Below are 72,089 nucleotides of genomic sequence, written 5' to 3' on the forward strand. Positions count from 1 at the left end.
TTTTTATTTCGAAGAAGTTATGTTATTGGATTATCTGAGTCGCAGTAAGAAAAATTATTTATTATGACTTCTATAATTAGTTATTCTAAGGATGAATAACCCTTTATCATTTTTGATACTACTATAATTGAATAGTGTGTGGTGAATTGAAGAACAGTACAAGTTTAAAAATTATATTTTCAGATATTTTAGCCCAATTTATAATTCTATGCATTTTACGTATCTTGACCCCAGACCTAGAGTGTATTAAGTCCACTTGCTTTTTGTGTGACAACACATTAGCTCTGGAGTACCATACATGGTTTTGAGATTATTCAAAAATGGCTAATTTTAGACTTGTACTGTTCTTCAAGTCACCAATTCAATTATATCTTCAGCAATATTAAGCAGGGAAAACGATTTGCTTCTAATTAAAAATATATAAGTAAGTGATGTCTTCGTAACGAAATGGAACTACATATTTTGGAAATTTTAATTAGTATGTTTTTGCGACTGAAGAGTAGTTAGTTCTATATATAAACTCTTTCTATTAAATTATTCTGAATATTCAAAACGAGGATACCATTACAATGAGTAGAGGCGAATTTAGATACAATTTGAATAGGCCATAATATGCATCTACTATACTTAGAGTGGCAGCTTTTAAGGACCAGCAGTTTTTAGACAAAATTCTGCTGTGGGTCATTTTTAACTTTAAAACGTATGAAAAATCATTTATTTTATAAACTTTTTCATAACATTTATTTACAAACACAAATCAAAACAGATTAAATGTATTAGTACTACTAAAATATACTATACGAAATGTTAAATTATATTGATTGTAATTATTTAATCAATAGATTTGCAGAATTTAAGTATAAGTGTAAAAAGATGTAAAGCAATAAAAAATAAATATTAAAAAGTTTAAATCAGAAAACAATAAATTTTTACAAAAAATTCTTTCGGATCTAGTATTTTAATGTTTATGAACCTCCTCCCCCCTACCATTTCCTTTCATTGCGAAGCAGTAAAAATATGATGGTCTAATGCGGCAAAAACGTAAATCCGCCCTGATAATGAATACCCTGTATAAAATATGTATACTCTATTCTAACGAGATCTTTAAATAATACAGTACAAATAAACACATGTTGATTAAAGATTAGAAGATACAAGAAAATAAAATAATTAATAAACTTGTTCCTAAAGGATATATTCATTCCTATTTGTTTTTCAATGACTGAAAAACAGCCTTTAATAGTACTTTGTTTCTTATAAAAATTATTTTTCAAATCAATCTTTTTAACATTTATATTGTTTATTAAATGAAACAAAAATGATACTTGCTATAGCAATAGCAGGTACTGTCCTAAAAGATAAATACGGAGTGTTTCGAAATTTATGGTACAAATTGGGTTAGCAAGATTCTGTGACTCAAAATAAGATAAAAGTGAAGATTAACGAAATTGCGTGGGAGGTTTCGTTTCCAAGAAAGATGTATTTGAAAATTAGTTGAGTATACGTGTACTTAACTAACAACTGATATCACAGGTTTCACTTCAGATCGTTGCTGTGATCGATACAAGTCCTGCTATTATATTTTGTACGATTGTATCAAATTGGTCACAGCAGCGGGCTATAGTGAAACCTGTAACATCAATTATTATTTTAGTTAAATGCATGCGTACGCGACTAATTTTCAAATGCATCTTACTTGAAAACGAAGTCGCCAACACAATTTTGTTATTCTTGACTTTCGACGTATTTTGAGTCATAGAATCTCCCTCATCCAATTTGTACCATGAATTTCGGAAAACAGTATATAAAACTATATTAACGTTTATCGATAAAAGCGAGAACAGGCAAAATACTCTCATCTATGGTTACCGATAAGACAATGTCCTTATCATTGATATTTTATCCAATAGATGGAAGCATCGATCTTTTGCAGGCTGCAGCTGTAGTTTTGTTTACATGGTCCAGTAGTGTGACGCAAAATTTGCGTAGTTGACGATAGTGAAGGGCATTTGTAGCAATTATGAATGGTATTTTCTATTCGAGTGGCAACGCCGCTGAGGTCGTAACAATCGATAAATACGCGGTTAATAGAATCACAACGTTTAACTTTTAGAGTAAAATATAGAATGCAGAGGTCACACAGTAATAATCAATCGTGGTCATTTCAGTGAGTAATTTGTATAACCCGAATTATGTGTAATAAATTCTTTACAAGAATAGTACATCAAAAATATGACAATATGCTCTTGTATATGTATCACTCAACTCATTTTTCACTGCTTTCACAGCATCAGTGCAAATGATAATTTTAATGATCTATGGCCAGAGCTTTGTCCAAAAGACCCAATCAAACCTTCTACATATAAAAATCAATCAATGAATACTGAAGAAAATAATGAAACTATAGTTTTAGATGATTTTGAATATCCTAAGCTTAATGATATAACTGCTAGGCATAAGTACTCTATCATAGCAAAGAAAAATCAATTACGCACTCCTATTTTAAGAGTTTTAATACCTACGCATACTACTATGGAACCAAAAAAGTCAAGAGCTCTTAGAAAATTTAGAAGAACAGACAAAATTTGCATTAATCTTCAAGAAGCATTGCAGGTAGATATTAACAAGTAGCTTAAAACTTACAAATATGTCTTTAAAATTAATGGAATTAATGTGCGATTTGTTTTCAGAACACTGTGTGTATAAATAAAGGGAATAATAAAGAGCTACCAAGATTGAGGATTAATATTTACAGAGCAAGCTCTGGTGCATTATTAGATACAACAGATGAAAATAAAAGCTGCAAAATTCAGAAAGTTGGGATATCTATATCAAAAGACAGAAAACCCTCAAGGTTAAAAAGAATAATTTTATTAAATCGTGATAGACGTGCACAAATTAATGTAGAGAAACGAGAGACCTTTGAGCGTCAAAAAATAGAGGCTATTTGCAAAGATGTTGACGAGATTGATTTTAGTGCTCTAAACATTACAGCAGACCCAGAAATAGATGTAGATTACGCTAAAAGTGTGCGTACAATGACACTATATGGCAAAGACTATAGAAACAAACAGGAAGAAAATATTTCTGAACCTTCTGTGTATTATAGACCAGACATAATTAAGAAAATAAATAATCTTCATATACAAAATTTTCAAATACGCAATATTTATAAACAGGACCAGTTGCCAGCAAATAACAGTCAGTGTTTCATTAAACCTGATTATACAGTTGAAAATGAAATTATAGAACAAACACTTTCTCTTAAAATAAAAGACGATATCAAAGAAGAAAATATAATTGAACCTGATACTAAAAACTTTTTGACATATTCTTGCAGTTTCAGAGAGTAAGTATTTTATTTTGTACGTAGATAAATATCTCAAGTTCAGTATAATGCTATTAGGTAATAATTTAAATTATCGAATGTTATTTCTGTAATATAGTACATAATATTAATTTGTATAATATACTGCTTAATCTTTAAGTAATAAATGTTATATTTTCGTTCATTAAAATCTCTTACAGTTTTCTCTTCTAATGTACCTGACCCCCTCCCATCATAATTCCTTTCACAAAAATACATTGAAATCCTACTGATTACTGAAATATTGACTTTGCAAGTTGGCACGTCTTACAGATACTGTACAAATATGTTGACCTTAGGCTTCAACGAAAGCCTCGAAAAATTTCTAGAGAATATCACGAGATTGCAAAAGAAGCTTTACGAGAAAAATCCACAGAAATCCAAATACAGGCGACGTTACTATTCCGGGTTGAAGGAAGTTCGCAAACATGTCGAATTGAAAAAGATTAAATTTGTAATAATCGCTCCCGACCTCGAAAAAGTCGAACTCGAAGGTAAATGTAAACTTTGTGTGCTGAGGTAAGATAAAGAGGAGTAATTGAACCCAGTCCGTGCGATAAACGATCAAATCAGAAAATTTCTGCACAGATGTTCAAAGGTGGTAGTTAACTAAACTTCAGCATTCGAAATTAAGCAGTTCTTACGTGATTCTAGGCGGATTGGATGACCAGATAATTAAATTGCTTGACGCGTGCCAAAGGCAAAACGTAGCTTTCTGTTTCGGTTTGCGAAGACGAAAATTGGGATATTTCGCACACGGAAAAGGATTCGTAGGCTGCGTGGGTGTAGCTAATTATAGTGGCACAGAAGTAAATAAATCACTTACATTCATAAAACGTACTAACTAAAAATTAAATACGTTGCGTATCTTTCCTCAGGAACTTTTCAAGAACGTATTGATAGAAGTAGTGCACGCACGGAACGCGTTCAAAAAATTAAGTGGTGCTACAGATGCCATCATCGATATATCGAAGTTAATCTCGGAAGATAATCTACTCTCAGAGAATGTCAACGCTCTTTTAAAAATTTTATCTCCTACTAATATCCTTACTTAGAACGAAATCGATTAAAGAAATATTTTAATTAACACTTTACCTTACAAATGTTTCTCATATTGTAGATACGCATTCAAATTAGTTTAAGTAAAAGAAAAATATACGACTTAGTTAACTAAAATTATCTACTCAGACTAACTTTACATTAGCTATTCAAACATTCCACTGTGTTTAAATTTTCATTAAGTCCTTTGATATGATAATGACTACTTCAATACATACTTGGAAAATATAGTTTGTTTCACTAGTGACTCAATGTACTTATAAACCATTATACATAGAAAACCAATTGGGAATGAATCTATAGGCAATCGAGTTAATTGTTATCGAGTTTTGTATAACCATAACCACAAGTATAACATGTATGTGTAATTGTTACCCAATTTTATACGTTTTTATATACTTAATGAGATTTGCATAAAATATTGAACGTTATATACTCATTTAATTTTATTATACCCTAAAAAATAGATATATTTTAAGTACCTATCCATGTATCTATATTAAGCTATTTTCAGCATATTGTAAAAGAATATTTGTTTCGTTGTTAAATACAGCGTACAAAAAGATCCTGGCCTGAACTAATAGATATGTACATAGAAAAAATATGACTATTTCCAAGCGTAATATATAAACATATACCTGCGGCCATTATGCTTGTAAAAATAAAAAAAGTACGACTCACTCGTATTTCTGCGAACCACTATGTCAAGCTTGAGTAACAGGAGGAACCAAAGATATGCGTTATGTTAACATCCACGAGCTCAAACAGATCAACGATTTCTCAAGAAGCTGTTTGCTGGATCTGAAACAACAGAAGTAAGAAGCGTTAGAAAATCAGTTCTTCAAATATTGAAGTTGCCAAATTCTCTTTATCGAATCCTCGCTACAACCTTTAGACACTTTTCATTAAATTGTATTTAGAAATTGAATGGAATAAAATAGTACATACACAACAACTTACATTATCGTCGCGTTTCAGCGCTCGAATTCGACGCGTATAAGAATCCAGCTTTTTCTGCCTGTAAATAGTAATATATGGAGTTGTTAGCAATATACAGAAACTTAAAATATCTGTACTTATACAGATACTAACGTTGCAAATGACTTCAACTTCATTTAAAAGAACGACAAAACTTTCAAACGATCTCAAGTAGAGAAATAAATTCACATAATCACGAAAACTAATTGTTGTTTAAACACAATATACAATAACTTTAATAAAGCACGTACTACTTTAAGTAGAAATAATAAATAGTAAATAATGATTGAAAGTGATTATAGATGTCGATGAGTACGATATGCTTACATTAAAATTTTAAAGCGTCAAGAGCTCTTACATGCCCGGTATCTACCAAACAAATGACGACTCTTCGTCTGTGTCTGGTAGCTCGTGAAATGATCATTGAGTAGGGGCAACGTCAGTCACCCTTGTAAATTGCATTTGAAAATTCCGGAAACCATTAACTACTTCAAATATTTACTAAACGCCAGCTTCCGACGAAGTCAGAGAAAAACGGAGGCAATAAAATCATAAAAGTAGCTCATAAATAGTGAACTAGTTCGCTTATGATATATTCCCTTAGCACATTTTCCATATTATTTGTATACTAAATATTTTCGGTACGCTATCATTTGAAAACTATACACTTGATGTTTCACACACTTTAAAACTATATTAATTGAAAGGCACATGCAAATTTTCTGTAAAGTAACACGATAATATCCAATATAAGTATATCCAAAACACAAAAAGCTTAAAATGTCGCAAGAATGCCAAAAAAATAGTAAAAAGCTTACCTTTCCAGTTAGAGTCACGCTACGACATCATTCTATTCGAAGTAGATTGCGCGCGCAGCTTCGAGAATGTTAAGCTCATCGTTCGAGTTTCGAGAGTATCGAACTTCGCTAAATAAGGATTTAACGCAAAATTTTAATACAAATGAATAAAACGTATATAATACTACTCCTATTTCGCTTTATACAATTATTTATATAATTTAATATTCTTAAAAAGTAATACATTAATAATATTTTTATGCAAAATCGTACATAATAGTTTCGCAAAATAATAGATTGCCGCATATAAAAATAAATAAGCTAATGATCAAGTAAATATGTATGTATAATTAATAAACACGAATATACATGTATACTAGTTTAGCATTTTTAATTTATTTAGTAAAAAATTCGCACATTTCATGCATTCTAAAAATGTAAAATTATTTACACATATGTTTCACACTACAACATCCGTTGCTAAAATGGAATTTTTGCTGTTGTATTATAAAGCAAATGTTGTAATTACAACTTTAACTCTATAATCTCTGATATATTAAAATATTGGCTCATTTAGTAATTATACCTATGTCGTTTGAAGAGCAGGAATTGTTAGAGATGTTCTGCAGTTTAATTTACACTGATTTTGTTACAACAACGTATAACAACGACTGCACGTATAAAAATCAAAGATTGAAAATTAATTTCATTAATAATCTATAACAAAGAAATCCAATTAGCGTATCTTATTAAAGATCTCTATATTATCGACGACACATTATAATGTGTGGCGACCTTTTACCTCTCTCTATTACTACCCGACCTCTACCGTCTAGGGGGTATTTCTATTCGAAGACGTATAAAAATCGGTTTTTTTTTATTCTATTTTCTTAAATAGCTATATCTTGAATATCTATTCACAAAACTATATTCCTAAATTCGATGAAATAACAAAATTGTAACGGTTTCAGAAGAACACTATTTGACTCTGCTATTACTGGATAATAAACTTTAACAGGAGATAACCGCTTAAAGTTTTAAAATATCAGTTTTTTTTCTTACATATTTACATGAAATAGCATTTTAAAAATATTTAAAAAGAAGTCCCGTAAAAAAATTCGGAGAATTAGCGAAATCATAGAATTTTGAATGGAACAATGCAGATAGCTGAGTAACTTGTTCAAAGAGTTAAAACTTGTTTTTCTCAAAATCGTATTTTTTTAAATTGATTACCATGATGTCTTAAAAATGAATTGATGAAACTTTTTCAAATTTTACACACACGTTAAATAAGTGTTCCTTTATCGTGTAAACTAAAATTATGTCAATATCTGCAATAGTTTTTTTTTATTACCTGAAGAAGTCAACAATTTTATAATTTCTTATTTTCTACAACTGTCATTTTATCAAAGAACGTGTTTATTTGTAGAGCAAATTCTACAAGACCATATTATAGTCATACATAATTTAATTACAGTATACGATTACATATACAATATTTTTAATGACAAATAAGCAATGATGCAATGTCTAGAGATTCGAATCGCATATAAATGTACACCTTTACACATTATAAAACGAGCTAGTTATTTGCCTATATGTGTTTTGCGTAATAAGTAAATGATTCAAAATCCTAAAATTAAACGTAAAATAAAATGTGAATAACTTTTGTAATTTTCAAAGTCTCATATTAATGGAAATTGTTGAAAGAGTTCTCAGAGAACAATAGAACTTTGAAAATACATATTTGAACGGATATAAGACTTTGGTCACCTAAAATCATTTGTTCAGCTCACGCTAACTCCTATCAAACGATAGATTTATCTTGTAGCTATCTAGTTCGCGATAGGAAGTGTTATACGAAGACAATAAAATAAATGCGACACTGTATTTAATATTCCCATCTAAATATACTTTATTGCTAATTACTCGATATATAACACATTAGCGTATTTACAAATTCGGTACCCGAAAATATATATATGTATGTATACGTGAGCATTCTGTTATCATCCGAGGGAGCAAACGCACTTGCTTTTATACAACAATGAATAGCCGCAGTCGTAGGTATCAATTACCAATCATACTACTAATAATAATAATAATTAAAAGAAAAAACATAACAGCGATCAATAGTCGATAAATAAATCGATAATGACAGTAACAATAAACACGCAGTTAAGACCTAGGCTAATGTCGGGCTTCGAGCGCTAATAATAGAAGGGCATTCTCTCTGTCTAAAGATACAACGCGAAGTAGCGCTTCAACATAACTCTACGCGTGGCGGAGAGAAAGAAGAAATGAAAGAGGACAAGGAAGTAGTTGCAAATCGATACACGTTTCTTGCAAATAGGGAACTTTTCGTTCAACGATCTTGCGAAGCCTAGAACGACAAACTTTCATGAGTAACACTCAGCGCTGGACCTACCACAACAGAGAATAGAGTTTCGTATGAGACCTTCAACCGACTCGTTCATTCAACTAATTACAAAAAAAATAAAAATAATAACAACAATAATAATAATATTAAACATTCACGCTACCGTTGGCAAGCTTCATCGAAACTCAATCTCACGTCTCTTATAATGATACTATTTACAATCCCGCGTACCTGCGTCGAGTTATCAGTCTTACGGCTCTCAAGAGAAAATTGTACATTTATATTGTGGGTGTATGCATTCACGTGCTTGCGTTCCTTTTTGTTTCTCTTCAAATCTACACCGATTGCGAGACAATAGGGAAACTAGTTCGAGCGAGTGGCGTGTGTTTAACTAAAACGTATTCTCGAATCACGGATGACGCCTTTTTCCTTTGGTCGTGCGCTCGATTTCATCAATTGAAGCATTCTTGTGAAAAGTAGTGCAAGTGCCAAAATTGAAAAATTTTGTCTTTTATTTAAAAAAAAAACGTTATATGCGCCACGTTAAAAATTAACATTTTTTAATTTTGGCACTTGCACTACTTTCCACAAGAACGCCTTAATTATAGTTGGAACGAAATCATTTGATCGTTCAAGACACTTGCGAAGCTTTCCCTTCCAGCTACATTCGTCTACATTCTTATCCTTTCACACAAAGCTGCAAATCAATCTTTTACTTTTACTGAAAAGGTAAATTGGGACGCAATGGAAGCCAAAATCATATCTAGCTGAGTTTAGAGCTTAACAAGTATACAATTTTGATCAGTCAATTGATTTTGTTACGGTTAGAGTATAATATGGTATAACTAATGGAAGATGTACAGTATGCGCTTCAGAGAAATGTTATAATGATATTGTTATATCGAAATCATTTGTTTCGATTCTTCACTCTTTAGCTTACAATTTTACTGTACTTCTTTACATCGAGAAAGGAATTCTATCGCTAGAATAACCAATCGTTTTGTCTGAAAGAGAGTCAATCATGATAAATTATTGTTCAGGTGAGTCAGATGCCAACCGGAAGTGGAAGAAGTATCTTCCCGAAGATTCTTTTTTCGGGCTTAATCGGACAAAATAACGCGAACCTAACCAGTACAGCATGCTTTTCTCGGTTCATCGAACTTGTTGCACTTTATGTTAATATATACACACATGTATATAAATATCGTACTCGTTTCATGCAGAGCACGTTGTAATTCATAATGTTCCCAGATAATTATTCCACAAAGGAAATTTTAAATATTCTTTCATTATTGTTCTGAATAAAGAATCGCCCTTCGCCGCTGAAGGCACATCATGAATTACTATGCACTGCATGTATAAAGATAGAAAGAGAAAGAAAAAAGAAGTTTGTTGCACTCTAGAAAATATATCGACAAATCGGTATTTTGCTTATAAATGTAATATTGGCATCATAATCTCTTGTATACCATATACTAATATTAAACACTCGTCGAAGATGAAACTTTCTTCGTATTTAATTCAGTCATTCGAGTGTATTCTTCTGACTCAGTTTATTAACAACGCTCGTTCGTGTACAATATCTGGAATGAATTGAGTACAAGATAGAGTATAAAAGAGAGTTGGTCCTTAATGTAAGAAGATAATCATGATAACAGGGGGGGCACACACACACAGCAGGTAACGATCATCGAATAAGTAGGTCAATTCATTCGGGGCTTTTCGTTGCTGGAATTAACAAAATATTAAATTATAATGAATATAAATAAAATGTCGATTGTAACACAATATCGTCGAGGATTTAAGAGAGATAATAGTAACTTTCGTTGCTGGCAGCCTATTCGTCAAGGAAATCTGTTTTACTAAAACTATACACAGAAAAATTTCGAAAAACGAGTGATGCAGTCGGATCACAATGTTAAGTACAAATGAGTAATTTTCGATGAACACTTTACAGAGCATGGGTGGATCTGTGAACACATCGTACAATAACAGTAACATGAATTTGTATGTTCTTTCATTTCAAAATGAATCTGAAGATCCAAAGTCGTCTCTGGCTGTCCTCCTACAAACTATAAACGTTACATGATCAAAACATGGAGCAATTGCTTAGGAAATTCATCATTAGGTATAGGCTCCATCATCTATTCTAAAAAATTCTCGATAGAGTCACCGACTCTTTGGAAATCGTTTCACGTTGCCATAATTTACAATCAATCTATATACAAATTTTGACTAAAGGAATGCATGAAATAATATGGTGCTTGATGCAAAAGCAAGCATATCTACATACAAATACATCGAGAGAATACTCCAATAGAAGGCTAAATGATAACGAAGCCTAAAGCGTCAAGTGACTCCAAGTACACTAGCGAAGAGGTCTACAACGTCGTAATAGAACAGAAGATTATATGTTCATAGACTCCTGTTTAATATCCAGTAATTATTATCGAGTGGAGATGAATTCCAAGGAGAAACCAGGGATGCTTTCTTTCTGCGAGGGCGGTGCAAAGAATTGACTGAAAAATGATTTGGACCACACGAGATACCGGCTAACTTCCTCCGTTTCAACTCTTGGAAGGTTTCCTAATGCACCCATCATCGTTAGTCTACAATTCGGCGGCCTTTCCCTCGTGTAGTCTTGTCTCGTTTTCTGCAGCCCTCGCGAACAGCAAGTGTGTGTAACCGTCACACCACCGTCCCTGCAAAGAAAATCTCGTTTCCTGAGTATTTGTCTGACATATACGTAGGACAACTTAAAGCCATAATAAAGATTTACACGCGTGCGCGTGTTCCTTGCATGTGTACGAGCCAGTCGTACATAGCGCATCCAATGGTCAGAACATGCATTCCTTCATGCGACAATGACAATAGTATATAGCTCGCTTTTTGGATTCCTTCTTGGAGACAATAAAGAAGAAAGCAAAAGAGAGTTTCGAACTTTGAGAATCGAACTTTGTCCAATTGAGAATAATGAGATTATCACACAGATCGAGGGAAGAACTCGTTCCGAGGCTAGAAAAGAAATAGGCGAAGCAATCTTTTCGAAAATCAACCCATTAGTTTAGTCTCGCAGGAATTGTTTCCTCGATTTTTCCTATCAATATAAATATATATAGTATGTACATAATTATACTGCTTTCATAAAAACGTGCAATTTTTTCGTTGAACCGAAACGTTTAAATCGATAAGATACGCTCATGCTTTCGTAACGGCATTATTAATTCGCGATATTCTCCAGAGAAGAATTTTAATCTCCACTTGAATCCATGGTCGAGATAAATTATTGGTTTGGTGAATATGTACTCTCGATCAGCTCGTTCACGGTTAACATGCAATAAAAAATGGACAACGTCCCGATACGTGTGCACTCATATCCATTTTTAACTTACGTATGTATGTAAGTTGCGAGTTATCGACAGAATGAAAACCGAAAATACAGAAGAAAAACATTAGACGAAAGATAATAGGGAAAGAGTGTGCACGAGTATCGACCTGTCCTCGCTTCATAGCTGGACAACGTGTCGTGTAAAAGGTGCAATGTACAATGTGCAGAGAAATGTCTTAGCAGGCGTGGTAATACCGATACCGATTCACAGAACGGTAACGACCCATACGAAAATGTACTACGAAACACTTTCGTAATACCCTCGTTTCATTATTACCGTGAAAAAGACACAACAGCACCGGTCAGTTAATAATAAGTGCATTCTAAACTCTCATCGGAAAGGGAAACAACCCTCTTCTTCGTTCCTCACAATTGTGCTCGTACAACAACCATCGGTAGGTATCGCAGGTGACTTGACGGTTGCACTTGCGGAAAGTATTCCCTATAGTTGCACACATTGTGTCTCGTATCGACGAGCGGTTCGGTCCGAAACGCGTCACGACAGCGTTTAAAACTTTCACGCGGAATAACAAGACGGTCTCACGCTCTGGAGAAACGCCAGAGGAGCCATACGACTAAAAGTATGTTGACATTTTCCCGCCCCGACTGACCCTTAATCGTGACCGTTTCGTACGGAACCGTTCGCACGGTTCTTTTTCAATTTCTTCGAATCGACTTTGTGCCGAGCTACGCTGCTTTTCCCTCGCGTTATTTACTAAGAGACGAACCCTCGACCCACCCTACCCAATAGGAAACCCATAAAAAAAAAAGAAAAAGTTAGTTGTATCCTTGTAAATTCGTACGACTTTGAAAAGGATCCGAGAAAAGAAGCGTGAGCTAGAGTTAGATATATATTATATATAAAGACAAACAGAGACAGAGAACAGAGAAAGAGTGGGAAATAGAAAGAAGAGAAAGAGAGAGAGAGAGAGGAAGAAAGAGGAATGGACGAGACCAGCGAGATTTGGTCAACTCGAAGATGGAAACTTATCTTGGCGGACATCCTCGGCTTTGGCAGCCAAGTTCCAGGAAAGAGGAAGAGGAGGAGGAAGAAGACGACGATCAAGAAGAAGACGCATGGCGATCTCCGAATCGGCAGCTGGCAGAAGAGCTTTGGAATGTACCATCCACGATGATCGATCACTGCGCGCTCCGCAAACCTGTCGCACGGCTACCGCATTGTTTCTCTTGCATGTGTCTGTTATGCGTACGTGATTCTGCACGTTGCAATCTGAAACGGGAGAAATGAGAGAACTGTAGAAGTTGTCCATTTAATAATGAATTGTTTAAAGACTTAAGTAGCGTGAAGGCCAGCGTCGCTGACCGACGACGATTACATTATCGCATCACAGAATTACGACTTCATCGTATCAGCACGAGTCACTCACAATCAATAAAGTATAAATTGGTAACGTTGCATAAGCAATTAATCATGAATTTTTAATAGGATCTTATCGAACCAAAAGAGAGAAAAGCGCGTGAGCTAAATTCAAATTGCGCGCGTACGAGCCTGGTCACACGTCTGTCGTATGTCTTTCCTTGTTTTCCCAGTTGAAAAGACACAAGAGACACAGAGACACTATGTCTCTACACTCTACAATTACAATCATTCGTCAAATTCGGTGTCCCTCAATAATCGTGTGACTAGACTTCGAAAGAACCTGCTACGTATAAAAAGCGATTGATCAAAAAATGCAAGTGCAATATGGGGGACAGTTCGTTCAAGGTGTTGGGTAGTCGAGATTATCCAGTCGACCCACACGTCTAGACGTCTTAAACTTTTTACAATGCTCACGAGGCGTGGTATGGCATGACTGCAACGCGGCACGATGCGATGCATAGGATCCTGCGCCACCGCTTTTCACAACCACGCCTCGACCGGTATACACAAATACATACATAGGATGTAAGTATGTGAGAGTGCACTTGCGTTTTACGGGGCAATTTGAATGGCACAAATATCAACCAAATAAATTGCTGAAACTCAACAAGAACGTCAATAGGCGTTCAAATGGATTCAATTCTACGTCTAACTAAAACTTTTAGATATTTAAGCGTAAGTACGCTTTGCTGACATTATTTAAACTTTATTGTAAATAGGGGGGAGGCGACATGAATGGCACATTGTAAATATTTTAAAATTAGCGAATCTTCCTACGATGGACTTATATTTGTTTTGAAGCTACATTATAACATGTTTAACCATACCAAATTCAAAGCCACTATCACTGCCAATTTATACGTAACAGTGGCAGATGATTAACTTTTTTCATGAGTTAAAAAAAATTTCTCCTATTTTCTCGAAACGTCTCATAAAGTACTGTTATCTTGGATTCATATCTTAATTATAACATTTAATCACATATTTTTTAAAAAATGATAATAAAATATCAGATATCCATTGCATTATGTAACATAATAATTAAACAAGTTAAATCTCCAATGTCATTATCATATTTATGAATGAGTCGCATGTAAATTTATAGTTATTAAAATATTATTACCCAAATTGAATTGATTTTTAGTTCTATTATTCATATTTTGAAACTATAGATTGTTATTTATTAAAAGGATTATCCTTTATCTCTGAATTAATTTTTTTATTTTTCAAATATATAAACTAATATGAAATGTAGTATAATAACACTATGACATTTATGTAACTTAAAAAGAGTTCAATATTATGTCTGTGATACCTAAGAAAACAATGATTATAAAATGAATACCAATACATTACCTTGTTTTATTACATCATCCCATTCAATATAATCAGTTTACGAATGGGACAAAATGGATTTCTTTAAAACATAAAATATAAAACCAGAAAAGGTTTTCATCACTATAGTAAAATAACTAATATTTCTAATGGTATAAAATAGTACTGTATTCATAGAAAGCTCGCATAGTTTTTTTGTTATTTTATCCTCAAAAAAGTATTCGTTTCATGTCATCTCTCCCCTACATTTCCTTGTAAATAAGCAGTAAAATTTTTTATCAGCTGTCACGGTCATCATGATCATTTTGTCACATTCTTCGAGTACTGTTTCGAATTAACTTTAATAGAACCATCATCATAATTTATTAGTCTGCCACCTGTCACAGCTTTTAAGTTGCGCACTGTTGTAAGTTGATTTAACAATATCACAAAGTAGGTTACCCCTACTACGTTCCTCTAGAAAAGTTTATGCGAAACAATGCTTATTACCAAAACATTACTATTAATGTAACTAATGAACTTTTAACACAATATCAGGAAATCAAATACGTAGATATAAATAGCAATTGGTTTACGTTTTTCTTAAAATTCGGAAAACTAAAGGTTCACAGTGTTAATGCTCGTGTAAACACGATTGAGGGTTTTGTCAACTGTCTTTTGTACACCCAGATGAATTTGGGTACACCATTTATTCGTACACAACCCACACCCCGAGGAATCGTATGAATCAGAGAAGAGTATTTTCAACATTGAGACTACTTTAAGATATCGTGCGCAAGATGCATCCGGCATTTGTCAGTCCACTGGCAGTAGGCCAAGGATTCGACCATGAAAAATCATTCGTGATTTACAAAGTGCTCAAGGCATTCTGAAATTATCACTACTACAATGTAGACACTTATTTCAAAGATATATCTACAATTTTCAACAAGATATAAATGTAGTAATCTAAGATATTGCGACACCAAATGCAAATATTTAGAAAACTGATCGAGCACACGAAGAATCTTTACCCACTTTGTTATTTAATCGCTTTATGCATGTGCACTGAAAAATAAAATGAATGAACATTCTATCGTACAAAACGATAAAAAAGTCAGCGCAATCAATTTTTAAACCACCTCGGATTAACCGTGGAAAATTTCTTGTCAATATTATACCTCGGATTGAATCCATGTGACCTGAAAGAAGTTCATTCGCCCTGGACAGAGACGTAGTCGATACGAATTTATAACGTAAAAGTGGCTTCACAATTGCCTAAAATGATCGCCTACCATATACACATAAAGATTAACTATCCTACCGACATAGAAACCATTCAGATGAATGCGAATAAGGAAGTGGGATGAGATCTAAATAAGACTATGTCTATTTCGAAATAAAAAGGATTCGAAGGCTTCCATCTTAGACCACACAATATACCCTAATAACATATGACCCCTAATTTTTTGTCTCCAACTTACTAAATCATCACATATGTGATCGTGCAAATCTTCCTCTATTTTTTAATCATCTTGTATATTCGTTAAGGTTCAGTCGGGTAAACGCTTAGCAAACGCTAGCTTTAGGGCAACAAGAAAGGAGAAGAAAAGAGACGAAGAAGACGAAGGAATGAATGTATCTTGTCACGCATGGTAACAACCTTTAGTTAAGACGATTAGAGTCAGGCGACTTGCTGGTCGTGGCTGTTATCGTTCGTGGCAAGGCAGATTGTTATTTATAGAGAGAAAGTACGCGTCTCGCGTGCACACACACAAAATCGGCTGCAAGAAAAAGATGTCTAGTTCCTCTGCCGAGTTTTCGACTTTAGAAAGCAGTATCCCTCATAAAAATCGCGTCGCGATTCGAATTGCTAAATTATTTCGACTAGTGGAGATATTTGTAATTCAGCAACAGCACGAGGTCTCCATCCCTTCTCTTCTCTCCACTTAAGTTCCTTCTTCGCAACGTGAGCAAGGGCAAGCCCATAAAAATTCGTATCTTACGATCACGCACGAACGTGTGTACGAAAACTTGGACCGGCAAATTCGTATTCAATGAACGATGTGAAACGACACATGAATTTTTATTCTTTTTGTGTTTGGGAGATAGATAAATCTTCTAGTTTGGTGAATAAATTTTGAATCTTACGAAAGGATTTTTACAATGGAGCAAGCTTCCGTAATACAAAATTTGGAAATCAAGTAGCATTTCTAGATTGATGGAAAATAACCATGTTGAGAGAAACAGATATAAAAGACACAAAGATCCGAATTTTATCAGCATGACGGAGAGAGACACGTAACAAGATTGTCTATTTTATGATTATCGTAATTTGCCGAAGAGGATTTCCAGGTAAAGACAAGACTAAATGCCAATATGTTTGTCATATGTTTATCCTCTTGATATTAATCCTCTTGATAAGGCGAAATATCTGTTACATGGCTGATAAGGTGGGGTCAGTTAAATGACAGGTGGATCACGCGTCCTCATATTTACGTCATTGGTAGATCGACTTATTATGAAACCGTAAATCACACAATCGCTAAAACTGAATGGTAATCCACGTCATTCTGACTTCACTTTATCGTATCACGGTTAACGATTACGCCTGACACGTTCACAGTCCACTAAAGAGACATCTACCAACTCACCCCTAGATTTAGGAAGTCGATAGAAGCTTCAAAGAATTTTTAGAAATATATGAATTTTTATATTGCTGTTAATATTTCTATATATGAATTCCTGAATCAGTAATTCAATAAGAATTTAATGAAAACATCGCATCATGTGGAGTTATTGCTGTTACAACCATTTCGATCCACATATTGGTCAGAAGACTATGAATGTGTTAAACCAGGGTTGAACAAATTACGCTATCTACTTTTGTGTGATTCATAAATTGAGAGTAATTTTTGCACGTCTAAAATATTATTTAAAAAAGTAATTCTATTCGCCTCATTAGTAAACAGATATGACAAATGGTTGCACTCATAAGAATATATTTTAACTTACGGAGAAATCGTTTATGCTCTAAATATTTATCTACATAATACTCTGGATCTGAACTCTTGGTTCCTAGAGCCTAAAGATATCTATTTCACATTTTATACAAAAAACTGCCGAGCCCTGCGTTAAACCATTGAAAAATTTATTAAATAGCAGCAAACGATTAATCGCAAGTTAGTGGCAATGTAACGCAGGAATTCTTGATCGAATTCAGGATCGGTATCACCGCGGTGTAGAACAAGATCAACTTACCATAAAAGTAACGCGACCGGTGCCTCCTTTCCCGTCTGCTCCGCGCTATCGACCTCCAATCGTGTCTCTCCCATCCGTGCAGCAAGCTTGTCCTTCTAAATCCAAACTGAATAGAATCTTGTACACTGTTCATCGCTCTTCCCTTCTTTCGTCAATATTCTCTTCTCTGTTCTCCTGTTACTGGGCGCCAGTCGTATAACACACGCTTCATACGACGACGGTCGTGTCCCCCGTGTGTCGTGTGTGCGATATGACCACCTCGTCCCGCGTGGTCTACGCCTCGACAATTAACCAAGTAGACTGGAAGAATTCGTACGACTCCATACATCGTTTGATGAGGGTACCCAAAGACGAACATTCACCAGTATGGGGCGTCGTTTGCGAGGTGCTGCCAAGAGGCGAACTCGCTCCACGTGCGGATGTTCGCTCTTGTCGCGTCAGTGATTCGCGGTATGTTATCTCGTAAGCCATTACTCGAGAATCCGTCGCATGAAGTCGTTAGAATGTCGTATCGTTTTGGAGGTGCTCGAGGCTGTAACAGAGGAATCAATAGAGAGGCTATTTTCACCGAGCTACGGAATAATTGGCAATTAAAAGACTTTTGTCGGAAGTTACATTATGTCGTGGCAGTGTAGAAGCGTTGTCGTGTGGTGTCCTCTACCGTGTATGTAGTTTGTATGTTTTACGTGTATTACTAGGTAAAAAGAAGCCTTCTTTCTTTTTGTGTAAAATGTCCCCCTATAGCAATGCTTTCCATAGAAACTGTTGTACAGCGTTCCCATTGGCGCCGAACGTACACACCTCTAACTTCTTTCGTACTATAAAGTTCTTTCCCTCGTTGTTATCCCAATATTCTTTGCCATCAGTACGATACCGTACACAGAACTCTACCACGTTCGACTTCAGCGGTAGGGTCAATCGGAAACGAAATGTGTCGTAGAGAATTAGAGCTGGGGAGCCTGGTTGTTCGACGTAAGTGCAGTGCACGTCTTCGTGGGTCTTCCAAGAATCGTTACTCACTCTGACCACGACCTCCTTGTCATACGCCAGATTACGCACCTTAATGGTGCCCACCAGACACTGTTCCGACTCCCTTATTATCACGTTCTCAAGGCTCACGTTTTCCTGGTCAAGTTTTCGTCGAAAAGCTAAGTAATCGCTCGCTGGCTGGGGAAACGTTACTTGCCAGGGCGACGCGACTTCCGTGGGTTCGTCATTATCTATCTTCGGATGAAGCAATCGCCCAGTTAATCCGGCTAGGTATGCCGTACTCCAAAGTGGCGGCACATTGCTGGGCTCCGACATTACACGAACCTGTTGAAAAAATCATCAAAAAGGGGACCTTTAACTTTCAAGATCTTATTCGATTCGAATATTTCAATACTCGAGAATTTTAAGATTTGAATATTTGAATACCTACTAGAAAATTTTGAATATTTAAATAATGGAATATTTGAGAGTTTGAAAGTTAGAAACATCTTGTTGTAAAAAAATAACAAAAAGTGGTAGGGATATCAAGCGTAGCTATAATCCAGAGTGGAAATCGTAACCATAAGCTCTTTTGCAGTGTTAAACTGTAGATACATTTTTCGAAACATCATGATTTCAAGATATTAAGTTCGATATGAAACTTCAAATCCGTACAATGTATACAGAAAGTTAAACAACAGGAAAATGTTCCTATATCTATTTTCTTTTAGAACTATTGACAAATCGAGGATGACTCAAGGTAATAGATCAATTAGTAGTTACCTGAGTCAGGGGACGTCCTCGGTCATCGGCAAACACCACCTTCTTTTTCTGTTTATTACTGCCATCGTTACTGTTCCTTATGCTGTCTATAGCCAGAGAACCAGACGAAAGGCATGGCCTTATCCTAGGTGGCACCGATCTGCTGGCAATAGTCGGTGCCGTTACCACCAAAGGGCTGTAAAGTAGTGGACTGTATACTGGAGGGCTATGCCCCAGAAGCAGCTCAGCAGGCATCGCTATGGAACACATTTAGATCTGAAAGAACACAGAATTTGATTACATCATTAACGAAATTTCATCATCCACTTGTACTTATATTATAAAGAAGAATAAGAATTTGTTCGCGCCAGAATTGGAAAGGAACGTCTTTAAACGAGCATTCGAGTCCTCTAGCACCTGAATTATTTGGACTGCTGACAAATTCTTTCTCTCGCGTCTAATATTTATAGTCACGGAAACTTTTATACAACAATACAACATCGAACATTTTAAATCTTGGGAGATTCTTCGAAGGTTTTCGTATTGGTTCATCGCTAAGCTTCCTAGTCCCGAATTGAGTAACCAAGACGAGGAGTTCGTAGCTGTCGCATTGGTGAAATGACAGCTTCTGATACTTCGACGGTCAGGCGCCAGATCTTTAATACTTTGGCGATGCCCTAAGACGAGTGCCAAAAGCTTCGTCGGCAGGATTAGAAGACCACACAATATCACGTGAATCATTCACTAGAAATTGATTGCCCTAAAACAGACTGTGCCTTTACACAGATGGGACAAATATTTGCGGATATAACGATCGCGTGGAAAAAAACGAAGCGAAAGGGGCCTAAGTCCATCTATACGTTCGAATGAAACTTTATCTCTGGGTTGCAGAACACCGACTCGTATTGACCGACTTGCGAGCCTGGGCAAGTTTTCCTTTCCAAATTTAAAACGGGATTAGAATCTCGTACGCGTTGCGATTCAAAGAAAGTAAGATACACTCTTCAATTAGATAACGTTACTTAACTTATTAAAACAAGCAATAATGAGGAGTCACGGTCCCACACTTACATTATCAACCAACTATGACGTATCAATGTCTCCCTGACAAACAACGCTGGTCAAGTACGATACTAAAAATATTCTCGACCTTCTGCTACCACCTAGGAGTGTTAATTGATCAAAAAAATCCTATCCAATCACTTAATTGCTCTCTCTTAAAGGATAACACGTGTCGCAGATTCCGTACGATTCTCTATCGCGGCATGAAACCTTTTGCGCGTTAGAATAGGTGTTCGTAGTCATGTTACGCCGGGAGTGGAATTACGACTCTTAAAGTGTGGCGACACAGTAGTCTCTTCTCTCGTCCCTTAAGACTCGCTCGCGAACCAGACCCGTCATGTACCAGACCGGAACCAAACAAGCACACGGCTTTAAGACTCAACCGGTATCATGAATCGGATGTTTCGAGTTTCAGCTACTTGAACCTATCGTCCCTATGGACAGCCGTTTCTATTCTGCGAGAATCTTTACAGCCGATTTATCGACACGCGCACCAACAACAATAGGGTTATCGTGTTCCAATGGAAAGCATGCAGATACCATGGTATCGTGCGATTTTCGTAAACAGATTTCTTGCTTCCGTTTAGTTTCCGATGACCCCCCTTCACCCCTTAGCAAGGAGACAATCACTCGTTATTTTATTTAAAAGATCGATGGTCTAAAAAAAAAATCGATGTTAGGAGTCATCATTAATAAAAAAATGTTCCTTTTAAATGTTGAATGTTACAGGAGAGACGATGTGTTATGCACAGTGCCTGCGCGGTGTCACGTATGTATAACTAGGGGTAGAGGTCAGCGCGAACGGTCGAGCATTGTTTATCATTACGCGAACGAGGCTCCGGGGTCAAACTGTTTGGTCTGCAAAACCGAACAAAAAGGGAAAAAAGAGAAAGAATAACGTTATCGCAGCGTTTTGCATAGTCCAAGGTGACACTTTCGACTTATGGTTCCGCCGTGCGTGCGAAGAGCGTGTCTGTGTCTTTTGATTTGTACGCCCCCCTCTGCCCCTATCTCGATGACAATTCACTTCGTTAACTTTCTAACCTGCGATCGTCGGCACAATGACCAAAACAATCACGAGGATGTCGAACGCGCTCTTCGATTCAATGTCAAACTTCTAGAAATTTGTGCGCAATAATTATTATGCAGCTGATAACTGATTAAATATAAACGAATAGTTGCTGCACAGTGGATGGTAGAACGAAGCTTCGAATGGATTCTAAGTGACTGATTTTACGTATCGAAACAGTATAAGACAATTCGGAGGAAAATTTATGTCCGAAGGATTTCTGTGAATTCTAGATGTACATTTTAATAATTTTAAGCAAGAATGATAAATATTTCTGAAAGAGATATATCATACTTTCCATTTGAGATTTTATCGCAGGTTTATCAAGATGACAATTATTCCTCTTACCAGTTTTCAGCTTAAGCTACCATTCACACGTGTCCTCTAAATTTTTTTGATAGCAATCTTTCGACGCAAAAATTGTTATCTCGTCTGATAAACTAGAGATCACTACGATCTCTCTAAACATCATATTGTTGGTATGTTTCCGTTTGCAAACACGAAATGATTATTGTCACGAGTTTATAGCGTAATCTTGTTTACGAGAGAAGAATCTAACAATAAGTAAACTAACATCAAATAACAAGTGCTACTCCAGATTAAAAAATATTTTGCCCTCTAAGCAAATGAGTCGTTAATAACACAAACCTATGATTGATTCTATTGCGACTAATTAAACTGACGATGCATCTATGTATTAGAATACAGAATGTTTTTAATCGATTCTAATGTAAAAATGCAAATATTTATAGTAGTCCCAGGCTGAAGGTTACATGCACTACAAAACTCTATTTAACCTGTTAAATATTATGATACACATTCTTTCGAATAATTATTAAAGTATAATCTCTGAGTTATAATCTCTTCAAATATTTTTTTCGAAGTTCATCAAATATTCATGTCAAGCTGTAAGCATATATGTAGTATTGAAAATTTTCCCACATCTTGCTCTTATCACATTCTTTCAAATCTATAAAGAGAACCATATCTCTCTTATCAATTGTGAAGAGTTAAATTTAACCCTCAGTAGGGTGTCAGTATTATGATATAATATGGTGGAATCTCTGCAATTCCAGCATGAAAAATGATTAATGGTACTAAGTATATACTAAATTGATAACTGCAGTTTATTAATATCTGCAAGTTATCCATAGACATTTCTTGTACTAAGCATAAAACCTCGAGTTAGTGGAAATGTACGACCCCAGCATGTGATTATGTAGATATTTAGGAATCTATTTATAGACGAATACTCATACAGAATATTTCCACGGGCAAGTTTACATGTATATGTACGACCTATCGAATCCTAAGGTTTATTAATAAAAAAAAAAAAGTAGACACGCCATCTAAAAACAGACCGCCTCGAAAAAAGTGTTGCGTGAGAAACTCGTCGAATGATGTAACAGTGTTGCGTGAAGCAAATCGCAAACCATTTACGACGTACACGTATCGCGTACGTAGGAAAAGTACGCAAAAAGAGGAACGGGATCATGTCCGTGAATTCGACGACGAAAAAATTCCCTAATCGTACTGAACTGGAGGCTGATAAGGAACACCCGTGGGTAGATAATCTTCAGTCACGGTCTCGTGGCGATGCACCATTTCATCGTGATATTTCATAACGCGACGGGAAATTAGCCGACTACAAATGAATGCTATAACTATTGTGAATCACGGTAATGTAGGGGACACGACTATCGAGATAACGCTGAACCGTCTCTCTCAACCCAGACGAAACAGAGCTGATTTGAACGATTTCCCACACGTCTGTCTAAGCAGCGCGTATCTTCGTTCGGCTACCGATATGTCTCGAGATCGCCTCTTTGTCCGCCACTTTCAACTTTTACGTAATCGACAATTTGGCAGAGGAAATCGAGCGATATCGCGGCGAGTGGATCATAAACGATGAGGATTCTCTGTAATAATAGAAAAACTATGCTCACGTTTTGTGACTCGACGAAGAAAATTGCGCCGTCGTTACGCTATTTCGAGCATACCCCTGGTTATAATTAGCCTAGCGCATCGTCTCTATGCGCTACATGTACTTACGCTCAGCTCAAACGAATCTGGCCCCACCGACGCTCTATCTCTTTCTTACACGGGAGACATTGAATAAAAGAGAGGGAGATAAAAAGTGTCGAGTGAGGCTAGAATCGTTTGAGTTGGCTGTACATCGAGACACGTTACGCCCTTGGAATCCATCCAATTGTCTGACTTGTAAGACACATATAAACGGAACCGCTTTTCTCGACGAAAATTGAGGGGGCGAGGTACGGTCCACTCGTCGCGACCACGCGCTCTTCAGACAGGAAAGCGTTATGTCGCTTTTTCGATACCGGTTTGTCAACCCTGCAGGCGAGTATATACACAACTTGTATGCATATAGATACAGGTTCTGAAGGCTTGGATACAGAACGCGTGAGATCTAGCCACGAGACGAGCCACGTGCATCGTACACAAACTGACTCTCGTTTGTGGTATCTAGTCAACGAATGGGCTGCCTAAAATAACGGCGCGATGGATCGGAAGGAAACTCGATCCTCTTTTACTTCTTCCTTGACTCTAACGCTATTTGATTGAATAGTACACTAAAATAGCACTATACAGGGCAAGTCAATAAGAACTATTATTTAACCGTTCTTCAGCAATTATTTTCTTTACCAACACTGTTAGCAGCATGGGTCGTTTATGTCCATCAAAGATATTTTTTGATGTTCTAGACATTTAAAGAATTTACAAAAATTCTGTCTTACATTCCAATATTTCTAGAATGTTCTCGAATATTTTTCGTTACTAATGTTACATCATTTATTTTCGTTTTACTTTAGTTTTCATGAAAAACTTCAAGAGAATGATAAGTCTTGGGCCATAAAATATCCAAATTACTGATGAAGGATTAAAATAACTTATCTAACTGTATTAAAAACAATTTTAATTGAAGTATATTACATTTAAGAGGACTTATCGTTGATTTCTTTATGTTGTACACGTATTCATATTTTCTGAGATATCATGGTAATTTTAATTTCTTCAAGGTCGGTAGATTCTTTTTATTGCTGTATTACAGCCAATAGAAAGACGAATTCAACGACCCATAAGTTGACGAAGTTGGCCCTGGACCTCTAACTCAGACAAATGATTGAGTATAATTGTGTCACTTAGTTTTATTGTTTCTATGACGAATAATTTTAGATAGTAGCTCTTATTGATTCACACTGTTTGATATAGTAAATTTAATTTTCCCAGGAGTTCGTGTCACGGTCTTTCCTAGTCCATAAGTTACGCACATATGTAAATTCCAGAAATTTAAACATTACACTTTAACAAACTATGCACATAATATGTAGAATACAAATACCTATATTTTACGTATTAATTCTTAGAAGCCATAATTGTATTGTAATCATATCATGTATTGATTAAAAAATTTCTATGGTAAATAATAATTGTAGAAACAGAAAACATAAACAAAATATGTTTATTCCTTCAATATTATGTTTGTGTTTCTATTCTATCGCAGTTATTCGTAATATTTTTCAGTGAAACAGAAAATAAACAAACAATTATTCTCCTCATTTTATTTCTACAAAAGAAATTACGTCACGACAATTTGATGTAATTTTAAACAACTGATTATTTCAAAAGTATTCGCTAGAGTGCTTAATCGAGTGGTAACCAAAATTAGAACTTTTGTTTGAATTGATGACATATTATTCTCCTAAAATAAAAATTCATTGAAATCGAGTGGAACAGTACACGCGAAACGAACACGTTCCCTGTCCGCGAATATCATTGATAAAATATTTTTAATGCACGCCGAGAGCGATTACAGGAAATTTATATTGAACGGACTGTTATCTGGCGGGCGTTGCGGCAAAAAGTAGCATATTTCAACAGAACGTTTCAATTATAATGAAATTCACTTCTATTGTTGTTAATTACTATCAATCGTCTCTGATAAGTGGGGTCGTGGGTTATTAGGAGTCACGTGCGGAACTAGACTACGACTAATCCGATAAAGTCGGAAAATATAACAAGTCCTTGACTTATCATAGGCGACAGAAATTTCGCAAAATCGTATGTACAGCCGGAAACGTTGACAACTGATAACGTTTTACTCAAACGATACAATTCTCTACGAGACAATTAATTAACAGTAAATTGCCTCATTAACATTGACAACATGGCATAAGATGAGTATGCGCTTGCGATTCCATGAAAGAACTGCAAAAAATAAAACACGTCCCGATAGGTCACAATGGGAAATGCCACGTGACTTCGATATTGAAGCGAGATACTGAACCGAACATAGGAGCAAAAATGTGTATTGGTTGGAAAACATAGCGTGACTTCTTGGTCATCGGGTTGCAACCGACCAACGCTCACAGATAAAAAATGACTTGTGTTATTTCGGATAGATTTCGATGCGCTTCTTCATTGTATTAATTAACCACCGATTAACTAATCACGGCAAACTCGCTGCACCGAAAGAGATATATGTTAATAGTGTCATCGGTTACTGTTACGTTACCGGACTGTGATCCTGATATTGGCGAACACTTGCAATTACGTATGTATTTTTACTGACGAATTGCCCACTTGTATATCTACCCCTTTTAGAATACAATATCGATACGGATTATGTAAACTGCTTTTATTGCGTAATCGATCGATAACGAGCGTCAAAGAGCAGAAAAATGTATATGTATGTTTACATAGACATACACATGCATAACAGAGTGGAAGATACACGAAGATACGGGGCATCGGCGTGAAGTTAAACGGGGAGGGGAAGTACACAACATTCGGAGACCTTAATGATTCGTTGCAATCTTTGAGTATGCCTGACCTATGATAATGATGCGAGAATTCGTTCCTAACTGATCATTTTGGAGCGATTATAATTGGAATTGCATTAATAATAATTTATCTCGGTTCACAGCTTATCTATTACTTAATATTGTGCGAACGAGGACTTCGTATCGATGAAATTGAATTTTTTGCCAATACAAGAACCTCCGTTATCATCGAAAGGTTAAATGATCAACAAACAACTAAAGAACCTTTTTTTTCTCCTCTCGTATTCTACACGCAGAAATTCGCAGCAGTTATTTACTCGGTGAAATGTAAACATTTGGTTAAAAGAAAAGATTCCACTGCCGACGAAATTTTCGTAACCAACCGGTTTACCTTTACTTGGCACAAAAAAAAAATGGGAGAAAAAAAAAGGAGAGGAATAGTTAAACGCCATATAGTACAGATATAGAAAGGAGAAACCGGTTTGCTAAATTTGAATATCTTCCTTTTATAACGCGAATTTCTACCGTCTAGAAATTATACATACATCACGAATAACAACCTTGACGAATATGTGTTAATACTTTTCCATCCTTGAGCGATCTTTTGTCCAGCCAAACTCATGATAAATCATTATATCCGATCCCATACATCACGAGGCAGAAAGTTTAAAGGACAAGGCAATTTAAAGGTACATACAAGCGATGGCGAGCACTAAAGGAGAGCGCAGACTCCGAAGGTCTTCGGCACAGGAAAAAAACAAAACACTTACAATCGACTAAGGGCTTAAACGAGCTGAAAAATAAAACGAGGCAATTTGAGCTAACAAGACATTTCAAGCCATGTCCTTTGGTCAAATAAGGGCTGGGTAAATGAGTTACTAGAATCGCGAGGGACCATAAACTTTCTCCGCGTCATACGCGCGTGACAACCGCGTGCCTTCAGCCACGAGTCGAGCACGCGCGCGGTACCGTAGGAATATTTCGAAAAATTTTATCAGAAGTGTGACAGCACGATTGACAACGTTAGCCGCCGTTAGAGAGGCAATGCGCAGGCAAGCGAGCTCTCCGAGACCGGTATTTTTCAGCGATCGAAGGCGCCGCTGAGGTCGGATCCTCTGCTGTTATCGCGTCGCGTTTCTGGTTCGAAGCAGCCCGATAACCGACATATCCTTGCCGACTCGCTACACCCTCGAGCGCGGAATCTTACCGGACAAAGTTTAATCGCCGAAACCATAAAGAAGACGCAACATGTCGCGTAGATCGCGCGAGATGCCTTTGTGTACCCGATAAAGGGAAAAAGTGTCTCGAGATAAAACGATTTCGACGCCAATGGTGTTTGACGAGCGTTCTTCGTAGAGCACGAGTGCCAGGCGATTATATCTGGATGAGCGTGGGGCACGGGAGAAGGGGGGAATCGATTCGTTTCGATCATTTCTCGAGCACTACTTTCGTCGATAAGCGTGGATCTATCGACGATCTCGATACAAACGACACTACTAATGAATGTGATTGCGATCTTGATTTGAAACTTGTATCGATCGCGCTCTAAATTGCCCACAGACATTCGATTTTATCGAATGACAGAAAGAATGTGTCTGGGCGGGCGATCAATTTTTTCAGAGTTTCAAGAGTGCATGACTGGCTGACCCCTCTCCTCGCTGATAACGAGAAGACACGATGCTCAAAGATACGGGACGCGACACGATTAATGAACGCACGGAGCACTGTAATGCTATATTTACGCGGCTGATAAGGACAGATTGCTCGTTTAGAATATAATTACTTTGCGATACATCGGGCACTTTGCATGGGCACAGATACCCTTTTGACTTTCGTTGATTTGTATGTGGAACAATAAACTACAGAGACGACTGATACACCGTCGCAATACGGTGCTAATATAAACCGCAGTGTCACGTGCGCGGTAAATATGCACTGTCGTAAATAATTCAATGCATGTTCCGTGTCCCTCGTTAATTCATTCTAATTAGTGCAACGAATTTTTTCCTTTTTATATATCACTTTATTAGTTCGAATTACATAAGATCGCTTCGAGAGAAACAAAGCAGATAACGAGACATGTATCTGCCTATGTGAAAGTTGAAGTCGTAGGGCCTTGGAGGGCAGCACTGATCTATCTCAATTTGAAGAAACTTATACGCCATTAGCGCATCCCGAGAAATTCTAAGCAGAAAGGAATTCGACCAGGTTCAAAGGTGTGACATAATATCATTCCTGAGTCACGTGTAAGAATGAGTCTCCAAACTAAACGGCCTACACTTTTTAAAGGAGCATCTATGTATATGTTATATAAGCTGCAGGAGGGCGACAAACTCTGGCGTGCGTTCACCGCGATACGCTGCATACTTCTTTCGAGACTTATCAACCGTAACGACTACGTGTTGTACTTCTCTCAGTGACGTGTAGGAAGAAAAAATTTTTAGAATTACAGACCTGTCATAGGCAGGTATTTTTCGGTCATTGACTTGAATTTTTAAATTTCGTTAAACGTAGCAAACACGTTACGCTACCTTCTATCGCAAACGCAGTATGTGTTGGAATTTTCATTATAGGTAGAAGTACTTATGAACCTCATAAAAAGTTTAAGTACCACTCAATTCAACTAATGATATCGATAAAAACCAGTTTCATTTTTTCCAGCATTTCATTTTGATACTTATGTTTAACTCTTTGTACTCTACTGGTGCGCCTAAATGCATTCTATGAAGGTAAAATGTTAAATTTCCTACTGCAAAGGGTTAATGTTATACTATTCTAAACTAATAAACAAAATATAATAGAAGTTTACTATGAATGATACGTAATTTTAACTCGTACCTCAGCTGTACGTCCAACTAAAAAAATATTATATGCTCGAACAGAAATGCGACTTTGCTAGTAAGCATATATACAGCTAACTTTCAGGTTTGCAATAGGTCAAATTGATAGTAAATTAGTATTAGAGCGCATTCGCAATTAAAATATGCCTCATAACTGATTGCTCATTCGCAAACTTTTCACAGCGTTCATAGAGGACCGCTGTAACTAGGGTCTCTAGAGCAGATACGAATTGCTACTATTTTCTCCAAGCTTTCTCCGGAAGTGCATATGTAGCGATGCATGCGTGGGAATTGTACGTGTAAACGATTCGTCTTGTGTCACAGGACTCAGTGTCTCTAACAATAAGTAGGCGTTCAAGAGAGACGAGTGACCGGAAAACGTGCGTATTTATGCGGGGGCATGAGAGCACGCGGGCACGCGGCCATGTAAAAAGCGAACCAGAGGCATTTTAAAAGAGCAGTCAGGCCGGTTGTAAGAGAAGAAATCTCTTACTAATGAGCTTCGAATGTGTTATATACTGTTGCTGTTATTTTACATTTCCTTTTCATTCTAGGAACATCGTCAGGAATAGAAATTTAATTTCTATTTCTATTTTTGGAAAAGTATAAATCCGAAACATTTGTAGGAAATGAATCGTCGATTTTTAAAGTTTTAATTAAATCGTAAGAGATACAAGATGTGTCAAGACTTTGTTGCTCCATTTTTGCCTTTGAATGCGTCTACAAAATTGTAAAATTGTAATCATCCTAATCGTAAATCTTAACATATAGATATCTTAGCTTCAAGACATTACTATTATAAAATAAAGATAGATTGGACACGATGTCATAAGACATTTTCTGCTCCAATTTGGATTCTCTGTAATTCTTTCTTTGTTCTTTTTTCTTTTTAATATTTTAGCAATTATAACTGTACGTACAAGATAGTTGTACAACTGAAATATTCCTCCAACCTTTTATTTAGAAACATGAGTAGTATAGGAACGAATAAGTCTGGCTTTACCCATAAGGCAGGAGACCTCACAGAGTGGAAGCTGTGGAGTTTGCTCTTACTACTGGGACTCCAAACACGTAAAGGAATTTTTTTTCGAAAGAAGCATAAAATCCACAAAGCATGCCTACAGGAATGTGTGTTACTATAAATCAATTTGATAAAATAAAAAATTTTTTACAAAATGTTAAGTTCGCTCTAAATATTTCAAACATCTCGTATTAAAAATATACTAAACATTCTTTAATAATTTAAAAGTTTCTGTACGGTTCATCAAACATAAGATATTTTATAATTGTGAATAAAGTAGATACAAAACTATTTTACGCCTTACTTTGTATTTTAAGGATCCCTCTGGGTCACTATTTGACAGTAAAAAATTGGAAAAGAATTGTTGCAGCGTCGTCTAACGTCGCTGACGAGTGACTAACGAATGTACATTAAAAAGTCAAAGGAGCAAGTCGTGAGCAGAGCATTTATTTATTGTTTCCGTTGTGCCGTGAGGTCAGGAGCCAGCTCATCAGTCCCTCGTTCGCGTTATTCAAAACGTCGTAGATTAAACAATAATGCTGCTAATAATGCTCTTCCCGCCCCATAACTTCTAATCGAGCCGAGTCCATTTACTTTCTTTGCCCGACGATAAAAGCGTTTCCATGAAAGACAGATATAACCGGTGCAAGCCTTTCTGGAGCTTTCATTTCGCTCGCCAATCTTCTCTCGCTTTTATCAACTGGCCGTTATCTCATACACGTGTTTCCCGCGGCTCAGCGTGCATGCGCAGCCGCGCGCGGGCTTTTCACATCGTTCTTCAAATTTAAATACGATTCTAACACGTCGATTTCGACCAATGGTCGCGATATACATGATCCATGATAATATGCCACGATAAAAGCCGCGCGTAGCTTTTCTATGTTGAGTCCGTGACATTACTCGTGAACGTTATCTAGCGTTTATTTGTAAACAAAGAAGTCTGGTTCACGCGCGAATGATAATACTACCAACAACGACGCGAACTATAAATGAACTTTATCGCGTGCTTATAGTCTCATAGTGCATACTGCAATTGTGCAACTGTACGCATTCCCGTTACATAAGAATTGTCGCAGATGCGCAACGAACACAACGCAGCGTGCACGGGCCATTACGATATAAATCGATTAGAAACAATGGAAGACGCTCAAGTACGCGATTTGATTTCAAAATTCCTGAAATACCGCTGCAAATACTACCACTACTGTATATTTAAGAGCTCAACACTATCGCTGAAAAAGACGTTGCTCGGTCGGTAACGAGAATTCTATAGAAAGTAAAAATAAACAGGGCAACTACTTACGAGTTTTTTGTCAACTAGAGGATCGCTTCACCAGCAAGTGGGTCGAAATGAAGTCAAGCTCCGCTCCTTTCCCGTCTTCTCAGTCCTTTCCTTCAAGAACGCACAAACTGTTCGCTTCAGCCTGAACTTCGAGACGGCCAGTGATTAATATCTTCGGTTTTCAACGTGCGAAAAGCTGATTCCCAGCGGATCTTCTTTAGACGATCAAGCACATCGCGTTACTCTTGTGAATTTCTCGCGCGAACACGAACCAAACACGATCGAAACGAGATGAAACGAACGCAAAGGAACCAGCGGTGTGATGGGGATGGACGGGTTTCACGTAATAAAAACGACACAGTGCATCGATTGTGTCGATTTCGGAAGTTTCACGTATTTCTGTTCATTCTCTTTTTTTTGTGAGACACTTACGGATTATTTCCGTGGAGGCTCTTTCTGTTGGACGCAAAAGAGGATTTCGAAGTTCCTCTGTGGTTGGGTCGCCGGCGCGTACCACGCGTTCTGACCTCCTCCCCGGTCCGACTGCGTCTGAAAGTACCGGCGTAAGTGTCATCCGACAGCACGTCGCCGCACTTGGTATCCCTCCGAAAGGCGCATGCGTTGCCTCAGCCTCGTGCGATTCACGTGATTTTGATGGACGGACGAATCAGGGGGCTGTGTGTCCACGTGTTTGCGCTCTTACACGATGCTGGCGACAGACTCGGTCTTTGAGCCAGAAGTTAATAGGAACCCAAAAAAGAGCGAGACAACGATCGCTAAGCCATACCGGTTTTTACCTTAATTTTTATGACGAGTCTTGCCCAGCCACTCCATAAAAACGAAATCTGAAACGCTGATAACACTATGGCACCATTCCACCAATGCCAAAATATGTACATACTCGATTTTCGAGTAATTAATTATGAGAATAATATGTAAATAATAAATTGAATGTACTAATTGCGTTTCGTCATTCTGTTAATTACCGAGATAAAAGATATTTTTATATTATGAGTTATAGTTTCATATACTGAAAATTTGTGTTCCTGAGCAATACGTTCTTATACTTAACATAGGGCGATTGTATTGAGAAATGTAAATTAAAAACGTGATAAAGATAGTAGAATTTGAATGAACTTGTATCGTGATATTTCCAATTTAAGTCTTCCTATTGAATAAAATAGAACTGACTATTCATTTGTGTGCTATAATTAAACTTTAAAAGCACCATTTGCAGTCATAGAATTATACGCATAGATACTTTGTGTGTAGTTCATAAAATTCATGAATCATAAAATGAATCAGTTATTTCCTTAAACCATTTCCTCAATCTAGGAAAATATTTACAACAATTTGAACTGGAAAGTAATTACCGATAAAAATATGCGTAAGAATTATAGCCATTTTCTTTCAGTAGAAAGATAACACATCGATAACATGAAATTTGGAAAGGACGCGCGGTTTTAACTTGTCGATTATTCGTTGTGGAAATAAGGTAGATTCATTTGTTTCCTCGTCATTGTCACGTATATGGGTAAACGCAGATATAAACGACTTTCCGGTAACACGACACCCCGCCATATTTCTTCAGGCGCAAAAGGTGTCTATTATGTTCTAGCGTGGTCCGTTAAGTCTATTGTCACTGTAGAAAAGATTACAAACTCCTAAAACCTGATATGTATTTCCTTTTAGTACACATCATGAAATGTAAAGAAATTATTATACAAATCGCAACGTTAGCTGGACCATGTTTGTTATCTTTTAAAGTTTAAATAAATAAGTGAATATTGAATTACTAGAAGTTTTTTGATGTTTTCATATTTTTTCAATTCTCAAGATCAATCAATCGCAGATTAAGGAAATTAGAAAGAAAAATATAAGATTAAAACATAACGGTAAAAAGAATTTTTTCCTTTGAGTCAGTCCATTTTTTTTTTACAGTTCAAGCATGATAATAAATTATGCTCGTTAACTGTTTGTTTCGAATGCAACAATACATACACACACGCAGGGACAGATTTTTTTGTTAGAGAGTTTACATTTGATTTGTTTACGTGTTTATACAAGAATCAAGAAGTAACAAATATGGATTTCTTGCATAATCTTGAGCACTTACTTAACGAACACATGCTTGACATATGTATATATATATACACACCCATAAATAAAACCGTCACCTAAATGATTATTCGGAGTGTACAGAGATACTATGGAAACTTATGTTTCCTGATACTCACACTCTTACGATTATGTTATTTTCGTATCTCATTTTTTTTTCATTCGGATTACAAGGAATAAGTTTATGCCATGATGTACATACATTACGTACAAATAATGTGATACCGCGAATTATTCGAAGTAATGATTATCCCTATTACTTAAAGAGATCATTTCAACAATTTCAATAAATAATTAATAAGAATTTTCTATTTTCGGAGTATTGCGTTGACCTTGAACGCAATAGGATACCTCAAATTGCGATAAAATTATATTATGTTACAAATGTATAAGGAAAAAAAAGTAATTTAATTATGTACTTTAAAAGATAAAAGTGTAGCTTTTAACTTGTTTATCACCGCGTAAAAACCAAACTCCGGTCATATGAATATAATTAGTCATATTTCGTTGAAAGAAAAAGTGTACGTACAATAGGATGTACATATACGTATGTACAGTATTCAACATTACTACGAGCTTATAGGAACCCTGTTGATAATATCGTTAACACGAATGTATTATTTTATGCTTGAACTATCAACCGAATATATAAAATACTCGCACATACATATATACATGTTAAAGGTAAAGTCTAAAGTTAAAATCATTTTATTGGATGGGTTCAAACGAAAATTATGTACGAACCTGTAAATACTAAGTATAATACCTCTCGTTGTATTGATCATTTTACTTTTAACTTTCTATTAGGATAAATCAATTTAATTTATTTGGATTGTGCTCGTGACTAAGCAAAGATATATTTATAATTATTTACAAATTAAACAGCCCCCACAGACTTTACCTATAACGCGTGCAATTAAAGTAGTTTAACCAGCACAATCATTTCATTCAAATTGACATAGATGTAGGAACACTATGTCTTTCTTTTCAAATATTTTTTATATCCCGCCATAATTTCATAACGATTAGACGTGATAATTAATATTTAATACATTATTCATTATTAAGGACAAACATACATTTACCGACACGTAGATTTATATTAAAAAATCATGCTGGTTTTCGACATCCTAATTCAAGCTTGATATATACACCATAGTTAATATACATCAATAATCAGTCATGTATACGATTGCATGGTCGAATCGGACCGTTACATTATCACAAATAAATGCTAAAACTTAAATGTCCCATCATTTGCTTGTTTCAAACAAATTGTATCGATAAATATTGGTAAAATTCGTCTATTACTGTTTTACGTATTCATCTGAATTGTCGTCGTATTTCAGCGAAACATGAGATAAAAAATGGAAGAATTGATTCCGAACGAAATCGTAGTTCTTTTAAATGTTATGATAGAGTATTACACGTTCGAGGCCTCTGACAGCAACAGAGACTTCTTAATCTTGCCGCAGGGCTGGACTCTTCCGATCACCGTTCCTCGACACTTTCGCTTCCTCCACTTTCTTGCTGTGGTCTCGCAATTTGGTATGTAATGAGATATTCTGGATATGCTTGTTCACCTCTATAAACGACGTATTCGGGAAAAGCCAAACCACCTTGCGATGGTCTTCCCATCACACTGTGATGGCCTGGTGGTGCATGAGCCATTTTCATCGCCGAGAATTGTAAAAATGATTTACCCAACGTAACACGACAAAGCAATAAATGTCTAAAAATAATAAACATTATATAAAACACATGCTAAAATTCTAAAAATAACAATTCAAATAAGTACGTTATTTATATACTTACCTGTGGCATATGTAACAACTTCTGTCTTTGTGAGCAGGGCAACCTGTACCTCCACATATTCCATACACGTACTGATTGCTTTTGCTACTATGTTCCGCAAAATAAATTCCAGCGCCAAACATCCCGCCAATATATGCATGTCGTTCATCGAAACCTTTCTGAACAATAGCATTGATAAATGGACTACCGTGAAATAACATTCTTTCGTTGGCCTGAGGCATAGTTGACCCAGGAGTAGTCCTGGATCCAGTGTTCGGAGAAGAAGGCGCTGCTGCGCCAACTTCCTCTGCCACTTCCTGTCTTCTATGCGCATAACGCTCCCACAATTTACGGTTTTGCACCTTTTGTATCTATATTTAATAAAAATCATAAGTAAGGTTCTAAAATGCTGAAACTCATCAGTTATCGACATAAAACATATGAAACATACCCTAACTATATTATATCGAGAAAATATTCCACCAGAATGACCATTATCCCTGTGCTGTCTAATAGTACTTTGCATTTCTTCTTCAACAGCTAAAAATTCTTTGTCTTCCGTCAACAAATCTACCAGCAATGTGCCTGGTGTTATAGTTGGTTGCCAAGGCGTGCCTGCAGTGGTATTTAAAAGTTTCTCCATTCCTTTAATTAACTTATGTCTATAACCATAAGCAGACACTCCGACTTGCTTCAAATCTTCGTGACCCATTTCTGCTAATATGTCTAATGTAATCTGTTCGCGTTCAAACAATTCCAATAAGTGATCTAAGCCCAGACTTTGGAGGAAACCAGCTACAGTTGTGATGTTTGAACCATCTTTACAGGAATCTTTGGAATCTCTCTCAGAACACGTTTCCGATGGTGGCATCGGACTTAAACAAGAAGAAGGTCTCGCAAGAGGTACGCACAAAGTCATAGCTGTTCCAGAAGGCATGATGACTGTTTCTTGAGTGAGCGGTGGCGGCGGTGTAACTGGAACTAAATAGTAGCATGTATAAGTATATAAATACATTTACCGTCGATATATATCTTAATTAAAAGAAAATTACCTGCAACGATACTGGGTGGCCTACTGTTAATAGTATTACTTCCATTACCACTCAAACTAATACTAACTCCAACGCCACCATTAGCAGATGGTATTGATGGTACTACTTGTTGCGAAGCCATAGCATCTTGCAATAAGCATCTTACATCGTCAGCGCTAGCTAAATCCACAGGAGTTTGTCCTTCTTGATTCTTTAAGAAAGGATCCGCGCCGTGTGCTAAGAGAAGAGCACACAGCTGCGTTCTTCCTTTTTGTGCTGCTTCATGGAGTGGTGTAAAGCCCCATTTGTCAGTCGCATTTACTACAGTATTATATTTAATGAGTAATGCAGCAATATCTAAATGACCGTAACTGGAAGCATTGTGTAAGGGTATTAATCCTCCTTTATCCTGAGCGTTTACATCTGCTCCACGTTCAAGCAAAAATTCTGCTACTTCCAAATTATTGTATCCCGCTGCATTGAAGTATGATTAGGTTAAAACGTATAGTTTACAAAATATAAAAAGATATGAAAAAGCAATGAAATTTCTTACCAGCTAGATGTAATGGGGTACTATTACGGCCTTGCGCGTCTCTACAATTAATATTGTCTTGTGTTACAAGTCGTTGTACTCTGGCTAAATTGCCTTTTTTTGCTGCATCAAGAAGAGCACTATTTCCTCGCAATAAATCTGCGACATCCTGATCACCATCTCTTACTAGATCCAACGGCGTCGCTCCATCTCTATTCTTTTTACTAGCATCTGCACCGTGCCTCAGTAATAAACGAACTATTTCGTATTTTCCTTTAGCAGCAGCCTCATGAAGTGGAGTAAATTTCCATAAATCCGCAACATTTACTGATGCACCATGTTTCACTAACAATTCCGTTACCTCGTAATGACCATAAGAGCAGGCATTGTGTAAGGGAACCAGTCCACTAAACATATATTACACGTTCTTAAACATTGTACTTAGATAGTATATTTTACATAAAAGAAATAACAGATTTGAGTAAAACCAACTAACCCTTTATCTTTGGCGTGTACATCTGCTCCATGTGCCAATAAATATTCGACCACGGGCACTCTATTAAATCCCGCTGCAAAATGCAGCGGTGTGGAGTGCCGACCATCCAAGTCACGACAGTTAACAACGTGTGGATTTGTTTGTAAAATTCGTTCTACCGCTGCTAAATCACCAGATTTACTTGCTTCTAAGAGTTGCGCTTCCGCATCGTCAGTACCACTTGGTGGATCTATAAAACAAAGATGAAAACAGTTACATTCTTTGATTGCAAAAAATACTTTTTATCTGAAATAAATTAGACTTCGAACCTTGTAGTATTTTAAGGACATTTTCTGCAGCTAACTGTGCCGCAGTATAGCCCTGAAGTGATACTATAGATGGATCAACATTGTATGATAATAATATTCTACAAGCTTGCACATTGTCTTCTCTAACGCACCTGTTTGTATATAAATATGTATAAATAATAATTTTCATTAAAAAAATCAAACATCTTTTTGCAAAATAATAATAGAACATTTCAAACGTTCTTATACGATACACGGTACCTGTGTAGTGCAGTTTGCCCTAATCCATCTAAAGCATTTACTTTCGCGTTATGTCTAAGCAGCACATCCATTGCATCGTAATGAGAATGATCAGTTGCAACATGAAGTGGTGTAAGAAAATCTTTATTTTTCTCATTTAAGGCAGCATTTTTCCTAATCAAAGATTCTATAACTTGTTTTCTCTTGGGATAAGGAGATGCAACGGCACAGTGCAGTGGTGTGTCCCCAGTATATGGGTGTTTAAAGTTAACAACTTCTTGGGACAGGTACTTTTTTAACTTAGTTAGATCTGCCTGCCTGCAGGCATCCAAGAGGCAGTGACCCTTGTATTCGTCTACAATTAAAGTGTATCTAACAAATTCATGTCCTGTGTGTACTTTTTTGCTTTGTCAAATGGCATAAAAATAATAAACATACATGCTAATCTTTCTTGCAATTCCAATGTTGGAGCCACATCGATGGCGCTTTTACTGTGGCAGTTTAATTGAGTCGGATCTGCACCCTCGCTTAAAAGTAACGAGCACACCTCAGCTCTGGATTTACTAGCAGCTTCGTGTAATGGAGTGAATGCCCACAAGTCGCTAGCATTAACTGCTGCTCCATGCTTCAGAAGCGCTTCAGTTACTTCAAAGTGACCATATGAACAAGCATTGTGAAGTGGCACAAGACCTCTATAAAATGATTACAAAAAACAATACATTAGTTTGTTTTACTTTTTATTGAAGATCATATATTTGTTAAGCTTATAATTAAAAATGTTTACCCTTTATCTTTTGCGTGCACATCCGCACCATTTTGCAGTAAAATTTGCACCACTCTGGATCTGTTGTACCCAGCAGCTAAATGCAATGGAGTAGACCTTCTACCATCACTTGCATGACAGTTTACATTTAAAGGATTTAAAAGCTGTAAAAGACGTTCTTCATTTCCAGATCTTGCTGCTTCTAGCAGTTCGTCTTTTTTATACTCTCCTGTTAATACTGGTTTAGTTGCAGGATCTGCTAATTCCAATGCTGTTTTCCCTTCTGTATTCCTGATATTTGCATCTGCTCCATGTTGTAGCAAAGCAATACATACATCTATTTTACCCTGCAAAAATTAATGGGATAATAATTTAATCAAATTCTTAAACAAATGAAATATTAATGCATTAATTGAAATTATAAATACCTTTATTGCAGCTTCGTGCAGAGGGGTATAATTCCAGTTGTCTCTGGTATTTGGATTAGCTCCTGCTTCTAATAAAAGTCGTACAACATCGGAATGTCCAAAAGAGCATGCGTTATGTAAAGGATGCAAACCACCATCATCTCGTGCTTGAATAGATGCGCCAGCAGAAAGTAAAAACTCTACTACATCTCTCCTACCATAACCTGTATATTTGTAACATAAAATAATTAAATAATTTTGTTCTTTAAACAACAAAAAAGGTATAAATTTATCAAAATATCACATAGTAATATTTTATGATATCAGAACTTAATAAAGTCTCCCGAACATATATAATAAAGATCAGAATACTTCTTGATACAAACTTCAGAAGCCTACAATTTATAACCAAACTCTTAATTTTCCAGACCACAATCAACAAATTATATGTGAAGTCATATAAACTTAAAATTCTCAAATATTTAGCAATAACTTTTAAATATTTATTTGAATTATTTAATCAGCCTATTATGTACAGTAAATATAAACAGATATTAGAAAAGATACAGCACAGGTTTCTGAGATTCAATGCATATAAAACTGAACTTAAAATATTATTCCATAACTTTTATATAATTTCTTATCTACTAAGGTTCGCTCAACTACAATATCAATTGTAGTATTCCAATTTTTATTTATTAACTAAATAAACTAAATAATAAAAGATTGAAGTATCTTCTAGATTTAACATAAATATTCTCGGTTGCCTAAGATAATTGCTAAGATAATTTGAATTGCTAAATGACAACATCAAAGTCAGTTTTTGAACTATTCCATGTTCACGACATGACATTAAAATATTATGCCTCCAATCGAAGATAGATGTATCAAGGTAAACTGCAATCTATGCATTAAGAGTATTTAATAGAAGAACATTCGAAAGAGTTGATACAATAAATCAGTTTACCAGCTGCAAAGTGTAGAGGGGTGGACTTGCGTCCGGCAGTGTCTCGAGCATTGACCGTCTTCGGTGTAACCAACGCCTTTACCCTTGCGAGATCTCCAGTTTTGCATGCCTCGAACAGTTCTCTTAAAGGATCTGTGTTCCCTGATCCCGAAAGGGAATCTGAATTTGTCAAAGTCGATCTACGTCCTGCCATTTTACACCGCCATTTTCACGCCACTGTCCGACGGATACACTCCACTGGCTCTCATAGCAGTGTGTTGGTTGAAAGCTTTCACGACGGTATAGAAATGAGTTGCTATGGCACAACCCAGTGGCGCCACCATGTCATCAGAAATCCTCATTTTTAAAAACTCCATTACAATTCACACATGATGTGAAATTACATTTGAGAAATTACATGAAGTGTAATTTCATTTCTATCAGGATGACGTAGAACATTCACCTAAATAAATTTTGAATAAATTTAATGCTTGTATATTTTACAATAAATATATTTTACATTTATTATATACACATTCTGTGTTACATGGGATTACCCAGGATTTTCTGTTTGTATACCTTTTTTCTAACATTTTTTCAATAGATTTAAATTTGATTTTATGATTACTAAGCTAACAGCTAATAGAATAATAAAGCTAGGGAGTACAATATGTCAATTGACGATTCATTTTATAAAAATGTATTTCTACTTATGCAAGTTGTACCAGCATCAGTGGAATGTACAAAACAATTTAAAAAGGTATGATGTAATTGTGATGAAATAATTGCTATTTGTATACTTTATTTAACAACATTTGTAGGGAATGTTCAACAAACCGAATACATTAGGCTTTCTTTATGTTTCTCATTATTTATTGTCTGTGTACAATGCAAATCAATTTAAAAATATGGTTAAATGGCCAATTATGGAAAAGAAAGATGAAAGACAATATTGCACAGAGATGAAACAGTATTTGGAAATTTTAAAAAGTGAAAATCCAGATGTAAATTTCCCACTAATACTTATATCTCATTTGCTGAAAGCAGGAGGAATGAAGTTTCTAATTATTATGTGGAAAATATCAGAAATCAGTCTCAGAGCATACATTGCGAGAAATTGTAAATATTCAAAACAGAAAGTAATATAAACCATTCAGTTCTTTTTTAAATATTTGTTAAAATATCTTTTTCTAGGTCAAATAACATTATTTAATGCTCCTAATGTAAGGAACAATAATGATATAACTCGAACATATTTTACCAATACAAACATAAAAAGAGATATAGTTATTCTTGAATTTTCTGAAAGGATAAAATTAATTTCACAAAGCTATGAACATTGTATAGAGTAAAATTCCTTTACTATTTTATACAATATCATCTAAATGTAATATACAAATGTAAAGTTATATGGAAATGTTTTTTAGAGATGAATCTAATGATATTAAAGAGATACAGACTGCAATCTTTAAGGCAAAAGATAATATAGAAAAATATATACAGGTAGCTCCAATTAATCCTTCAATTGTGGAGCAATTAAAAGATCCTGAAAATTCAGAAATTATAGATTGTGTGTATATAAAACCATTAACTCTTAAATTATTAACCATTTAATTCTAACATTAAAGTATAATATTGCCAAATTTGTATATTGCAGTGTGGAAGACAAACATTCAGAGTAAAATTTTACATTTACTTCAAAAGAATAAAGATTTAAAGAAACTACAGAGAATGAGTGATTCATTAGATAGTTTAGTTTCAAATGTATGCATAAATTCTAAAAGTTTTGATGGTAATAAACTTCTAACGATAGATTATAATGCAACACTGTTATCTAATAATTATAATATACAGGTATTCAAATTAATATCAAATTGCATGTAAATAATTTATTTAATTATTCATGATTACTTTTATTTCAAGCATTTTAGCCATGGATTATACAGAAATAACTGTTTAGTACTTCATGTTTTTTTACTGATATTTCATGAAATATTGAAACAATTACATTGCTCTCTAAAAGTACATACTCTATTAGATCTGTCAGATTGTGAATCAAAAATTAATAAATACTGTAAAATAATACAATCCATAGAAGAAAGATTTCAATGTTGCATAGAACAGATTTCTGACATATCGCATGATTTAAATTATAGTTTACAAAAAAGTTTAAATTATACAATACAAACAGGTCACTTTAATTCCATGGTTAAAGAAATAATTTCACATTCACCACAGTTTACTTTTTCAAGTAGCTGTTACACAAATGTTGAAACGTTACTTGAAAGTTTACATTTTTCTCCAATCAAAGGTAATATTTTTTGCATTGTAAGAAAAGCAAGAAATTAATTTGTTAATTTTATAAATAATTTTTAGGGAAATATAAACACTTGTTTAAAAGATATAAAGGTAACTTCTTGAATTCACCAAAACTTTCAATACCTAGAATTAAACTGAGCTATATAGAACATGACGATATAGAAAGTATTAGAAATTGGAAATCTCCACCAAGACAATTGGTCATTCATGAAAAGCATTCTCCAACTCAATTACAACTATCCACAAGATATTCACAATTATTTTCTTCAAATGAATTTAAACACAGAGGTTTGTAATTAAATTTCTATATTAGGCAACTATTAAATCAGTTATTAAGCACATGTTTGTAATCTCTTTCAGATATTGTAGTATCCACTCCAAAACCAAAACAAATAAATAGGACATTAGAAAGGTTCAACTTTGAAATTTCAAAAACGCAACAAATAAATATTGGAGCAGCAATGAAAAATATCTTCGACCTTTCCCATAAAATTACAAATGTAGTAACTGCTTTATGTAAAAATGAATCAAGCAATACTTCAATATTGTGAAAATGCAACAGGATTTAGAAATAGTAAACAATAGAATGGTGAAAAGAAATACGTTTATGAATAATATATTTATGTGTTATTTTAAGTAAATACGTCTTCAGAATAAGAATTATCTTGTGTTCTCTTAAGTTTTTACACCTTTCTCGAAAATATTAAATTCAATTCCTGACAATAAGTACACAACATATTCATCATTATTTGAAGCATACGTACAAAAATTACAATTACCGTTTCTTTTCATTGCATCACACAAAAAATATGTATAAGTATATACATGTTTGCCTACGTTTTCTTGTTTAGATTAATTTCTAGTAATTCTACTCTAAATTATGTGCTACTGACAAGCATATTTAATTGTAGCAAGATAGCCAATCGATCCGAATCAATGACGACGGCAAAGAGAAACGTGATTGGTTAAAATTTTATTCATCATCCAGTACACAGCCACTTGCATCGTGCATATAGTGCAATCTCTGCCATGTTTTAAATGCAACTGCACTTTGTTTACATCAGTTTAATCTCTTATGCTTTGTAAATTTCTGCTTCGAGCATTAATTGCAGTGTTTATATAAAAATTTACAGATTTTAGGTTATGGTAGAATTGTATATAATTTCACTTTTATAAGACTTTTCTTGATTTTTATAAGTAAACTGACCGTTTGAATAACGTTTTTTACCAATATAATGTTAACTTGTGAAGCACATGGATGTCCCTCGAATCAAGATACAAAAATTGACGGAAAAGATATTTCATTGTTTCCGTTTCCTGATGATGTTGTGTAAGTATTTACATTTTTTGTTTATGTTATTCATTAATATCGGTAAATCATTTTTGTTAATTTTACAAGGGATTTTTCAGTCAAAGAAATCAGTGGTTTAAGAACTGTCAGTTAGACAATACTGTTGAAACTGATAAACCACTTTATCTTTGTGAATTACATTTTGAGAAAACAAGTTTTACAAATTCAAAGGAACTGAAACCTGATGCTCTTCCATCTATTTTTGACAAAGCAGAAGGTATGTACGTACATATGTGTAAAATAAGAAAAATATTAAATACCAAGTACTTTTGCAAATATTAATATTTATTCTTACTTTAGAAGGACAGAGGAAACGTAAGGCAGAAAGTGTACTTCAGACGGGATCATCTAAAAGTCCACCATTGAAACAAAAAAAATTGGATAACGGTTCACATAGTTTAGTAACCCCACCACAGAGCCCTTACATGCAATCAACAGAGAATGTAAGTAATTCTAACATTCTGTCCACTTCTATATAAGTACACTAAAAGTTTATTGAAAAAATATGATATTACAGGTTGAAGAAATAAATGGGGAGAACAAAATGGATGTGTCTCTGGGCCATGAAATTTCAATATCTGAATCTGGTCTTTTAAAAACTGAGTTGTGTCAAGATGTAGAAATAGGGCAAAAAATATATTGTTTAACAATACAGATAGACAAAATACACGGTAAACCATGTCCAAGGTCAAGGAAACTCATGATATGGGAACAGTTAAAGAAAGAAAAGTCACAGTATTCTAAAGTCACTATCAAGACAGATCCAAGAAATCAATCTTTACAGAAAATTAATAAGAAGGCAATGTGTGCTAAAGGTGGGTGTAAATTAAAAAAGTCTGTTTATGATTCAAAACCTGCTTTTCAATGTGAACACTGTGATAAGTATTATGTAATGAAAAAGTGTGATAATCAAGAAGAGAAGAATAATACTTGTAGTGTATGCAGTAAAACGTTTGCATCCTCGCAATCTTTGTATCTTCACACTAAGAGTCATTTTATATGTGATATGTGCCAAAGTGAATGTAGTTCACAAATAACTTATGATAAACATTTAAGATTACATGTTAGTACAGATCCACTATATCCATATAAGTGTCATCAGTGTACAGACACATTTGAAATCAAAGAGGATGTAAGGCAACATTATTTAATTGTTCATCCTACCATAAAATTACAAAATACGATTTTACAAGTGACTGCATCTCCTTTAACACAGCAAGTATCTCAACAACAAGATTATCGTTGTGTTAGTTGCAACGTAACATTTAGAAATGAACAAGCTTATAGGTATTTTTTAATATTATACAAGTATATTGCAAGACTTTTGTCATCTATAAATTTTAATATATAAACATGTTTATAGGAACCATGTAAGTTCTCACAAAAAGAAAGAGGGTTTGAGACATAGCATCAGCGACACCAACAATATATTTCCAGTACCTAATCCCTTGACTGGGAGTCAAATAGGTATTCTCAGAGCTGTGAAATTTAGCTGTCGAGTATGTTCCATGGAATTTGACAATGTCGGCGAAGTTGATAAACATACAAGAACACATCTAGAAGAAGAAAATGATGAAGAACGAAAGTGCAATATTTGTAAAAAATTATTCTCGACAAGTACGCAACTTAATGAACACTTAAAATTTCACATGTCGTGTACACACTCTTGCCCAATATGTTCAAAAACTTTCATCAATAGAACTACATTAAAAATACATTTGAAGACGCACAGTGATGCGTAGATAATAATAATCTATTGGAATATTTTAATACTGATGTAACTTGACCTGATTTTGTGGATGACTAACATCTCAGTTATCTACAGCGGTACAATTACATCATTCGCTAAGGTTCCTATGCGCGGAATCCTTTGTATAATGTGTACAAAGTTGTTTCTTAATTTTATTGGCGTTTGTAGCCAATGATGAGAAGAAGAAAAATTATGTTTGTTTTAAAAGAATTATTAAATTCTTAAATAACAGTACTTATGGTTTTAATCAATTATTCATTCGCAAATATTTTCCAATACACAATATAATGTACAAATAAAATACATCCACACCCGCGCGTATACCTAAATGACAGATGAATCAGATACCTCCTTCCCTAAAACAAAAAATTGTTTCGTCTAAGCATTACAGCAAGTCACATTCTCGTTAAATATATTTTCCGATTTGTCTACGCAAAATTGATCAGATCTCAGCGACAAGTGTAGAGGAGCATTCTCGTTGACGGCAGTGTGAATATCTCTTGAAGCCACCACAAAGATTGGTCGAAGAATGAAAATAATGGCAAGCGGGTTCTTCAGAGGTGCTTGGTTCCTTGCCCGCTCTAGGTTGATGGAACGCGCGTAGAATGATTCTGATTTTCTCGAAAAGAGATGTCCAGGAGTCATTGGCAATATGTGCTGGGGGCTGAAAGAGAGAAAGAGAGGGAAACGAGGGCAAACGAGCCGCGAACTAAAAGGAAGCCGACAAGCGTCGACGGAACAATCGCGACCGATGTTCACGGTCATCCTGTCAACAGGGACCACTTCAAACGTAGCCGGCTTCAATGTGTTTATTTGGCCAACGTCAAATTTACGCCGTGGCAAAGAGAGCTTCTCGATACCTAGCTCGCCGCTTTGGCGACACACCTTGCTGCCCCCAGCCCTTGTGCTGCCGCTGTTTTTCTCGCATTCGAAGTTAAATCGGATCGTTTCGTCGTGCTCGATCATCGCCGCTCTTGGGGCGTGGCTCGTGTTCTCTATTGTCGGGGCTTCTGACTTTTCTCGACTTGAGTCAAGTACTTTCTTTCTGTTATAGTTCTTGGTAACGTAGCGGCACTGCACCCACGCCAAAGAACCCATAATGCACGTGTCGAGCATATTTATTAAACAACATGAGTTGCTTGCTCTATAATCGCAATTGGTTTATGTGTGTAAATAAAATATAGAAAAATTAAACTGAATATAAATGCAAATTCAAATATGCTTTTATGGTAGTAGAGATTATGTCTGCATAAATTAACGTTTGGTCTTAGAGAATGTAGATGACAATATTATTTCTATTATTTTGTTAAAATTCTGAATTTAAAAAATTTTCATAGTGTTATCTATAAAGGAAAATAATACTTGCAGCCGTAAGAATAATAAGTAGTTCTGTCTTAAAAATATTACGTTGGGATATCATGCTATTTTGGAAGGAACCTCTCTTTTAACTCATATTATAGGTCAAGTAAAGGTGTGCAAGTATTTAGTAACGCTTTGTCAGTCTCCAAATTCGGGTCGACAGTCGACTAGACATTTACTGATATAAAGAAAAGCACTCTATAAATTCGCTATGGTTTTCCACAGTAGTCAAGCAACCAACCCCCGTGCGCGTATTTCTCATGCACTTCTCTCCAAGGGTCCCGTGAAATTAAGGGCAAGGGAGGGCTGTCGCGTAACAAATTGCACGACTGAAGAATTCTCTATAGAATTTAAAGTATATTTTAATCCATGCTGGTATACTTAAGATATGTCGAGTTACCACATTTGTCATTTATTAAATTAAATTTATTTTGTAGTAAAGTTTGGTCATCAATTTATGATTGAAATGAATTTCTTGTACGAAGGAAATGATCTTGAATAAAATTTAATTTATTAAGTTAATCATTCTATGAATTTAACGCACTGCACAATATGAAGGTATTAGCATATTTTTCATTTTTATTTTTCTGATTGTTATAATACGTTGCATTGAATTTCTAACATTATGCGAAATAAATTTTCAAGAAACAAAGCGATTACAGAAAATTTTACTCTTATAAGCTTTTATCTCATAAAGAAATACCATTCGAAAAATATTTGTTATCCTATACCTCTGCCCACACCAACTGTAAGAATAAAAAATGTTGAATTCTCATAGTAAACTATATAGGTATTTGTTCGGTGTCAGGAAGGTATCGCAACCCTGTTGTTCATTTGGTATACTATATTCAGCACTATAATATAGATAATCACTTTCATATTATTATTAATATCAATAATATTTCACACCTTCATTTTTATTTTAATTATATTCTATTTGTAATGCTTTGAAGAATTTTGAAATATCTATAACGGTCCATTTCACATTATCAGCGGTTAATTTTCCGATTCTTTTTTGCCACAACCTGTTTGACAATATAACACAACGATCGATTTGCCGCATATTTGTGAATTTTTCACGCGACTCTATTTCCACCAGGTTCGAGCATGATTATAAAAGTATCAATAAACAGGGTTGAAAGAAGACGTCCCGCGGCCAAATTTGCACGCTAGACTACGAAAGGGTTGTCCGACAAGCGAATATGCTAATTCACAATGGCGTCAGAGTGACCGGCATTCGCAGTCGGGAAGCTATTTCCCAATTGTTGAAGAATGTCGTTTATTTCGGCGTCAAAGCTTCAACGACGCCGACGCAGCTGCGTTTCTCCTTGTATCGTTTACGGCGGGACTACAATGCGTTTTCATTCGCAATTGGGACGAATGGTCCCTTATACGTCGTTACGTTCTGTATCTTTCTTGACGTCGCGACATGCAAATAGAAAAAGAAGATCTTGGAACTGGTAAAATGGATAATCATTCTACGATATTCAACTTTTTCATAGTTGATCGTATAAATGTGGACGTTACAGAGATTTCCAAAATATTTTGTTAAAAGTAGGCAAAGTGAAGAATGGCGTAACAGTTTAGGTTTTCATTTCTAAAAGATGTTTTAATAAATTTGAGGTACAAAGCCATAAAGCGATGGTTACTCCAGGAAGGCCCGTATCTGCTTTGGTCTCGCTTCTCTGACGGAGGAAAGCATTGTGAAACCGCAAAACGCGTGTGCACAGTCGTTCATAAGACAGAAACTTTCAAAAGATGTCACACCTCGACGTTATTCGGCGGAACAGCGAAGAGAAAAGACGAAGGAGAGGAAAAGAATAAAAAGGGGGACGAGGAGACGCGCCTCTCTTTTCGTTGCGGGCACGGGCCATCTGGCAGAACGATCTTTTATAGGATCTATCTATCCTATGTCCTCTCTTCAATGAAGGAGCCACTCGTGTGGAAGTTCCTGGACCTTTTGATTAATGGCTGACGAGATAAACCGCCTCGATCGTGGTCACGATCGAAGAGGCATGATGAAAATCTATGAATCAGAAATACACACATAGGTATCTCCTGCAAAAGTTCGCTTTCTGGCGTGTCATGACAATTGCATCTTGATGATTTGTACTTTAAACGATTTCAACATTAATATTTATAATGTAGGTAAGTGTAACGCAAATACTCACAATTCAGGCACTTACAACTTTATTAAACGTTTGCAACTTAAAATATGTACATATTTTAACTTGGAAGCTTGCAATTGGAGTAACTAATCCAGATAAAACTAAATTTTCTGTTTTCATATACTTCTGAAAGACGTACAGTCTATGGGCCAAAGTTGCAACGTTTACCATTATGACAAGTTGTAACTTGAACAAGTGTAATTTGTACATTTGCAATTAGTGTGCTCTCAATTCTAGCGTTTACATTACCGATACCTACTTACATCCACCTCGAATTCTTGCAATGGGGATAACTACAATTCGAACGCTTTCAACTATCTAAATATATGAACACTATAAATAATTTTTATTCTAAGTGATTAAAGTTTCGATAGGACAGTCCAAGATTGTGATTTGCACCGCCATTGAAATCACGAGCTTCACGAGGGGAAATGGTGTAACCGCGAAGTGCACATATACGCGCGTGCGTTTTTCGCCGATGAACGATAACAAAGACAACTTGTCATCGCGGTGGGGGGATAGCATAAATCATTGACGGGTACCGGCCGATGAATCCCGTAGGGTTCATCCACGTGGAAGGAGCATAATCAAATTTCAGCCCGCCATGCAAGGGGCGGCGACTCTGCGGTTGTGCACACTTTCGATGCCTTTCTGCTTACCAGGAGGGTGGGACTCGCTCGAGGGCTATTATGGGGCTTGCCTGGGCTTACCCCTCGGCTACTGCAAAGGATCTTGGGGTTCCACGACTAGCCGACCGTACAGCGCGAGCCGTGGATTGCACTCGACGTGACGGCGACGTGACGCCGACGTGACGCGGCGCGTCGTTTGCGTCGGACATGCCGTGTGAACTTTGCGAAACAACTTTTGTGTAACTTCAGTTACCTTATTTTATGTATACTAATATAGTATATATTTCTCTATGTGTATATGATTCCAGTTCATATACAGAATGTAACAAATGCAGCTTCCAGTATTTTAAGAGGGAATAGGGTATCCAAATTGGCGCACAAAATGTCCTGTGACATAGGGTTTCATCTGCCCTTGTTTTATAATAATGCTTTAAAATTAACATACTCATATGTTGGCATTCGAAGGATTCTGTAATTTTGTAAATGCATTGTAGGGCAGAAATAAAACAAGAAAGACTTGATACATTTTATTGTATCTTTTACGGTTTTAATTTTGTAGGTAAACCTTTAAAAATCCAAGACAACAAATGGGTTAAAATTTTTTTGTTTTATTTCTTCTTTTCAATGCATCTGTAAAATCTGTACTTCCGAGTTAGAGTAACCCAAGCCCTTTTTTGTTATTTTTCAGAAGAGTCGGAAACCAAATGCGCTTACCCATTGCTTAGCATAGTATTTGAAGTAATTTATAGTATAAAATTTCCTTCACTTATAACGTAGCTTAAATAAATTCTTATTATTCTAATAAAATAAAGAGAAAGCAATAAGATCTTGCAAAAAACTTAATTTTGAAAAAATGGACTTGGGGCAGCCTGTCTCTGAGGATAGAAGTTACAGAATCTTATGAATGTTAATTTAGTATAGGTATATACTCCCACTCAGAAGATTGGAACATGTTAAGATTTGAAAAAAATGTCTTTCTTAAGTAAATAAATGTTTTGTTTATAATAAAAGATTAAAGGCTGTATTTGCTACACCCTCTATATTTTGCTATATTACCTACATGATACCAGTTCGTAGTATAAACAAGTTCTAATTCAATCGCAAATGTAAGATTTTTTAAATGAAGTAAAGCATTTCAATTTCTTTGATCATTAATACCTCCTAATTCTCTTTTATGCTTTAGATGCAAAAGGGGTGCTTTGTTTTAAAATTTTATAACTACTTTGTGAATTAAAGAAAAGAAAGAGTTTCTCATAAGATAAATAAATTTAAAATAGGTATATAACTAGTTGCAAACAAACGATATACAAATAACGAACATTTTAATGTTCAATAAAACTAATAACTTTGAATTAAGAGAAATTTTGTTATACAATTTAATTTTGGCAGAGAGATAAAACCAATGTATTTGCAACAACCGAACAGTTGCATATTCAAAACATAGAATACTTTTTTTTTGTTTTTAAGAGTTTAATTTTCGAGAAAATTTATTGTATAATCCTAGTTAAACAAATTTGTGTTCTATTTTCATAGCAAAAATGATTCACGATAGCCCTAACGTACGTAAATTAAAAACTGGTTTTTTCAAAATTTCATTTTTGAGAATTTACGTATGCATATGCGCTAACTATTGATATATTATTTTGAAATCTTTTTTCTTTGAAGAAATTGTACCATACCTAAAAAATCCCCATGATCGATGGCGATTGATATGGCTCAGAAATTTATTTCTCTATTGTTCAACGGATGCTCGAACAGTCGATCGTTCAATTTTAATCGCCCACGTGCTCCTGTCCACTATTCGACCACGAGAATAAATTTTTTCGTGGAAAGGAACAAAATATATCGTCACGGAAAATTGGGGCAAAACTGTATCCATGTATACCCAACGATCCGTCATTTCTTATTGACAGAAGTACAAGAAGATCTGACGAGGCACGCACTGCTATTCAATTTTTTTTATTTAGTTTGCTGAATCGCTTTGAAACCAAGCAAAAAATATTTTCAATATACGTACGTATACAAACAACGAGTAAGAATTAAACGTGTCTGATTTTTAAATACATGCGCAGCCGACTAGCCATGCTGAATGAGAAATAGTAACATTGCAAGAGTCCAGTTGTGCACTACATAGACAGAGACACACAATACTGCGTACTTTGTCTATCAAATGCAAAATCAAACTCTTGCAATGTTACTGTTTTTCGTTGAGCATGGCCAGTACTATAGTCGGCTGTGATACATGGTATACATTTGATATAAATATAGATTTGAATAGAGAAGTCTACATTTTCTCTGTACATCTACACTACCATGTATAGTATTTCAACACTTTCACATGATTGTAAATGCGTGAAGTACCTGCACTTTCTTATTTATATTAACTGATATTAAATGTTATTCTCATCTGTATTTGTAAATCTTATGTAATCGTCTGAGAGGAAATTTGTAGCTAAAACTATATTATAGAATTTTACTTAGAGTATTTTGCATACTTCAATAACGTGAAAGTGTCCAAGACGCACGGTAGTGTATGTCTGAATTCATGTGCAATATGGCTTACACGGAAGGAAGTTCCATAAAAGTTTGAATCATATACCAGCGGATTAAGCTGGATAGAGGCGAGTGACTTTTATCGTCGCGGCGCTACCCTGCAATGGTAACGGCTGTTCAATCGTCATCAATGAGACGCGACGATTGCTTAACAGCCGATATCGTTGCGGGGTTGTAACGATATAAAAGTCGTTTGTCTAGATCCAGTTTTAGGTATACCTATATACCTGCCATTGCAAGAGTGATACACATTTACTGGCTGGAATGATTGTACCACTATAAAGCTAATAAAACTAATACCTGAGAACTTGTGCTTTCTGGCCACAGGACTTCTGTATTTATTGCCCGTAATAATTACAGAAAAACCGTGTCGAGGCTTCGCATACCTCCGGCGTATTGCAGTATTTCCCCAAAATAAAGTTTGACATTGGAAGCTGCCGCAGCCTTATTCTTGTGGAAATATATTTTGAATGCGTTCGAGGAAGGCATTTTTATTATCTATAATTACATGCAGGGTGGGACACGCGACTGGGATAGACTTTTAAGAAGTCAGTTCACGATCTGTTTTTCTTTTATGAATGTTACATATTCTATGAACGTTAATCCTGTATTTGAAGATCACGGAAGAAGAATTTAATAGGTTCACTTTTGTCGATATTCTGTTTTTTTATGGTAGTCAAAAGGATTTATATAATTGAAACAGACCCTACAGGTTTAATTTTAATGCACTATTTTAATAAAACATTAAAATATGAAGAAGTGTTTATTCTCACTCGTTGCCTAATCCTAAAATGGAGGAGAGATGAAAATGATATATAAAGATTGAAGCAGAGGATTGTTGGTCGATTCGTATTTCTTTTATAATGTTTGTTACATTTGTCTTATGTTACGTTTGTTCCTAATCTCTCCTACTTGTGTTGTACAGCATGTGGGATATCCCAGAATGAATAAATCTTATCCATATAAAATAAAATATCTGTCATAGAAATTAATAATAATCATGTATACAAAGATCAATTTTAAACTTTCTTCTGCCCGCCACTATATAATGCAAATTTGATTGTGTTACTTCTTTTAAAATTATTATTAGCCAATATTTCGTTATCGAAAAAGTCGAGATCAATCTTCGACTTTTCTTACGTAAAGTTGAATACTTATACAGTTTTTGCAAGTGTGTGCATGAATATAGCGTCCAAACAACATCGCTTAGCAGGAAATGGTCTCACAAAGAGGACTTGAAAAGAGCGAATTTTTCGACAAAATCATTCGGAGGGTTTTTGAACTTGTTGGGTTAAACTCGTTGTTATGACGTTTGTGGATGGAAAGTAAGACGGATTGAGGGATTCTTGTTGGTGAATTTTTGCTAGATCGATCGATCCATCATAGCTGCACGACAGAACGCTTGTGATCTCCTGCTTTGCAAAGAAAAGCCTATTTGTTTCCGGAAGGGATTTTCCAACGCCTTTTTCAGCTATTCTTTGAAAGATCTCATGGTTGCGCTGAAACCGGCCGCTCCTTGAAGCAATCCTTTCAAAGTTAAACGATTTGCGTGAATTGCAGTCAACTTTTTTTGAATAGCATGTGACGGAAGGGAGACCAATTTTCTTAGGATTTTAACATCAAATTCTGTAATGTTTGATACTGATTGATCTAAAAGGAAGACCAGAATATTTATAGGAAAAATTAAAGAATTATCGAGGTATTTATACGAGAAATTAACCCTCGGTTATCACACTGAGGCAAATTGATCCAGAGTTTGATTTTGAAGAAATATATCATCAAGACATCGTTCATAATGGTTCTAATTGTTACTTCTGACGGTTACCCCATCAGGAACGATAGTGTATTGTATTTGGCAACTGTCAAAAGTAAGTATAAAGTCATTCTGGCTCATGTGTGACAAACTCGTATTTTTTGCCAGAATCGAAATGATAGGATTTTCGTTCAATAGGTTTGTAATACGGCTGTTAAAAGAACTCTGCTATTTCTGAGCTGAAGATATCTCGTTTTTTTTCTATTAGTTACTGTAGAAAAAGGAGAAAACGAGGCATTGAACTCTCAGTTGTGGCTCTACGATTTTTATGCTCAATATTTTATGCGTGTAATATACACCGCAATTTCTTGCGTATTCAATGCAAAAGTATATTTAAAATTGTAAAAATCACTCCAAATAAGTATAAATAAGAAACTATTGTTTGTTCTGATAAATTTTTGTTGTGTATTATAATTACACTATTTTTCTTATTAAAACATTGCCCTTCTTATATATGTCAAATAAAAAAATAATTTTTCTTTTTCTTAAATTACTACATCCTAATAGCATCAACTTAAATTTTTAACAATACAGATTAAAACATGTAAAAGTTATAATTTTGTTTTCAGAAGAATGTGTTTTTTCGGAATTAACGATCCTACAAATTGCTTTTAACATAATGTCAGCTCATTTCTTAATTTTTTTTTACTGAAACATATTCTACAATGTTCAAACTCTGTTTTAAAATTTGTTTCATTTAACGTTACTGTTATTTTTTAAATAGTAGCTACTTGAAAATTATACTGGGTCTGGATGATCCAGTGTGACAACCATGTTTCGTAGAATAAGTGTGACAGCGGAGGATTAATTTAGCGTAATTTTACAGTACGTACATTATACTGTAGTAAAATGAAGCATATACAGGGCTTTACAGAAATAGGTGCCGAAACTTTGGTATCATATTTTACATCTCCTGAGATTGAAAAAATGTCATATAAACATAGGTCCAAAGACTCTTCGTTTTCAAGATATAAATATATTTTGTTTATCTCAAATCTTTACATGAGCAGTTATCACACATAGAATTACGAAAATGAATAACACCTTTTTCTGATGTTGATGTCGAGATTGATTAATAGCATGCGGATATTTATATATCTAATGGCACAAAGAAGTCATTTTCAGCAATTTCTTTAAGCAAATTACAAATTTTTTAAGTATTAAGTTACAAACAGGAAACGTTTATATCTCGAAAACGAAAAATTTTCGGACCTATATTTATATGACCTTTTTTTCTCCTTAGGATATGTAGAATATGATTCCAAAGTTTACCCATCTAATTCTATAAGACCCTGTACACAACTCGGAAGTTATTTAAGAAATTATTCAGTTCCTGTAAATACTGCTTTGACATTAACCATTATCGAATAGCGATCCAGTTCAAGTGGATACAGATGCTTTAGTATGTGTTATAAACATAGTAGGTAATCCTTGCCAAATTATCCTACCTGAATTTGAAATATCGCATGATCAACTCGGATTTAACTTTGACTCTTCACCGAAATATTTTATATGCGTACCCTTACAAGGTTAATAAAAATTTCCAACGAATATGCATAAAGGAAAATCCCAGTGAAACTGATCCGTACAATATTACAGATTATAGGTTATAAATGCACCTGTATCCATTTCTTATGAAATATGATTGACCCCTTGACCCATGCCTACCCTGATGGCGTGAGCAGCTATAAACCGATGCGACGTGACAACGCTATATTATAGGGATTATAATAATCGATGTATTGTTTCACTCGCCCATCGATAATATCGGCAAGTTAATTGCACTAAGGAATCCCGCTGTACTGTTTGAAAACAATTCTCGGCACTCCTCAATGTTGAGCTATATAACGGTTCTTGATTTCGATTACTTCGTTTATTATTCGTATCGTAAATTGGGTCAACGTTTGAGGAATTCCACGTTCAGCTACGTAATAAATTAATTCGAGGTAGTAGGGTAGTTTAAAACAATAGTTCAAGAGTTCTTACGGAAGATTTTGAATATTCTAATATAGATACTTACGGTATCTGTTAAAAGCGAAGGGATCTTAAATATTCTCTTTGCATTGCAGGTACTGATATATAATAAGTATGTCGTTTAATATTACTATTCTGATACTTCTGGATGAAAATTTTTTTAAAAATATTTCGCTGAATACTTTTAAATTGGTGACGCAAATGATTCGAATTCAACGAAAGACGAAGTTTTGCAAGAAGAGCTATAATGAATAAGAAAGTCCTTGTCTTTTCGTCTATTCAAATATTTACTTCTTTAAGCACTCGGTCTTCCTCAAACATGTTATTCTAATATGTTAGACAAATTTTGTTACTGCTGCAAGGTTACTGATATCTATTATTAATCATATTAATATATCAATATATATTAACCAAAATATATTAATATTAATAATATTGGGTCATCCAATAAATAATGCTTCCAAAAATCATTTTGCTTACAAAGAAATTCATTCATACCATTATTTTTAGTTATAGTTCTGTTGAATGTTACATTTTACTACCATTTCCTATCTATCAGACAATTTTTGAGGTTCTTCGAAGAAGTCTTAATTTTTTTAATTAAAATGTAAAACAGGAAGCAGCTTATGGGATGACCTAACACAATAGTAATTCAATTTTTTCAAAATATTGGCATTCAAAAATTTGAATCCTAATTCTGTATTGTGAACATGCATCTTATAACATTCTCGTTTTCTAAACAATCTGTATTTGTTGAAACCATAAATTTTATTGTGTAGACTTAAATTAAATTATAAATTTAACTTTTTTTTAAAATGTGAATTGTGTTCTTTTACTCTACAATTACAGAATTCTATGTAACCATATCTTTTAGTATTGTATAATATGTTAACCTCTACCTTGTATGATATTATCAATACACATAGCGTAATGAAGTTACATATTTTGATTCTATTATGAAAAAAAAACATTGCCCAATGTTTCCAAGACAAAATGCAATCTAAAAAAAGGAGAAAAAAAATGATGAAAAATGGTCAGTAGTACCCTAGAGAAAATTAACATCTTCGGGGAATCTATTGATTTCAGCAAATTGTCCATGAATATTTTGTATAGCAAAACCAAACGCAAAATGTTAATATAAAAACTGTGCCTGCGTCATGTTATCTAAATACAAAAACCTACATAATGCAGTTCACAAGTTATCTAAGATTCTAAGAATACAACAAACATCTCATATTTTCTTCATAAGGCTGTGATTACATTGGATGCGTTTTTTGACGAACGATGTTCTAACGACTATGTCTGAACTTGTCTCGCTCATATGATAAATAGTTATCGTAAAAAGTTATCATACTGGTCAGAACATCGGTTCGTTAAAACACGTATGCACTGTAACTGCAGCCTAAACAATGATCTATCATCGTCTTGACAGATCACGCGTGTGCTAAAATCTCCAAACATTGCTAATCCGAAACTCTCAATTCCTAAGCTGTTCCACCAGATCTTCTGGTTGTTTACCAACCATTCCTCGTGTACGCGTGCAAGAATATCGCGTGGTCCTGTAAATGTCCAACGAGATGATTCGAGGCGAAATAGGGGATAGGGCGGTGATGTGATGTGAGAACGTCACAAAAGGATCGCTCTGGTACCAATGGTGTCCCGAAGCCAGTTTTCTACGTGTATCGTTTCGACGGAGAAGGGTAGGACGTTGCGTAGAGGGTGCGAGAGGGATACGTAGTAACAGGGGATGAAGGGAAATAGGTGGCAACGGGGCCAGAGGGGTACGGTGGTTTCCGAAGGGTAGCTTCAACTTGGAGTGTTACAATAAATCAACGGCGCGCTTTCGCGGAGCTCCACCCTCGTAACTTCTGCAAAATATATCCCCATAGAGGACGGGACGGGCTCCGTACGATCGGCGACTGTCCGTTTCATTGTGTTTAAAGTGCCTCGAAGCCCACTTCCACCGCGTACAAACAATTTATTATTGGCTTCCTGTCACGCGTTCGTTAAACGTTACGAGGACCGATCGCGAGACGTTATCGTTTATTTCTATTCTTTTCTTTTCTTACTAAGCTTTAACACGAACAGGCGGACAGGATACATGAGACGATGTGTTAGCTAATGTCTATAGCTGGAAGGCAGAATTTGAAATTTTGAATTTCATACAATTTCGAGTCTAACGTTAAATCGTCACGTTGCGTCGCAGTCATATTTATTGATATTATACCTACAGTTCAACAGAGCTCTTGTGTTCTTATGTGCTGTTTATGTTGTTTGATATTCAAACTTACGTACAGATTATTCGGTTATTACCCATTACAGTAATTATCTGAGTTACGTCGATTCATTTCAATTTATAATCGTATTGCAATGGATTTTAAAAGTAACGAAAAGATGCATACATTTATTGCATATGTTAAGTACGATACAAATTAAAATACTGCTTTATCTTAACAAATAGCGTGAAAGAAAGAAACGACAATAATGTTTAGAGTTTAAATGACTCCTGAACAACTGAACAATTTAAGGAAACATATTAAAGCAAGGATGAAAAAATACTTAGAATATAACGATGGAACGGTTGACTATGTGTTATATGTATTCTAAAGAAAGTGAAACATTTCGAAAAGTGAAGACTTTTGGTATCTTTACTCTATAGGTACCTTTTATACAAATTATGTAAAATGACCGAATGGCTCCACTTAAAAATTAAGAGCAATTGCACTTTGCAACTGCACCTGTAGACTTGTGAAAAAACGCAATATAGAATGATGAAACTTGTTAAATACCAGAGGAAGATTAGGATGCTTAGACTTTAATTGTTTCTCCTGATTCGCGTTCTAGGTAGACTTAATTTTTCGTTCAATCAGTTACAGTAAAGTGTCTAGTATAATGTACAATAAGTTTTCTTTAACAATTATTAACCGTTTTCTATGAAATTGCATTTTTCTAAAAAAAGGCGATTCTGCTCGTTTTGTCCAATACACATGGTAAAAACAATGAATAACGACGCAAACGCAAGCTACAGCATCAGATGCTTATAAGAAATTCTGTCTCCCGATGCAGACGAGCGATTTTTCGACGCGCGATCGCATGTCTAATTTTCTAGTTGAAAATAATAAAGACAGACATACAATAGCGCGGCGAAAAATCACTTATCTACATCGAATCTAAAATGGAATACTTATTAAAATTAAAAAAAAGTAACAGAAATTCAAGTTAAAATGCTCAATTCGTATTTGTAAATGACTTATAGACAAGTTGTAAGCGAATTAGTGTAATTTACTATTATATGGAGATAATAACAGTCGTTTTAACAGCTTAAGCAAGAAACGTAAACGTTGAATACTCTTATTTTATCCTATTATTTATTTTTTGCGACTCTGAATGAAACCTAAGGTCTAAGATAGAAACTGCAATTTCTGAAAATGTGATTTATGTCATTTTAGCTTACAACTATAGATATATCTACATGTATAATATGTATATGTAATTTATTTGTAATTGGTATGATGCAGGTCGCGACATTTATTTGAAGCTTCTAATGTTCTAATATATGATATGAAAAATATGTGTAGATATCTTATAAAGATTAATAAATTAAAAAATTGTACATTTTCTGTATACTATCATTAACAATTCGTTGTAAGAATATGTAGCAATCTTACCATGTGATGTTTTAATACAAATGCCATGCAAGTTGGGTAGTTAACGGTTTAGAAGTAGGATATAAGGAGTGTGGAATATGTACAATCATATTTAACTATAATTTTTTACCTTTCGATCATGTAGTATTTATATTGCGATATTTCATGGTTACATTAGAGCGTTAATCATTGTCACAAATAATATTATTTAACATTTAAAGTTATCTCAGATGTTTTCTATGTATATACACTTGTCAACTATACTACAATTTGAAATCGCGTAATATATTTTCGACATATAATATTTATCAACTACCTTATAATTAAAACTTAGAACAATAATCCTAATTTCGAACAATATATCCATACATTATTATACTTCGTCAAAATTTATTTCGTTGCGTTACCAGAACGTTGAATATATTTACATACATGTTCTGAGCAGCGAAAATCTCGAACACGACTTCCAAATAATGCTTATTATAAATAATTCATCATTTCATGACATCGATAACATTCAAAGTATTACCAGCATCTTTTTGTCCTATCTATACGTATAATTAGCTCTTCTATATAGATTGTTGTCTGACTTGAAATTAGGTAGAAGTTTACAGAATGTAGGTTTCTCAAATCAATTAACGCATTAATAATTTGAATTTGTCTTTACAAATGTGAGATTCACTATAACTGAAAAAATAATTCCAAGAAAATTTAAGTGGCACACCGATTTTCGAGACAATACTGAATATTAAGCTGCTGCTCGGTTCGTTAGCAATCGTTAAATTAGGTCTCTGTCATATGGTTAAAATGAAAAATTCATCGTGGTTGAACGGCGAACGCAAAGCAGTAGAAAAAAAGGAGAGACGAGAGGCAAGTCAAGAGGGCGAGATGGGCCCGAGAGGGGTTGCGAGCCCTCGGTACCATTGCTATCGTTTCACGTTCTTCTCCTACCTCCCTCGTTTTTCTATTCTGTCCTTCATGCTTTCTCTTTCTCTCCCTTTCGTCCTCGTGGTTCTCCAGCACGCTCGCTATCCCCGTGACAAAAGGCCGAGAGCCCCTTGGCCGTGGCGACCGATTAATTCCTGACAAAAGGGCTGCGTATCGCATAGCGAGCCCTCGACCGGCCCCCTAAAACCCACCTTTGCCCTTACTACCAAGGGCACCCTTACCCTCCCTTCTCTTTCTGTGCTACCTTCGCTACCGAACGACCCAATCCTGGCCAGAGGGTGGGAACCACCATGGGTATATAACGTTGGGGTGAGCTATGATTGAGGAACAGTTTCCTTCGAGATTTCGTGGCAATACAGTCTCCAGTTCCTGAAGAATTTCAGTTAACGAGACAGACACTACAAGTGATACACACACTACTGCTCACAGACACTCAAGCGAAACTCCGTTGCTTTTAAGAGAGTGAAGGTCTACTGTGAATCGCCTTATAAGGACACGTGTCGTTAACACGAGCAGAAAGTTCTCTTTTAATTGAGTTTATACAAGAATTAATCATGTGCGACACAAATGCCACGAGATTCTTCAGACCCTGGAGCGTTGCAGAGTCCAGTAGCTTCCAGTCGACAGAAGATACACAGGGTAACATACAAAACAGGATAAGCTCACCAATGAAACAAGACGAAGACAATGAAAGCATTTCGTCAGTGTCCACATACGGTGAATGCAGCACAGGAAGTTCATCTGAACATCAGGTATCTTCTGCTTGTGTCGCCGTTGAAAGAATCAGACACAGAAGCGAGTCATCCGTGGAAGGTACCAGTAGCTCCTCTTCGGTGAACAGCGAGGATGTTACCGCACCAAATAGCCTGGACAGGCTCAACAACTTTGTCTTGGCTTCGCCTGCGATGAGCACCTACCCTATGGCTTCCACACGTCCAGAGGCATCTACACTTGCAGTTGAAGCTAGTTCGTTGATGGCAAACGGATGTCCTGGTTCAACTTCAGTGTATCCCATGGATTATTTGCAGAGACTAGCGTTTCACTCAACTAACACCTTTGGAACTCTGCAAGATAATTCCATGTTGATGACGATGAACATTGGATCAGGAGTTCCACAGGCTTCAACAGTTGCCACAACAGGACAGCCGTTCTGTTACAATTATTCTGGGTTGCCTCATCTTCCCCAAGAACTGTATGGATCGTCTGTACAACAAGCGGTCGAAATGATCCACAGACAAGACGCAGTTGCCAAGCAGATGAAGAAATTAAGACCCAAGAAATTCAGATGCGAACACTGCGACGTCGCCTTCAGTAATAACGGCCAGCTTAAGGGACACATTCGCATACATACTGGTAAGTTTCACCTTGATATTCTACATGCTTGTATAGTTTGAATTACATACGTTGAAGATGTTTTGCTTTTGGTTCAACGGTTAACTGAAATTGATAACTGGAGTAGAGACATTCTTTGGTGATTATTTCGGTGATAGATATCTATTTATTAACTGTTTTTCGTTTATAAAGAAATTTCTTCTATATAATTTACTTGTTTTTCTATTGAAGAGTGTTAAAAATTAATTATAATTTTAGTTAAAGATTTCTTTAGAATCAAATTGATATGGTACCGTTCCAAAACTTGTAGACTCGTCGATTATTTAAGTATTTTATAAATTTTATATCAACAAAATCCAACGATTTTAAAAGATCTACAGCGAAAGACCATAGTTAAAAATATCTCGTATCGTTTTCGAAACTGTTTGATTGAAAGGATCTAAATAATTTCTAAGTTTCCAATTTCGATTTTCGAATACAGGAAGTGACTAGAAGCTTGTTTTCATATCTTTGAAAATTACCAAATATTCTGAAGACGTTAACTAACAACACTGTTTTTTACGTTTACAGGGGAAAGACCTTTCAAATGCGACGCGGAAGGATGCGGAAAATCGTTTACCAGGAACGAGGAGCTGACGAGGCACAAGAGGATTCACACTGGGCTGCGACCACACGCGTGTGTTATCTGCGGAAAATGTTTCGGTAGGAAGGATCACTTGAAGAAGCATATGAGGACCCATGAAAATCGAGATCCATATCGGATGTCAGCGGCAGCGTTGAGCATGTACGGCATGGGACACGCGCTACCACCCCCACACGCTTTTCCTCCATACATGTATCCAATGTGACGCGATCTCAAGAGATAGTAGATAGAATTAGGTAGTATGTTTAGTTATAAGTAGTACAATTTTAAAAATGATATATTTTGGAGCGTATACACCATATTAAAGATAGTATATTTTGGAGATATATTTTTACGCGAATCGAATTAAGAGATTTTATAAGAGACTATTGTATATTTTGATATACTGTATTAACAAATTGTACCACTGTTGTTGCCTTACATGAAGCGTCCTATATTTTTATATCTCGACAGGCGACGCTAAGTCTTTCAAATCTAGTCAAGCAATCGTACTTGCTAATGTAAATATAGTTGTAAATATCAGATGTTTATATTGATGTATATACACGACACAGATTTACGTGATTGACGATGAATAAATTGTTATCTATTTTGACTATCTTGACAATAATTTCTGGATTTTTCATTTAAAACATTTCCCTACTTTTTAAAAGACACGATTCAAATAATTCTTCTCAAAATTTGCAAATTAATACGAGATGTTTACGTGGATTTACTTATAAATGTCGCAAAATAGAATTTCATAATTCCATAATTTTTGTGCAAAAATCAATTTTTCATTTAAATATATTTTTAATTTATTTTAGATCTAGTTCATTCTATCTATCAATAAAACGTTTATTTTTATAAAAACAAATTATTATTTTTCGATCTGTTCATACAGAAATATATAATATTTTCTTCAATGTTAAAGTTATTGCGGATACCACCATTTTCCCCACAATTAAATCCAAGATGGCGTTACCAGAACCCTTGCTGGAGAATAGGGAAAATCCCCTTCCTACGTTATAGGGCGGCTGCAATAGAGAAGGGCTGGTACGAGAGGGACGAGGGTTGCGCCCTTTCGCTCCCTGCAAGGGATGGTTACTGCGTGCAAGTCTATCTCCGCTCCTTTTCCGTTCCCTTTTTTTCGGTTCTGATTACAATACGTTTTTGTGGGACAGTTCGTGGTTGCGTTCATGAATGTTTTGGCTGATCTCAGGGTGGGACTTCCCCTCCAAGAGGGGTGGTGCCCAGATTGCGGGGAGGCAAAAAACTCCAATTCAATTAGCAATCTCCCCGTATAGTCATTGGCAAACTTTCGAATTATATTAAAGTGGAAGTTGAATAACAATACTCTATTATATTTTTTATCCTTCAGTATGGATGAGAGAAGAAAATAAAAAAAATAAGAATATAAATAACCTAGCGTTAATAATTCTAAATACAATAAAACATCGATTAAGTGAATCAATTAGAGGACATGGGTGTTAGTCGAACACTGTTCGTATAAGGGAATTGTTGGATAACAGAACAGTTAACTTTTCTGATGTTGATTGTCACATACATACATTTTAGAGAACAAGCATCAATGTTAATAATAGCAACCACGAATAATGAAGTTAAATATGATTTCTTTAATATTTTGATGGATCCCAAATCTTTTTAGTTGCTAAATGACACAATTCTTTTAACAAATTTAATTTGGTCAAGTTACATTCTTTTTGTGTCTCGTACCACCTCGGTTCTATTTTTAAAGATTGTATTTTTGAATAGCAATTTTTCACTAATGCTGTTGGACTTTCGCTACTATCAAGTTCTTTAATTATTTCATATTTCGTTCCTAATGCACCACACGTTAGAATGTTAAAGTAAATCCTTACTGATTTATACAATAAATTGTCTTGTATATGGGTCGCTATAAATTCAACTCACATGCAAAACGTGTTTATATAACGGACCGTTCAAATAACAGAGAATTTGAATAGTAGAACATTTGGACAACGGGGATTCAGTTAATCAAGGTTCTACTTTAATTTTATTCTTCTACATAACTGTAAAAGATGGTTTACAGAAACACGTAGAAGAGTGTAGGTATTCTACATGTTTTCGTAGTCTTTTCTCCATAAATTCTATTTTAATAAGAAGATCATAAATATAGTTAAATCTATTTACAATTAACTATATGTATAACGATCCATTTGAATATCTATCTGCTTCTTGAACTTTTGAACTTTATATATTCCTGTGCTCTAGATAGTACTATATTAGTTTAATTAATTACTTATAACTCTAAAATATATTGGTGCTAAGTACAATTATTAAAGAAATTATTAAAGTCACTTTAATAATTATTAATTATTAAAGTCAGAATACATTAGATCGTTTGAATGTCATCATACGTTACATTAATTCACATACTATGAACTGCTATTTGGTAAATTGCGAATCTATATGCATTTATGGTAAATTGCAATGTGCAAAAGAGAACAGAGTCCATGTAATACGAAAAGAATATATAGGTTATCAAAAAAATCCATTTTATAATATTTGAAGGCTGAAACAAGTCTTTAATAAGGTCCCACTTCTCTAATTTTGTGTATAAAAATCAGAATTTGCTTATGCATCTGTTGGCTACTAATTAGTTATTAGAGGTAAATTGCTAGAAATCACGCACAGTTAGGAAAGTCCCACTCTCAACCAAATAGGATTACTTAAATAAGTGCGTTGAATTCTCACACTCGGACACGCAGATTTTCGGTAGCATCCCGGGGTAAAGGTAACCCCGCTGAGACATTCGTTCGAGCTCGTTGACACCCTCCTGCTGACCTACAGATATATGACAGCAGGGTTCTCTGACTTCTCTCCTACGACGTGATTCTTCTTATCCTTCTCTTTGACTTCCTTTTTGCCAACTTTTCTAGGTTCTTTAAGGATCAAATTCTTCATGTACTTTTACTTATGTAATTATTCTCTTTCATTTACAAATTGCCTCTTATGTACATGTTATCGAATAAAGGATTATCCCTTCTTTCTCTCAGAATTGCTGTATTTACTAACAAGGATCATCACGTAAGTGTCATCTTTTGATTTTGATGAAACTTGGTATATAAGTATATCGAAAAATACTAGACACATTTTCTTTTTAGCTGCTGATATTTATGTTTGGGGATGAAAATTGCCTCCAAAGTTGAGCTGGAAAATACATTTTCGTGAATATCTCAAAAACTAATGCAGATAGAAAAAAAATGGTAAATGTATAAAATGCATAGTTTTTTATAAACAATAAGATGACGTAAACGAAATTTGAGATATTTATAAAAATATATTTTCCACTCCAACTTTGGGGGTGATTTTCACTCCCTAAACATGAATATTAGTAGCTAGAAAAAATACGTATTTAATATTTTTCGAAGCTTTACTTGTGTACCAAGTTTCATAAAAATTGGAAGATGACGCTAAAGTGGTGTTCCTTGTAAGTTGACATTCTTCTATTTTCTAAGACTGTTTCTTTTACTGTCAATATTCCACTACTTATTAAAGTCTATTAAAAAGTTTTGTTGTAACAGTGTATTGTTATATATTACTGAACATGTATTCAGTAACAGTCATCACTGTACTTCGCCTTTCATGTCACACTAATTTAATAACAGATTGCTCTTCCTCATTCACTCACTCCTACTCTACGCGTCCCTCTATGTATCTCCTCGAAACTCCTTTCCCCTTTTCGTGTCACTCTTCCTCGCATCCGTACATGTATCCTCTGTCCTTGTGACCCCAAGTTCGGGACATCCTGACGCCAATACCATAAGAGAAAAAAAGAAATACGGAAGGTTTCTATGGCCATGGTTAAATGATCGCTTAAATGTGGCAGGGATTACAGGGATCCTCGACCTCTTTAATCTCGGATTACACCAGCCCTCTAAATCCTCTAGCCAGGAGTCGACAAGGCGGTCGGTAGATATGCCATTATTTGTGTTCACCACAAAACAAACGGGTTGCTTTATGACTAAATGCAAGGAGTGACTTTTCGACTACGGGCCTGAGAGGATCACCCTTTTGTCGTAATTTTTATTGGTTGTGTAAAACTTGGTAATTTTGTCCTTCTAAGTATGATGGCTCTTTGAATGCACATAGTATTTAGATTAAAAGATTTAAGAATATATGTAATAGTAACGTAATAGTAATCAAAAATTTTTTAGTATTATAATTCTTTTCAGCAGTATATTTATACAGCACTGATGTAATGGAAGTTTGTTACGTTTCTAAAAGGCTAGAAAATTTCTGTTGACTGTGAGTGCTATTACTTGACAATATCAGGAACATTTTCCAAAGGATGCGTTTTCAGTTCGACACCCCATGGATACCGTTATGAGTTACTACGAAAAGGAACGTATCTGAGGGAGCAGGAAGAACACCTGGTGTGAAGACATCATTACTTTTATTTCGCATGATTCAACGACTCGTCAAGAAAGCCAACACTTGTTAATACTCAACGTGTTAACGATTAATTTCCTTACAAATAAATAAAAGGTGATGATTTCTTTGAAGAGAGTTTAGAAATTTTTAGGGATTCTAAAGTTTTGACATTCTATAAATTATAAAAACTAAGATAAGGAGTATCAAACACGAATTGTTAAACGTGAAAAATCAGAGAACAATACATATGTTAAAAATGAATGACTTGCTTCAACTTTTCGGAATTTACTACACTCTGCCTTAGAAACGTTAACCCTAGTTAACATTTTATTATTTTCTTGATCCCCAACGATATAACTGTATTTCCTCTATGAAGTTACAAAGTTACAGTTAAAAACGTACAAGATATTTCGTAACGTGTGAACATCGATCACATGCAATAGAAATGAAAAGTGTACAGTAGAAAAGTAAGTGCACGCGACGAATTAATTCAACGAATCAATAATTCTGTTGCTGAGATACAGCAGAATCGTAAAGAAATTTATAATGCAGTAAATTTTATATCAAATCGATGCCAAGCTTGCATCGATGCAGGAGACAATCATTTTGAAATGATATAAAAATTCTTAACGATGTTCACACGTTACGGAATATCTTTTACGTTTTAGTCTGTAATTTTGTAATAAATCATTTAATATATTATAATATATTATATTATTATATATATTATATAACATCTTTTTCTTATTTTTACTTGTAGATTAAGCTCCTAAAATATTACCGTTAAAGTAGGGAACACCCTGTATATTGTCAATTCGATATGTGTGTAATTTGCCATTATCGATCCAAATACAAACTATCACAGACAGTATCAGAGGCTTTCTACATGCTGGTTGTCATAAAGGGGATCGATTGAACTGATTTAAGCTCATTGCAAAGTAGAGTTTACATAACAGACACCAACGTCATACACGCAACAAGAAACATTAATTATAAACAAGTTTCTTTATGTCTCCAGATTTTTTCATTTTTCTGTCATTCCTTACTCTCATACTTCTTCCCTCCAACGCTTCTGAGCCATCGTTACCTGCAATACACTCCTCCCCAGGAGTATAGCACCCACCGCGGGTGGTCCTGTATATCGGAATGTTTGCCCACGTCATTGTTGCGTCTCCTGGCACTCGATACGTCTCACCATGGCCTGGCCCCGTTTAAAAAGCGTTTAGTCCCTAATAGCTGTCTCCCGCTCGTCGCCCAGTGGCCTTTGCTCGCGCTGGACCCCGCGTCAGGACGCGTTCAGGTGCCTTTTACGCGACGAGCATCCTCGCGCTCACCAGGATGCACGGCACACCCGGGGCGCGTTGACTTCCTGATATATGGATCGCTCGACGATCTACCGTTCGAATTGTCCCTGTTGCTTCTGTGCCATTCGCTCAATACGCAGGGCAGCGTCGTTGCTGGCTGCTTTCAAAGGAGGAGGTCAGACCGTTTCCGTGAGAGGTGTCGTCTTTTGCCAAGAGGAGACGTATTAGAGCTAAATATTTTGTAAACGAAAGTACGAGAGTCACGAGACTCCCGTGGTGGCACACGTATGCACACTGTTGGGACTTTTTGACGCGCCAATTGTGTGAAATTGCGTCTTTAAACCGTATAATGTGAGATATGTTTTTTTAGAATATCTATACAGTAAATACGTTGAACATTCTTGATAATAAATTGCATTCTTATTGCTCTCGAAGCTACTTTTAGTAGTTGTAACAAATCGTTTTGTGAAGGAAAAGTAAAACTACGGAGTTTGCCATTTCTACTAATGTTACCAATGTTATCAATATGTTTTATTAAGGTAAATGTCTCGATACCTGGACACTTAAGATATCACATGTCCCAATAACTGGAGAATGTAAAAATGCATGTTCCAACGCTTGAATTGCATTTCAGTAGCTGAATGTATTATTTTTCCTCTTTTATTGTTTGGTATTAGGTAAATTAGAATTTAAGATTAAAATTAAACTAAATTAGTGTTACTGTTCAGATACCGGAATATCAGCTACTGGGACATTTACCTTATTTACTAATGAGAAAGTATTTTGTATATAAATAATTATGAAACATTCACTTGAATTATATTGCAAAAAGTATAGGATCTCACTAATATGAGACAAAATTTGACAAAAGATAACAATAATATTAAAATAAAAGACCTCATAGGATAATTATTAGTAAGTACCTATACGGTGAGTTGCATATTTATTTAAATGTGTATGTTCAAAATGAATATTTCTCAGTTAACTGTAAAAACTGCTACGATGCTTTTTCATCTGCTTCAGTTTCAGTATCTATGTTTAACTTTGTTCAACATTCTTAATTTGAATATAATATATAATATTTTTAAAATTTGTATGTAGGGTATCTCAGGACGAAACTGGGTAACTATACTAGTATGTTCGTAAGCAATTCTGAATTAAAAACGCCATATGCACCATGGATCTTCATTCATTCAATTTATTTAAAAAAATTTATTTTCCGTAGACTTTTTAACTGGAATTGGAAACTATAATTGTTTATTTCTCACACATTTCTTGACTTTCTTACTTGTATACATATTTTAAAGATATTCAAACAGAAACTGACATCTTGAAATTTACGTAGAAAGAAACAAAGCGTTATAAATAATTTTTTCAACAATAGTCAGCACCTTGCAAACGAATGAATCAAGATTCATAGTGTCTTATGACCTCTTTGATCTAGAATTTAGCATGACCTACTAAACATACTGATAAAGTTATTCGGTTGCCTTCTGAAACACGCAGTAGGTATATGAATTTAATAATCTTTCATGAAGAAATTTGTCATTCACGGTATATAGCTGGATATAGATGTATAGAAAATATACACATGTAACAAATATAGAACACTTTTGGCACAATTACATATGTGTTAACAATGGATTTCTGTTGCATATCCCAACTACATCCATAATCATTCTTCAACAATAAGAGGGACAGGGAATTACATTTTTCACCGTTTTCAGACGATCATTATACAACCCATCGAATAGACTGACTTTCTCAGCCCTCCCACGATAGCTGGGATTCCTGAACAATTTCGACGTTAGGTTACACGCTTCGCTGGAACTTCGTTCGCTTCTTTGCGCTCCCTTTCCCGTTTTCGTAGATCCTCTTCTTTTTTTCTTAATTCCCTGACATCGAAAAAATGGGACCTCGGTGGGCGGGTGACCGTTCCCGATGCTCGGAAAGAGAGTGAATGGATCGATGAATCGAGGTGTCCATTCATACACGCACCTGACTCCTGACTTCGGTCGTGAGAAGCGTTTAGAGGATTTTTCAAGATCTTTTCCTTCACGCCTTGCCCCTCTCTTGATCTTATACAACGACGCTAAGAAAAGGAGTCACGAAGATGTTCTTCTTTCGGGTTTTTGCTTGTCGAGCTAACAGTTTAGGGATGTGTGTCAGATCTGGGAAAAAGTGGTCGCTCAGGACACCTAATTGTCTCGTTCGATAGTCAACTTTGGTTGCTTGGTGTTCCCTGAATTTTCAAAGATTTCTGTATGAAGATGCTGTCAGTGGTCTCATAGACAATTTCTATGTGCTTTTTCATCAAGATATATTATATTTTATTGGTATTTTTTATCGAGTTTTATTTCACAGGAAAACGTATGATTTCAGTGTAACCATCTCTGAGTTGCTAAGATTGAGTATAACATTATATCGATTTCATTAAAAATGTAACACTATACATACATGTAATGTGCGACACTTGTTTGACGATAAAATATACGAGGCTGCAATTAGTTAAAACTGATAGCAGCAGCAAAAATTTATAGACTTTCAGATGAACTAGTTATATCTAGCTAGATATGACCATTCTTCAATGTATCTACCCAATTTTATTTAACAGCTAAAATATTTGAACTTTCGTATGTGTTTTCTGATAAGAAATTTATTTCTTAAGAAGTATTATAAGGTTGCTTCAATGATAAACTGCACATAGATAAAAAAAAACAACGAATTAACTATCTTTTTAAATAAGAAAGCTAAGGTAACATTTAACTCATCGATTTGCACGTAATTGCGTAATCGATTATAAAAAGTATTCAAAAGCTAGGAGGTTCGACCATTAGTGACATTCTTGAGATCTATTCATCTCCAAGTAGATCGATGAATGAGCGCTAAGGTGTCCACGCCCAAAAAGGGCGCGTTTGGCACCTGTCGCCTCGTTTCCTTGACGCAGTTAAATCCCATCGATTCTACAGGATATACCTGGTCCGAGGCAAATTGCTTGAATGGAGCCAGGATTCTGAATGCTTTTTAGACGGGCTTCTTGCTCCGGAAATTTAATTTCGCGTTTTGATGCGATAATTGAGTCTCGAATAAAGAGAATGGTCTCATCATGTTCTCCATTTTTTGGAGAATTAAATTTTTCTAAAAACCAAATTATATCACGTGGGTGTGTGATGATGTGAACCGTGAACTAGAGAAAGAGTGGTTTATCATTTACTAAATTCGATAACAAAATTAAAGGGGCAGTAATTGTAAATTTCTGAGCTGCTATAATAACGTGGAAAAATAGCGTGCAAAAGTATTTATTTAGGTTAATTTTAAAGGGAAAACCTCTACCTTCATATCTACTTTCACAGATACTTTGATATAGTAGGAAACAGAGTTGAGTGAAAAAGTGAAGATGTTTCTTTTTCCAAAAATTGTACAAATTTAAATTGCACTACCAAAATTAACAAATTTTTTGTGATTTAGTTTATAACGAATTTAGAAATGGAAAATTTTCCAATAGCTCCAAAAGTTGATATATGATTTTTCGTCACCGTTTTATTGCATTCTGAA

At 35.2% G+C, this 72,089-nt stretch overlaps 4 protein-coding genes across 13 annotated transcripts; 2 read left to right on the forward strand and 2 right to left on the reverse strand.

The window, feature by feature from the left end:
• Positions 1–1,970: 1,970 nt before the first annotated feature.
• LOC143183832 (uncharacterized) lies at positions 1,971–5,381 on the forward strand. Its single transcript, XM_076385574.1, has 6 exons — positions 1,971–2,167; positions 2,289–2,613; positions 2,691–3,349; positions 3,641–3,861; positions 4,022–4,176; positions 4,246–5,381. The coding sequence occupies exons 1-6, from the start codon at positions 2,127–2,129 to the stop codon at positions 4,420–4,422; spliced, it is 1,578 nt and encodes a 525-aa protein (XP_076241689.1). The 5' UTR covers positions 1,971–2,126; the 3' UTR covers positions 4,423–5,381.
• Positions 5,382–8,087: 2,706 nt separating this feature from the next.
• On the reverse strand, positions 8,088–32,280 carry Gbs-70e (Glycogen binding subunit 70E). Of its 6 annotated transcripts, none has more exons than XM_076384019.1 (6): positions 32,165–32,280; positions 31,754–31,874; positions 19,678–19,932; positions 18,727–19,239; positions 17,926–18,457; positions 8,088–13,200 (listed from the first exon to the last, which is right to left on the reverse strand). In XM_076384019.1, the coding sequence occupies exons 3-5, from the start codon at positions 19,924–19,926 to the stop codon at positions 18,284–18,286; spliced, it is 936 nt and encodes a 311-aa protein (XP_076240134.1). In that variant the 5' UTR covers positions 19,927–19,932; positions 31,754–31,874; positions 32,165–32,280; the 3' UTR covers positions 8,088–13,200; positions 17,926–18,283. The 6 variants fall into 6 exon arrangements, with proteins under 6 accessions (XP_076240134.1, XP_076240135.1, XP_076240136.1 ...); XM_076384020.1 differs by having other exon boundaries at positions 31,754–31,947; XM_076384021.1 differs by having other exon boundaries at positions 31,754–31,944; positions 32,165–32,269.
• Positions 32,281–33,532: 1,252 nt separating this feature from the next.
• Positions 33,533–43,556, reverse strand: Tnks (tankyrase). Of its 2 annotated transcripts, XM_076385099.1 has the most exons (13): positions 43,445–43,556; positions 40,368–40,809; positions 39,422–39,624; positions 39,015–39,340; positions 38,669–38,922; positions 38,252–38,585; positions 38,012–38,142; positions 37,704–37,932; positions 37,229–37,614; positions 36,697–37,149; positions 36,096–36,625; positions 35,666–36,015; positions 33,533–35,582 (listed from the first exon to the last, which is right to left on the reverse strand). In XM_076385099.1, exons 2-13 carry the CDS (start codon positions 40,558–40,560, stop codon positions 35,342–35,344), a joined length of 3,630 nt encoding a protein of 1,209 aa, XP_076241214.1. In that variant the 5' UTR covers positions 40,561–40,809; positions 43,445–43,556; the 3' UTR covers positions 33,533–35,341. The 2 variants fall into 2 exon arrangements, with proteins under 2 accessions (XP_076241214.1, XP_076241215.1); XM_076385100.1 differs by lacking the exons at positions 38,012–38,142; positions 38,252–38,585.
• Positions 43,557–43,711: 155 nt separating this feature from the next.
• On the forward strand, positions 43,712–46,000 carry LOC143183065 (uncharacterized). 4 transcript variants are annotated; one of them, XM_076384460.1, is made up of 6 exons: positions 43,712–43,995; positions 44,076–44,233; positions 44,317–44,459; positions 44,534–45,148; positions 45,233–45,303; positions 45,380–46,000. In XM_076384460.1, the coding sequence occupies exons 1-6, from the start codon at positions 43,901–43,903 to the stop codon at positions 45,756–45,758; spliced, it is 1,461 nt and encodes a 486-aa protein (XP_076240575.1). In that variant the 5' UTR covers positions 43,712–43,900; the 3' UTR covers positions 45,759–46,000. The 4 variants fall into 4 exon arrangements, with proteins under 4 accessions (XP_076240575.1, XP_076240576.1, XP_076240572.1 ...); XM_076384461.1 differs by having other exon boundaries at positions 44,534–44,831; positions 45,090–45,303; XM_076384457.1 differs by having other exon boundaries at positions 44,534–45,303.
• Positions 46,001–72,089: the final 26,089 nt, after the last annotated feature.

This window comes from Calliopsis andreniformis, chromosome 9 (genome assembly GCF_051401765.1).
Source record: "Calliopsis andreniformis isolate RMS-2024a chromosome 9, iyCalAndr_principal, whole genome shotgun sequence".
Classification (NCBI taxonomy): Eukaryota; Metazoa; Arthropoda; class Insecta; order Hymenoptera; family Andrenidae; genus Calliopsis; species Calliopsis andreniformis.

Coding starts and splice junctions, on each gene's coding strand:
- LOC143183832 (XM_076385574.1), top strand. CDS start 2,127: ATGCAGAGGTCACACAGTAATAATCAATCGTGGTCATTTCA. Junction 2,614..2,690: donor ATCTTCAAGAAGCATTGCAG/GTAGATATTAAC, acceptor ATTTGTTTTCAG/AACACTGTGTGTATAAATAA. Junction 3,350..3,640: donor TATTCTTGCAGTTTCAGAGA/GTAAGTATTTTA, acceptor CACGTCTTACAG/ATACTGTACAAATATGTTGA.
- LOC143183065 (XM_076384457.1), top strand. CDS start 43,901: ATGTTAACTTGTGAAGCACATGGATGTCCCTCGAATCAAGATACAAAA. Junction 44,234..44,316: donor TATTTTTGACAAAGCAGAAG/GTATGTACGTAC, acceptor TTCTTACTTTAG/AAGGACAGAGGAAACGTAAG. Junction 45,304..45,379: donor AGAAATGAACAAGCTTATAG/GTATTTTTTAAT, acceptor ACATGTTTATAG/GAACCATGTAAGTTCTCACA.
- Gbs-70e (XM_076384019.1), bottom strand. CDS start 19,926: ATGTGTTCCATAGCGATGCCTGCTGAGCTGCTTCTGGGGCATAGCCCT. Junction 19,240..19,677: donor GAGGACGTCCCCTGACTCAG/GTAACTACTAAT, acceptor TTTTTTCAACAG/GTTCGTGTAATGTCGGAGCC. Junction 18,458..18,726: donor TAGTACGAAAGAAGTTAGAG/GTGTGTACGTTC, acceptor CCTCTGTTACAG/CCTCGAGCACCTCCAAAACG.
- Tnks (XM_076385099.1), bottom strand. CDS start 40,560: ATGGCAGGACGTAGATCGACTTTGACAAATTCAGATTCCCTTTCGGGA. Junction 37,933..38,011: donor TGTCCTTAAAATACTACAAG/GTTCGAAGTCTA, acceptor TTTGTTTTATAG/ATCCACCAAGTGGTACTGAC. Junction 37,150..37,228: donor TACCCCATTACATCTAGCTG/GTAAGAAATTTC, acceptor ACTTCAATGCAG/CGGGATACAATAATTTGGAA.